We start from the raw sequence: 66,730 nt of genomic DNA, 5'->3' as shown, positions 1-66,730 counted from the left end.
CGCTTCAAATCTGTAGGGTACTCTTACCTGGAACCCTCATTTGACATTTACCATCTTTGGTTTTCTGAGTGTATTCAACTAAGTAGTAGTTTATTTTTAATGCATCATATTCAATTTATGTTAAAACACTTTCTTTCTAATCTGTGAAAGTATGCAACGTGACTCAATATGTTTGAATTGTAATTATTTGCCAGGTGACACGTAGTGGAAATAATCTTTATTATGATAGTGATGTTTTTGTCAAGGATTTTGCTAAGAAAAGCGAATTTCTCAGATTAAATGGGTAGAAGTCAGCCAATACCTTTTTCAAAGAATGTGAGTTTGTCTCTACCTCTGTGACTAGTTGGAAGTATTCAGGTGTACATAATGTATACATTAAAAACAAATAAAGGCATCACTGATGTTCTGTTGTTGTGTATGGGTGTTTTTTCCTGTTGCTTCATAGTGGTCCAGACAAACTAAACAGAACACAACAGCAGAGTATGAGTCAGTGCACCTGGAGCTGGATCGTGTCATCTTGATCTTTATCACGAGACGTGTGATTCAATCACACTAAAAGAATATTACCAAATTGATATATGTCCACCTGTAAAATAATCGCTACATGCTTCGGTACAGTCTGTGTAGTTATGACAACATAATTTAGATAGCAGCAATTTTTAACCTGTTTTTTCCCTGGTAAATAATTTGTGAAGATAGAATGGAAGAAAAAGATTAACAAAAGTTTCACTAAATAATTGTGTTCATAAAAAAAAAAAAATAGATTTTGTTATGATTTCCATTCAATTTCTGATCTGTTTACTTTTGTTTTACAGTTATCTCAAAATTCCTGGATACAGAGCAACTGCTTTCCATTTCGGCACAGGTTCCAAAGCAGGATAAGGTATGTTTCAAAATGCACCTTAGATGAGCAGTTACCTGGCTATATAGAAGTGTGGCACCTATGCATGATATGGTAGGAAAAAGACTGCGCCTTACAAAGACACGGACTAATGTTGTCATAGTCTGAGAGTGTATCTTATTGTACAGCAGCAGGAGATTCTATAGGAAAACATTAGAAACATTTGGGTTTGCTTCAATATCACGTTTATCTTAATTTATACAAACTGACTGCAAAAGCTGTTGACTTTTTCATCACTCCCCACTCTCATTCTCTGTAAATGTTCATCCTGTTTGACAGTACCAGGATGAGAGAGGAATTTTCTTCACATCAGCATAAAAGGAAAAAGTGTTAACAGACATTTACTCTCTTATTTTTGGAGGTTAATACAATTTTTAATAGCCAAAAGAAAATTAGGCATCTTTCTTACTAGAAATTAAATACTTTCTTAGCTTTTAGGTAAGACAAATTAAGATAAATCAGTCTTTATTGTCTAGAAAGATCATTTTGAAAATGGTTCTTAAGAAGCACTCTTGACCTGGCTCGGCTGTGCTTGTAATGCAGATAAACCTGTATCGATCACTGAGTCAGCTGTGTGAACACGCGAGGTCAGCGATGGGACGTGGCTGTCGGTTCCCGTGACACAGACGCTGCACGAGCCAAGCGCAGGTTTTTCGTGCCGATGTTCCGTGTTCCCCCCGCACAGCACCGGACAGAAAACGAAGCACGTCCTGGCAGAGCATCAGCCAGAACAGTGTCTGGCAGCCCCTTCTGCGGGCGGTTCTCACCTCGGCCCGTGCTTTTCTGCTGGCCTGTGAATGCAAGGAGCAGCAATGTAGTGAAGAACTGATTCCTGTGAAGTTTTCCCAGGGTCCTGTCTTAGGGATTAAAAGAGTGCCCTGCTCTTATCTGTCACCTTCAATCACGTGTCTTACCAGGTGCACCAAAATGAAATGTGGATAAAAGCGCTTATTGCTAAAAGCATAAATAGACAATAGAGCTATAAATGCTTATAACAAGATAGTTTCCTTGAAGGACAAGCAATAGTTGCTGTGTTGATGTTAAAGCTTCATCAGGAAGGCATTTTCTTGCTCAGCGCAGGTTCAGTCTGTGAGCGCGTTGTGCCCCGTGTTGCAGCCCCTGGAGCCTCAGGAGCTGGTGAACAGGGGAGGCTCCGTCACAGAGCGCCCGGGAGAGCTACTGAATGTTCTTCAGGTTCATGTTCCTTACAACCCCCTCTTTCCCCCTCAGGATTTATAGAGAATTTCACCTCTGAAGTCTTCTGGGAGCTGGAGACAGACAGAATCTTTGCCTTGAAAATCACTCCAGTGATCACTTCAGGATCTTTCAGAGAGAGATTTTGTTCATCAGACCTTGTCTTGTATATTGATCTGTACGTTAACACGTGCACTACAAATATCAAACCAAGATAAACACGTGTAGCTCACTACTGGATCTGGGTTAGACCAGACACAGCAGTAACCGCTGTGGGCCTGAGGCAGCGGAACCTCAGCTTTTTTCTACCAAGCATATTGTAACCGTTCCATTATAAGTTGCATTTGCCTGCTGTACCTGAGTAGGATATTTCTGCCAATGCATTGGAGGCTTCTGCTTGCCTGTGTTCGTGCTGGTGTGCCAGCATCCTAGGGACTTACAACTTTGTCACCTCTCCGTGTCTTCTCGCGGGCTGACTTGACTGCTTCCTCAATGACTTATCTAATGCCAGTTAAAGCAATCAGGTACAGGCTCGGTCAAGGTTGTAGTAAATGCAGAAAAATCTCTTTAATGACACATCAGAAAGCTGAATGTTTGTTGCTCCCAGCTTTCATTGCAGAGATCTGTAACACGAAGGAAAGATCAGGTGTGTGACTAAAGCTGGCTGGATGTCTTCGTGTATACAGAGGACCATGCACACCGAACTTGTAACTGCGCTGTTTCCAATCGCAACTGGCCACAATATAGCAGAGCATGTTATCAATGTTAATTCAAGAGCTAACTCCATTGCTTTTATTAAATGCTGGATTGACCTATTCAGTGTGTTCCACTCTCCATACAAGTTTTCATTGCAGAACGTCCCCAGCTGTCCGTGTGTGGGGAGGTGACTCCGATTCAGGTCCCCTTAGTTAGAAAAGAGTATATGGGGTACTCAAGGACCATAAACAAAAAAACCCCAACACCTTTTATTTTGCAGCTTGGCCCAAGTAGCAGGAAGATTTACGCTGCTTAAGCCAAATTGGTGAACAGTTTAACAGCCAAAGGGTTTACACAAAGGAGTTTTGTGACTCTAAGCCTTAGGTTATACTGCTCATAGAGGGAGAGGAGATGAAATAAGGGTGTAGGAAAGGAAAAGAGAAGCAAAGAAGGAGAACGAAAGGCCCGTCCCCTCCCATGTCAGCCCGCGGCCTTTGTCTGCGGGCCTCGGCTGGTGTTGGGATGTAAATCGCGATTCACCTTCTCCTGAGTGCCCCATCTGCTGCTGGACACGGTGTCCATACGGGATTGTTTTCGCTCTGAGTGACCCATCGCTGCGGGATGAGCTGTTGTTGCCATAATGTCTGAGACATAATTCTGTTGAGTCTCTGGCGCAGGAGGCAGATGGTGCTTGTCTGAAAAACCCCCAGTTTCAATCACTACAAGTGTTCATGGTTTGTTCAACATGAACGTTCTCTCATCCTAAGGGGGACTGTCAATTGGCAATCTTGGTGAGATGCGTTACTGGAGAAATCGTGTCATCGGTGAAATCAAGTGCTTCCTCTTATGAAATCTGTGTATATAAGCAAATTAAAGGTATCTGGACAAAACAAAACATCCTTAAGAGACCCTCCTGTCTCAGTCATTCTGGCTGGGGTCTGAGTGGCTGGAACATGAGGGTGGGCAGGATCAGGGCAGTGAGCAGCAGGGAACACCAAGAGTCACTCATCCTTTCTTCTCAGGACAGCACCGCACTGTGATCATCTGCAGTGCTCAGAATCCTGTGATTTAACAGCACAAATTCTTCTATCATGCAATAGTTCCCACATCTGGTATCTTCTCAGCCAGGAACAAGATGGGTTTAGGGAGGGGATTGCAGATGTAAAGCGTTACCTGCAGTGTGTGGAAAGAAGATGCTCAGAGCCATGAACTGGTTGAGAACTGGGGGTCCCCGGTCTGCAGTTGGTGTTTTGTCTGCTCATCAGACACTGGCGCTAAGTGCTCAAGCAAACTTTCCTTTCCACAGCCAGGCCCACCTGGGAGTTGGTTGAATGCATGAGCTGTCTTTAAAGAACACGTGAATTTATCTGATTCTCCGCTGGATTTTTTTCCCCCGTAGCTTTATGCCACCAGATTTGTTGCATTAATATGTTACTTACATAATTCCCTAACCTCCTATCCTGATGTATGGAGTATGAACTTTATGAGCTTGCTTTGTTTCTCCAAGTTGTGTAAAGTGACAGTATGTGCTGTGCAACAGTTAAATCAGTGTCTCTTTTCAGAATAGTGTGTAAAGTATTGAACAAGACCCGTGAGCGTGTTCATTGTCTGTACAAACTCTGACACCGTGTCGGTGCTGGATTTGCTGCTCTCATTGCCCACGCCTGCACTCTGTCTGATGATGGTGAGTTTCTCCATTGATGACATGATCATGGCCAGATAAAGACCCTCCTGGTGGAGAATAACCAGGCTGTTTGGTCTGGTTCCCCAACTGCTAAGCCCACACGACGACTTTTTTTGGTCTCCGTAGGCTTTAGGTGGGTGTCTCTGGTCTGTCATTGCTGCTTTTGTGCTGATCTTCTTTCTGTCTCCATTCACTGGAATCACATCCTCCATTCAACTGCTGCAAGTCTGCACAGCCAGTCTGTTCAAGACAGCCAGTTTAAGCGTATTCTATTCAAAAGAAAGAAGTCTTTGGACACTCTGAGTTTACAGCTCTGTTCCGAAAGGGCACAAGTTAATACAGGTGGATCAACATTATGTAAATGCCATAGGACAAAATGTGGCTACTGTTGTTTATCTGCTACAATTTCTGTAGCATTTTCAGACAATTTTAGAAGTAGACTCTTGTAAGGAATCCAGGATCTTGTGCTTACCTGCATATTGCTCATTCTGCACATTGTCTTCAATTAATGCTGACCTGAGGTATTTATCTGCAGTACAACACAGTGTAGATACTAAATCAGGTCTGGAAGCCATCTCAGGAGATGTATTAGCTCATAATTACATCAAAAATAGAAGGAATGCTACTTCCTTGTTTCCTGTGCTTATTGTAATAAGGCACATATGTGGTAGCAAGAGTTCGTGACCCCCATACTTCATATGCTTATAGCAGTGTACAAATAAGTTATTAAAATTAAACTGGCTTTCAGATCTTCTGTTTTAATTACTTTTCCAATTTGACTCTTTGTGTTTTTCTTTATCACTGGAGTCCAACCCCACTCACTGTCCCGCGACTGGGGACTCCAGACAAGGCGACACAGACGTGGGGGTGGCTGCACAGTGGAGCTCAGCGGACTTGAGAACCACTCAGCTGGTGTGAGGATCAGACACGTACAAAGCAACTTTGCTTTTTAAATGATGAGGATGATGTGCTTTGTTTTGGAAGACATCAGATTTTGAATGTTTAAGGAAGCTGTAACTACCTCGATGTTTCCTTCTTACCGCAGTCGGATTTCTGGTTCTGTCTGTCGAGTTGTGCTCCTCTCCCGCACCAAGTGGTGATCGTGGGGCTCAGGGTGAGGGGGGGCAAGGAGGGCGGGGGTGTCCGTGGACTTGAATAAGTTTTGTTTGGGGTTTTTTAGACGCCTCTGTTGACACATTGTATAAAAACTGATTGCTGCAGTGCTAATGAATGAACAGGATGATAAGCAACAGATTTGAGAACCTGTTTGGGTTTTGGTTTATTGAAAAATTATTATTTAACTCAAAAAGCAATAAGATCTTGCAGTGGTCTTCTAATACTTACTGGTAGCTTTTTAATGTACTGGTTTGGAACTTTGAGATTATATTTGATATGAAGTGGCTGTTCCATCGTGGAATATTGCAGGAGTAAACTCTTGCATTTCAGCATTCCTGGCAGATCTGCAGCTTGATAAAGACCTGAGGCTGTTTAGTTTAATCAGACTTTTGTAGATCCCACCTTCACTGTTCAAAGCACTGGCTGTCAATGTGTTTTCTGGTGTTGTCACTTCTTTCTGAACAAAGACGACAGAGGTACACAGCTCTACTGGTATTGTCTGTTTTATTTAAACATGGAACTTTAACTTGAAAGCTTAGAAAGCTGTGATCTGTGGTATATCTTTGTAATGTTTGTAAATTCTTATGCAGATACTCTTATGCCAACCAGCACGAACTTTTGTGAGTGTGAACTGCTGTGCAGTTAGAAAGAAGAAAGGTGTGTGAGCTAAACCAGCAGGAAGGCTGCAGCCGTGTAACCTGGGGGGCGCAAACGGCACGAAACGGGCTGCAGCGGCGGAGCCCTCGGTCCCGGGCTGTCCCGGGCAGGCGGCAGAGCCCTCGGTCCCGGGCAGACGCAGCCTGAAAGCTCCCGGCCCCGCCCTGCGGGCGGACAGCGCCGCTCTGCGGCCGCCGGTGGCTCCGGGACGGGAGGCGAGGGGCAGGGGGGGCCAGTGCCGGACGCGGAGGCGGGGGGCGGGGGCGCAGCCCGGTGGCGGACGCGGACGGGATTGGCTCCTGCGCGGGATGGGCGGGGACACGCTGCGTAAGTGCGCGGGCCGCGGAGCGCGTGCCGGCGGTGCGGCGGCTGGAGCAGCGCGCGAGGAACGGCGGGGCCGGCGGTGAGCGAGGGGCGGGCGGGCGGACAGCGGGGAGACTGGACGGGGCCGGCCCGGGACCGGCTGAGGGGCGAGGCTGGAGGGTGACAGACGGGCTGGTTTCGGAAGGAGGAAGGCGAGGGGCAGCCAGCCGCAACAGCGCGGCCCCAGGCCGGGGCGAGGGGGAAACACGCGGGCGGCTGTGAGGGAAGGGAGCCCCGCGCTGAGCGCTGCGCGGGGCTCGGGCGGGGCCTTGGGGCGGAGGGGGAGCCCCCGTAGTGACACAGGACAGAGGGAGGAAAGCGAGCGGGAGGGGGCAGCGGCGGGTCGGGAGCGCCAAGGGGGGGCGCGAGGGGCGGGGGGGGCCGGGAACGGAGGGAGCGGCGGAGGAACCTGAGGGCGGGACGGCGCGGGAGGAGCTTAGGCGGGAAAAGCTGAGGTACCTCGGGGAGGGGATGATATCGGGGGAGGCTTTGACAGGAAAGGCTGAGGTACCTCGGGGAGGGGATGATATCGGGGGAGGCTTTGACGGGAAAGGCTGAGGTACCTCAGGGAGGGGATGATATCGGGGGAGGCTTTGACGGGAAAGGCTGAGGTACCTCGGGGAGGGGATGACATCGGGGGAGGCTTTGACAGGAAAGGCTGAGGTACCTCGGGGAGGGGATGATATCGGGGGAGGCTTTGACAGGAAAGGCTGAGGTACCTCGGGGAGGGGATGATATCGGGGGAGGCTTTGGCGGGAAAGGCTGAGGTACCTCGGGGAGGGGATGATATCGGGGGAGGCTTTGACAGGAAAGGCTGAGGTACCTCGGGGAGGGGATGATATCGGGGGAGGCTTTGACGGGAAAGGGTGAGGTACCTCGGGGAGGGGATGATATCGGGGGAGGCTTTGACGGGAAAGGCTGAGGTACCTCGGGGAGGGGATGATATCGGGGGAGGCTTTGACGGGAAAGGCTGAGGTACCTCGGGGAGGGGATGATATCGGGGGAGGCTTTGGCGGGAAAGGCTGAGGTACCTCGGGGAGGGGATGATATCGGGGGAGGCTTTGGCGGGAAAGGCTGAGGTACCTCGGGGAGGGGATGATATCGGGGGAGGCTTTGACAGGAAAGGCTGAGGTACCTCGGGGAGGGGATGATATCGGGGGAGGCTTTGACAGGAAAGGCTGAGGTACCTCAGGGAGGGGATGATATCGGGGGAGGCTTTGATGGGAAAGGCTGAGGTACCTCAGGGAGGGGATGATATCGGGGGAGGCTTTGACGGGAAAGGCTGAGGTACCTCAGGGAGGGGATGATATTGGGGGAGGCTTTGACGGGAAAGGCTGAGGTACCTCAGGGAGGTGATGACATCGGGGGAGGCTTTGGCGGGAAAGGGTGAGGGACTTAAAGGAGAGGACGGAAGGGAGAGAGGTTTTGGTGGTAAAGGCTGAGGTACCTCAGGGAGGAGATGGCATCGCAGAGGCTGCAGTGGGAAATGCTGAGGTAGCTCTGGGACGGGATGGCACTAAGGTGTGGTTTCAAAGGGAAATGCTGAGGTACTTTGAGGAAAGGATGCTGGGCTAGGAACTATGAACACATCAGATCGGTTAAGAGAATGTTGATGACAGAAATTTCTACAGTAAAGTATTCCAGCAAAGACAGGGAGATGAACAAAACTTATATCAGGCCTCCTAGGATTCCTGCAGGTTAGGGGTCAGGGATGATGAGGTTGTTAACTCGGTCCTAACTTTTTCTTTCTCTCCCTCTCTTGCAGCACCAGACTGAATGGAGAAGCAAGTGGATGGGAAGTTCCTGCGCCACGACACAGACCACATTTATTACTCTCGCCCTCCGAGACCCGGAGAACCGAACCGTTCTCATCGTGCCTTGAAGCAACCTCTGCTCATGCGCTTCTCCCAGGGAGAAGGCAGAATGGGAGTGACTCGCCACGTTAAACAACAGGGTGTACACTCTGCAGCTTTCAAGCCCAGCTCTGCGTTAGCTCACCCCTGCAATTTTGCACCGCCCACGCAAATTTGAGTTGTCGCTGGTTGTTGCAGCGTTTGGCTTTGGTGAGGACAGCGTGTGTTTGTCAGCAGTTGGTGTAGGGTGGAATCTTGAGGAGAAAGTGATATTTCCGTGCCAGAACTGGTTGGTGTTTGCATGGTATTGTGGTAGTTGTTCCCACAGGTGATCAGTGCTGGAGTGTTATTGCAGGATGAGGGGATTTTGAAGGCTTGTCTGTGAGATGCACTAGAGGCAGCAGTTGCAAACGAAAGGCTGAGGTGTGGAGAGTTTGTCGGTGGGTTTTGGACAGTTGTCAGTTGAAGAGTTGGTTGTTTGCAGGTGAGGTGTAGAGCAGAGGGTGAAGCTGACTTTGCCTGGGCGGCGCAACTGGATGGGTGTGCAGAGCTGAGGAGAGCGGGCTTCTGCGGGTGACCCTAAAGCTGGAGAACCAGCCAGCGGCAGCTCCAGACAGTCCCGCTGCCGAGCTTGGCCGTGTAGGGCCGGTGCCCTGGGGCACAGGGAGTGTGACCCTCCGCAAGCACCAAACAGCAGGTGAGGACTGTGGGGATTTGTACTGAGCTATGATATCTCTAAGGCATGTGCGAGGGGCCGGGGCCAAGGCAAGGTGGGCTCATTGTGGGGTGTGGGGAGGTGTCAGCCCCCGGACTCAGCCCCTGTCTGATTGTAGTGCCCTTGGGCTGGTGTAGCTCAGTCCTCTGTGTGTTTCTCTTCAGGTGGAGCAGCGTGCAAAGGAAAAGCAAGGAAGGAGAGGAAGGTGGTGAACCTATGAGGAAGAGTGTAGCGAATCTGGCGTGGACTCACGGTAAGGTGCCATGAGAGACATTTATTACAAACTCAGGTTTGCATTTATACTCGCTATGATGCTTGCTCAAGCATTTGCTCTTTAGCTAAGTTAGACATTACATGAGCGATGTAACTGCCATATACGCATTTTTTTCTATAGTAAGCTGTGCCTCTGTCCCTGATGTATCAGTCCTGTATCCTGTATCTTAGTAGTCATAATTTTTCCCCAAGTAGATGAATATTTGCAAGCAGCTTTATCTCCAGTCGCTACCTGTTCATATAATTCTCATTCATCTTTGTGCCATGTCTCCAACTGAAATGTACCAGTTGTAGGAAAGTCTAGCACATGATTAGCAATCCATTGTAATAAACTCACCAATCAGACCCCTGATACATCCTGATTTTGCGTTTGTAGCGCATGTTGAAGGACATCCAGGGTTTGTCTTTGCTTAAGGGATAACTTCCCTCCCATGGTTCCCAATCGCTCACCTTTCGTTGGTGGTGGGCGCGCACTGTCCTGGTTCCCGGTCCTGTTTCCTGGTTCGATTGGGCTTCGCTACCAGAGCGGCTACTGCCTTTATAGGCACGCTGAAAGTCCCTGTTCCAGGGCGCCATTTGTAGCGAATGCGGTACGGACTCTCTTTTAAGGTGCAATGAGAGATGTTTATTACAAATTCAGGCTTGTGTTTATACTCGCTATGATACTTGCTCAAGCATTTGTTGATTAGCTAAGTTAGTCATTACATAAGTGATGTGTTTTGTGTTCCCACCGAAGTCACTGCCATAAACACCTTTTTTGTCTATCACAAGCTGTCCCTCTGTCCTTGATGCATCAATCCTGTATCAACTCCTCTGTCCTTGATGTATCACATAGCATACAGTCCTTTGTTCTTGTATTTTTCCACTAATGCTTGTTCTCATGCTGTTGACTCTTGCAGTTTCTCATGTGCCCGGTCTTCCGCGTACTGACACAGAAGAGCGATCACGAAAGAGGATTGGAGCGCACCTGTGAGTCAAGCAGAGTCAAGAAAGAAGATGACAGTGGTGGACCTGTGAGTCAGGAGGGGACAAAAGAGGAGAAAGGTGATGGAGCTACGAGTCAAGAGTGAGGAGGAAGATGGGCAGCCTGAGCCAGCGAGAAGGAGAATGTATCCTTAAGCACAGGGAACGATCTGTGATTAGTGCGTCCCCCTCCCACCCCTAGAAACCGTGCTCGGGGGTAAAGTGGTAAAATGGGAGCAGGGGCTGTTGGCTGTGTTTTGGGAGGTGGGGGTGGTGAGCAGGGGCTGGGCTCTTGGACTTGGGAGCCGTTAAGGGAGCAGGGTGGTCATCCCTTGGGAGGTGTCTGTCTGCCAGCAGGTAAAGGAGGGGGAAGAGGATCCTGCCGGGGTGAGGGCCTGGCCAGCTCTCCACTCCCAGGGCTCTTGATGCTGGTGTGGTGTGTTGCTGTAAGTGCCAGGGGTGACTGGCAAAGAAAGTCTTTGTGGGGTGCATGCTGGGAAACTGTGCTGCTACGGAGGGGCTGGGTTGGTGGGAAGGCCTGTGCGGGGGGCCGGGGCCAAGGCAAGGTGGCCTTGTGGTGGGGTGTGGGGATGCGTCAGCGACCGGACTCGCCCCCTCGTGTGACTGTACGGGCCTGGGGTGGGTATATTTTTGTTTTCTGTGCATCTCTGTTCGGGTGGAGCAGCTCGCAAAGGTGAAAGCAAGAAAGAAGAGGAAGGTGGTGAACCTACGAGGAAGAGCGATCAAGAAAGAGGATTGGAGTGCATCTGCAAGTCAACAGGGATCAAGAAAGAAGATGACGGTGGTAGACCTGCGAGTCAGGAGGGATCAAGAAAGAAGAGGAGGAAGGTGATGGAGCTGCGAGTCAGGAGTGAGGAGGAAGAAAATGTCCCCCTTGGGACAGGGACCTCCCTGTAATCAGGACTGCGCCCTCCCACCCCTGGAAACTGCTCAGGGGCCCAGACATCCATGGGAAGGTTGTGTCCGACAACACGAGCCAGATCTTCAGCACTGGCTGCTGTTCAGCTGGGACCAGGGGCTGCTGGTGGGGTTTTGGGAGGCGGGGTGGGTGAGTAGAGGCTGGGCTTTTGTACTCATGAGTGGTTGAGAGAGAGGGCTGGACACCTCTTGGGAGGTGTCTTGTCTGTCTGCCATCAGCTAAAGGAGGGGGAAGAGGATCCTGCCGGGGTGAGGGCCTGGCCAGCTCTCCACTCCCAGGGCTCTTGATGCTGGTGTGGTGTGTTGCTGTAAGTGCCAGGGGTGACTGGCAAAGAAAGTCTTTGTGGGGTGCATGCTGGGAAACTGTGCTGCTACGGAGGGGCTGGGTTGGTGGGAAGGCCTGTGCGGGGGGCCGGGGCCAAGGCAAGGTGGGCTTGCTGTGGGATGTGGGGATGCGTCAGCGACCGGACTCACCCCCTATGTGACTGTACGGGCTTGGGGTGGGTGTATTTCTGTCTTCAGGGCATTTCGGTTTGGGTGGAGCAGCTCACAAAGGCGAAAGCAAAGGAAAGTAAGGTTGTGAACTTACGAGAAAGAGTGATCAAGAAAGAGGATTTGAGTTCATCCGGGAGTCGAGGGATCAAGAAAGAAGAGGAGGAAGGTGATGGACGTGCATATTGAAAATGAGAGGGAAGATGGGCAACCTGAAGCATGGAGCAAGGGAATGTCTCCTAGAACAAAGGGACCTTTCTGTAATCAGAGATCCCCCCTCCTACCCTACAAACTGAACAAAGAGGACTGCGAGAGGGAGCGCTCTGACAGGACAAGAGGTATCAGTAAATCTGGCAAGAGGAGAGTGGGGGAAGCGCTCTGGCGGATCAACAAGTCTCAATATATGTGGCAAGAGGATGATGGGGGAGAGTTCACCAGTGGTTCAAAAGTCACCCAGAAAAAGGGGAAGAGGATGTCAAGGGGGGAGCGCTCTGGTCGATCACAAGACTCTCCTAAAAAACACAACAGGATGGTGGTGGGGGGGAATGTCCTATATGGGACAAGGGGTCCCGAGAAATCCAGCAAGAGGATGGTGGGGGGGAGCACTCCAGCAGACCAAGAATGTACTAAGGAAAGGCAAAAGGACGGCAGGAGGAGAGACCCAGTGGGTCAAGAGGTACCGAGAAATCCAGCAAGAGGACGACAGGGAGGAGCTCTTTAGCAGGCCAAAATCCCACTGAGGAAAGGCAAGAGGACAGCGGGGGAGAGCGCTCCAGTTCTTCAAGTGACTTCCCAGGCAGAAGGGAGGAGCATGGCGGGGCAGGACTGCGGCAGGTCAAGAATTCTCAGTCTGGCAGTAGGATGGCGGGGAGGAGCGTTCCAGCGGGAGAAGAGCGCCCTGACTAGAGGCAAGACAAGGGTGAGGGAGAGCACTCGGACGTGTCAAGAAGACTCCCCCAAAAAGTGCAAGAGGAAGGCCGGTGGGGAGAGCAATCCAGCAGATCAGGAAGTCTCGATAAATGCGGTAAGAGGATGGCGGGTGGGAGCTCCCCAGTGGTTCAAGAGGTCCCAAGATATCCAGCAAGAGAACTGTGAGGGGGAGCGCTCCAACAGGTCAAGCGGTGTCAAGAAATCCAGCAAGACAATGGTGGAAAACGCTCCGGTGAGTCACAAGATTCCCCCAAAAAAAGGCAAGAGAATGGTGCAGGGGAGCACTCTGGTGGATCAAGAAGCACCCAGGAAAAGGGGAAGAAGATGGTGGGGGGGAGCACTCTGGTTGGTCACAAGACTCCCCCAGAAAACACAAGAGGGTGGCAGGGGGAACGCCCTAATGGGTCAAGAGGACCCAAGAAATCCAGCAAGAGGACGGCGAGGGGGAGCGCTCCAGCAGATCAGGAAGTCTCGATAAATGCGGTAAGAGGATGGCGGGTGGGAGCCCCCCCAGTGGTTCAAGAGGTCCCAAGAAATCCAGTAAGAGGACAACAGGGAGCAGTGCTCTGGCAGGCCAAAATCTCAGTGAAGAAAGGCAAGAGGACAGCAGGGGGGAGTGCTCCAGTTCTTCAAGTGACTTCCCAGGTAGAAGGCAGAAGGACGGTGGGGTAGCGCTGGGACAGGTCAAGAATTCTCAATCTGGCAATAGGACAGCAGGGAGGAGCATCCAGCGGGACAGGAGCGCCCTGAAAATAGGCAAGACAAGGGTGAGTGAGAGCACTCCGAGATGTCAAGAAGTGTCAAAAAATCTGGTAAAGGATGGCAGGGGGGAGTGCTGTGGATATTCAAGAGACTCCCCAGTAAAAGGCAAGAGGACGGCGCGGGGAAGTGCTCCAGCACGTCAAGATCGCACTGAAGAAAGGCAAGGTCACAGTGGGGGGGAGCATTCCCGTTGTTCCAATGGTTCAAAAGGTCCCAGGAAATCCAACAAGAGAACTGCGAGGGGGAGCGCTCTGGCAAGTCAAGCGGTGTCAATAACCCCAGCAAGGCAACGGCGGAGAGCGCTCTGGTGAGTCACGAGACTCCCCTACAAAGGACGAGAGGATGGTGGAGGGGAGCCCACCAGTGGTTCAAGCAGCACCCAGGAAAAGGGGAGGAGGCTGGCGAGGGGCAGGCCTCTGGCGGGCCAAGATCGCTGAGGGAAGGTGCGGGGGAGCTTGCTGGTGGCTCAAGAGACCTCTAGAAAAAGGTAAGAGGGCGGCGGGGGGTGGGAGGGCGCCTCAGCTGGTGAAGAGGAACCCCGAAAACAAGGCAAGAGAATGTTGGTGGGGGGAGCGCTCTGGCGGTTCCAGAGGCTCCCCGAGATCCGCTCAGACGGCAGCGGGTAACGCGGCAGCTCAGCGTCGATCAAAGAAGAACAGGAAGGCGGTTGACCTGCAATTCCAGAGCGAGGAGGAAGACTGGCAACCCGAACGAGGAGCAGCAGAACTTGGCATGGCCTCTGAAATCCTCCTTTAATCTGGGCTCAGGTAAGCTGGAAGCAAGGGACATAGGCTGGGGTTTGGGAGGTGGGCAGGTGAGAAATGATCCGCATTTTTGATCTCCTGAGTGACTGAAGCGCCTGGGAGTTCATTTGGAGTCGTTGCCTTACTTGATTTTACACTGACTTTTGCATTATATTTTAATGACGTAGAATTTTCCGTTTTGACATCGAAACCTAAACTTCTTTGGAAATTCATCCTCTGTCCCTTCAGTCTCAGCTCGTGGCACTTCCACTGTCTCGTGGCCCGCGTTTCAATGTACATTAGATCGCTTCCTGGGCCTTGGATTTTAAGTAATGGTCCGTCACAAGTTTGTTTTTCTTGTCCTTAACAGGCAGCTTTGAGAGCTCTCTAAGGAAAAGTGATATCTTTTTACCTTGTTACTGCTCTTTCCATGTTACGAGCAGCCACCCTCTTTATGATCAGTCTCATGCTTTTCTTCCTTTCTTGCCCAGGTTCAGAAGACCGGGAATTCCAAGCTTCAAGTTTCCTGTGGAACATTGCGGGAGACCTTGATAACGTGGCAATGAGGGAGGTGATGAAGAGGAACAATACCTGTTCCTTTCCCATTTCAAGACGTTATTTTTTACCTTCCTGGTAGCTGTGAGATGATTTGCAATCTTGCGCTAGCATCTGCCTGAAAGAGAACACGGACCCTTTGGGTGCCTCCTCAAGAAATACTTGCTCTATGGTTCTGGCGATGTCCAGGCTTCAAGGGTGGGGCATAGGGGAGTGTAAATCTTAGGGGGCCTCCCGGGATGTCTGCAGGTTTGGGTGACCCGTGGCTGGGACGGGGACGCCGAGGTTGTCAATCTTGTCTTGAATCTCTCGCTCCCTCTCTTGCAGCACCCGAGACCGAATGGAGGAGCAAGTGTACGGGAAGTTCCTGCGCCACGACACAGATCACATTTATCGCTCTCGCCCTGAGAGACCCGGAGAACCAAACCGTTCCCATCGTGCCTTGAAGCAGCCTCTGCTCACGCGCTTCTCCCAGGGAGAAGGCAGAATGGCAGTAGCTCGCCACGTTATACCACAGGGTGCACACTCTGCAGCTTTCAAGCCCAGCTCTGCGTTAGCTCACCCCTGCAATTTTGCACCGCCCACGCAAATTTGAGTTGTCGCTGGTTGTTGCAGCGTTTGGCTTTGGTGAGGACAGCGTGTGTTTGTCAGCAGTTGGTGTAGGGTGGAATCTTGAGGAGAAAGTGATATTTCCGTGCCAGAACTGGTTGGTGTTTGCATGGTATTGTGGTAGTTGTTCCCACAGGTGATCAGTGCTGGAGTGTTATTGCAGGATGAGGGGATTTTGAAGGCTTGTCTGTGAGATGCACTAGAGGCAGCAGTTGCAAACGAAAGGCTGAGGTGTGGAGAGTTTGTCGGTGGGTTTTGGACAGTTGTCAGTTGAAGAGTTGGTTGTTTGCAGGTGAGGTGTAGAGCAGAGGGTGAAGCTGACTTTGCCTGGGCGGCGCAACTGGATGGGTGTGCAGAGCTGAGGAGAGCGGGCTTCTGCGGGTGACCCTAAAGCTGGAGAACCAGCCGGCAGCTCCAGACACTCCCGCAGGGCCGGGCAGGGCCAGTGCCCTGGGGCACAGTGAGCGTGACCCTCCGCAAGCACCAAACAGCAGGTGAGGACCGTGGGGATTTGTACGGAGCTATGATATCTCTAACCCATGAAACTGGGGTCCAGCCTGAGCAGGGCATGTGCGGAAGCTGTGCTGCAGCGGAGGGGCAGAGCTGAGGGGAAGGGCTGTGTGAGGGGCCGGGGCCAAGGCAAGGCGGGCACGCTGTGGGGTGTGGGGAGGTGTCAGCCCCCAGATTCAGCCCCCGTCTGACTGTAGTGCCCTGGGGCTGATGTAGCTCAGTCCTCTGTGTGTTTCTCTTCAGGTGGAGCAGTGTGCAAAGGAAAAGCAAGGAAGGAGGCGAACCTGTGAGGAAGAGTGATCGAGAAAGAGGATTGGAGGGCACCTGTGAGTCAAGAGGGATCAAGAAAGAAGACAACGGTGGTGGAACCGCAGGTCAGGAGAGCTCAAGGAAGGAGAAAGGTGATTGTGGCAGTATTCTGACATTGGGCCTATGAGAAACTGTGAGAGTTGACAGCGTGAGAACAATCATTAGTGGAATAACACAAGAAGCAAGTACTGTATGCTACGTGATACATCGAGGACAGAGGGATTGGTACAGGAATGATACATCAAGGGGGATGACGGGGGTAGCTTGTGGTATAGACAACGATGCTTTTATGGCAGTAACAATATATCACTTATGTTATGACGAACTTACCAAATCAGCAAATGCTTGAGCAAGCATCATAGCGAGTATAAATGCAAACCTGAGTTTGTAACAAATGTCTCTTGTCTCACCTTAAAAGAGAGTCGGTGCCACATTCACTACAAATGGCACCCGAACAGGGACTTTGAGTGCGGCTGTAAAGGCAGCAGCCGTTCTGGTGGCAAAGCCCAATTGAACAAGGACAGGGAAACAGAGCCAGGAAACAGAAACCACAGCGTGCGCCCATCAGCAAGAAAAGATGAGCAATTTGGAACCATAGGAGGGAAGTTATCCCTTGAACCAAACAAACCCTAGATGTCCTTCAACTTTTATTAAGAAAGCAAAATCACAATGTACCAGTAGTCCGATTAATGACTTTATAAGAAAGGCTTGCTGATCATGTGCTGGACTTTCCTACAACTGGTACATTTTAGTTGGAGGCATGGCAGAAAGTTGAACGAGAATTATATGAACAGGCAGCAACTGGAGATAAAGCTGCTTGTGAATATTTATCTACTTGGGCAAAAATTATGTCTGCTTTAATAGCGACTCAGAAGGAAGTAGTTGCGCGGGTTGCAACTAATTGTGAACCTTCTGCTCCTCCCTTGCCAGGGAAGGAGGGGGATCCTGTAGATAGATTAGGCAAAAATGCACTGACCACAGATGTAGTAGTGGATAAAGGATTGGCTGATAACAAAGCCCCTGCATGTACCCTACAGTGAACACTTTTGGCAAATGATGGTTTGTGGGAGTCGCCTGACAAGCCCCTTGATCCTGGCCCGACGGACCCAGAGTAAGAGCCTGATTTATTCCCCCCGGATGTTACTTTGCAACCGAAAGTGCACACTAATTAAACCATGTGGGATAAATGTAGAGAAGAGGCTTTGAAAACAGGAGACTCGAAAGTGGTTACGGCATGGCCAGTGATCTGTTGTGAACAGCAATCTCCAGGCTTTCAGCAGCTACCATATGATGTTGTAAAGGAATTACCAACATTAGCTAAAGAAAATGGGGTTACTTTATCATTTGTTATACATTTTTGAAGCATTAAGCTCCTCTTACGAACTTACTCCACATGACTGGCGTTCTTTGTTGAAAATGATCTTAACCATACAGTATATTGACTAGTAGTTATCTGATTTTTGGGAGAACTGTACTATAGAGACCGTTGATAATGCATATCGGATGAGATGGATTGATTGCAGTCCTTTAGCTGGGGAATGTGCCCGTGCTTTGCCAGATAATCAAGTTGCGTAACCCAGAGAGATATATATGTGGTGTAATAGCAAAACTAGCAATGAAAGTGGTTCGGAAGTTACTGGAGGTTGGGAGAGATGCCAATACGTCCTTTTCAAAAATCTTGCAAGGATCACAGGAACCTTATGCGCTGTTTTTAGACCGCTTGCAAACTGCTTTGGAGAGACAAATTGATAATGACACAGCGCATGAGTTGTTACTAAAATAATTGGCTTTTGAGAATGCTAATGCTGATTGTCAGCGTGTGTTGCAGGATTTGGGAAATAGGGAAAAGGTGTACTATAGCAGATATGAGAGTGTGTCAAAACATAATGCAACTGAACATTATACCAGCTCTCTAGCTGCTGCTTTAGCAGCACAGTTACAAGTATTGGGAACAGAACTGAAATCGAATTGTTTTTGTTGTGGGACACTGGGTCGTGTAAAGAAAGATTACACAAAGTATGCACACCAGACTTCGAAGGCTGTACCTCCTAGAGATCGTCCAAAATGGGGAAAGGGCAAGCACTGTGTGAGTGAACATCATTCAAGGGTTAATGTAAAGGGGGAGCCAATTAACCCTTCCCAGGAGGTGGGGGACAGGACTTCCCCCGCCCCCATCAAATAAATTCAAGTCTAAACTCATGACCCGAGATCTCTTCCCTGGAACAGCTGGAAGTGCAGGGCTGGACTTGGCTGCCAGCCCGTCAGTGATGATAATTAATTACTGCTGTGGTATTGCTTATTCCCAGAGGAGTGTGGGGGCCTTTAGTGCCTAGTGTGCATGCTTTGTTAATAGGTTGATCATCTACTACCAAATTGGGTTTGTTTGTTTTACCTGGAGTAATTGACTCTGATTATCAAGGTGAAATCAAAATTATGGCATGGACACCTGTGCCACCTTGCTACAACCTGAGGATGCCCCCAGATTTGCATTTTGTGTTCCTTCACTTAATCAAGAGGAGCCTATGAAGAGATAGCATTGGGTGGTATCACCACAAGGGATGAGAAATAGTCCAACCATTTGCAAGACAGTAGTTGCAGCAGCTGTACAACCTGTGAGGAAGCTGTACCCCTCAGCTTGTATCTGTCGTTATATGGATGATATCTTGCTTGTCATGTTATAAGAGCAGGAACTACAACAAGTAACGCAAGTCCTATGTAACGCTATACAAAAGGCTAGATTACAAATTGCACAAGAAAAAATTCAGAAAACTGCTCCATGGAAATATTTGGGGTGGCAAATAACAGAACAAGAAATCATTCCTTAGCCAGTAACTCTTAAATTCCATAATATCATGACCTTAAATGACTTACAAAATTGCTAGGAGCCATAAATTGGCTCCGACCTATTTTGGGCATTGCCACAGAGGAACTGTGTCTACTTTTTACACTTTTGAAAGGAGACCTGAATTTATTGTCTACTCAGGTATTGGATGACAAAGCTCAGCAGGCCATATAGAAAGTATTCGATGCTGTTGAACAAAAATAGGGATGGGGACGCAATTTGCAGCTGCCAGTTTGGCTGGCACTCATAGCCAATACCGTCCAACCGTTTGCAGTACCGTTTCAATGGGACAAGTCATTAAGTGATTCTTTAAGAGTTGGAATGGGTTTTTCTAGCTCACACACCAATGAAAACAGTTTGGATAATAAAAGAAATGTATGCAAACCCAATAATTAAAGGCAGAGAATGTTTGTATGCTATGTATGGGACAGACTTTGAATGTATATTTATTCCTACAACAAAGGAGAATTTGCAATGGTAATTAACTGAAGATGTGAATTTCCAGATTGCATTGGCAACATACGCAGGGAACATATCAGTTTATTACCCTCAACATAAACTGTGGGCTGAAATTGGTAATTTACCGTTGTATGGCAAGTGCTGCTGTCAGCAACGACAAGACTGAATTTACCGATGCCTCTGGTTGCTCACGTAAAGTTGTAATTACATGGCTAAACTCAGATACCCAGTGTTGCAAACACAAGGTAGAAAAAGGAGACCAGGGGTCAAACAAGTTCTTGAGCTGACAGCTGTTAGGATCGCTTTTGAGTGTTCTGTAATGAGCCTTTGAATGTTGTAACTGACTCATATTGTGCAGCTGGCATACTTAACCGCCTGGAAGCTTCTTTTCTTAAGGAAGAGGATGATCCTCTTTTGATGGCTGAATTGAGAATGCTATGGTTCCTAATAAATCATAGACGTCATGGTTTTTATGCAGCGCACATCCGCTCTCGCGCTGCCCTTCCAGGATCTCTTGCGGAAGGCAATAGGAGGGCCGATGCACGAGCTGTGCCGCTTACTGTGCCTAAAGCCTTGGAGCAAGCTAAATTATCACATAAACTCTTTCACCAGAATGCAAAGTCGTTAAAACGACAATTTCAAATTACAACGGATCAGGCCAGGAGCGTTCTTATGTCCTGCCCTGATTGCCAACAGTCGGCACCCGTGCCATCCAAAGAGGGTGTTAATCCAGGAGGGATTACTGACAAGTACGGCCAGCTGATGTAACGCGTTGTTCTGAATTGGGTAAATACGTATGTGTTTCTGTAGACGCTCATTCCAGATTTCTCGTTGCGGCTGCACGCACTGGTGAAAGAGCACGGGACGTCTGTAAACAGTGGTTGGCGTGTTTTGCTGTTTCAGGAGTTCCAGGATATGTAAAACCAGAGGAAAGCGGAACGCACGCTGGATTAGAGGAGCGATCCCCCGAGTGCCCAGCGCGCCGTAATAAAAGTGCCTGCTTTTTAACACTTTCAAACCCATGTTAAAGTGTCTGTTTGCTGACTTTTCGGTATCGTTTTCTGGCGACGAGGATGGGATAATCTGCCTGACCTCCCGTGGACCCCGGGATCTCTGGGACCTTGTGCCGGCACCGGGGAATTCCCGGAAGGGATCACGGATCCTCGGGCCAGCTCGGGACGTGGGTAAAACCCCATCAATGAGATAAGGCACTTTCATAGTCTGGTTTGTTTGCAGGCTGCCTGCGCGAGACGTGGGCGACACCAGCGCGTTGGGTCTGCGCGTTTTGGTAAATTGGGTAAATTAAAAAGAAATAAAAAACTAAAGAGGAAAATGAGAAAACAATAAATAAAATAGAAAAACGAGGGAATAGTAATTTGGTAAAGGTACCTTTAGTGATTTTGCTGTTTGTGCCTTAGCAATTGTATGATTGTTTGTGTCTTTAGTGATTTGTTGTTGTTGTTACTTGTGTCTTGGGTGATTTTGTAGTCCAATACTTATGGTTCACCAATTGTCTGTTATTGTGATTGTGAAATAGGTAGTGGACAATGGACAGGAGCGATTCGGAAGAAATCCCCCCCGGGCTGTATTTTGTGACATTGGAAAAGGATCGTTTGACTCCCTAGGGAACAGCAACCAGGGAATATTGTAATTAATGGTGGCCACTGTAAATAATATTAATATGCTGCACAGGTCTGAGTGGGTATACCCGAGATGTGTAGTATAGTAATGCACTACATGTAATATATAATGAGATATGTTTTAAATCATATATTGTCTATTATATAATGCATATTACACAATACAAAATGTTACATACGCATTGTATTTGAAAAAGGATAATCAGAGAAAGAAATTGAAACCAGTAAAAGGTTTGTTGACGAACAGATATTGGTGTAGAATACACAGAGAACATTAGATCAGGATTGTCCCTTGGTGAATGCAGGGTGGCATCCTAATGTCCTTATATCGGGGGACAGGCTGAATTGGTATGGACAGTGCATTTTATACGGGATTGGACACGCTGTGCCTAAAGCTGTAAATACGCCAAAGCCTTCTGAGATAAAACAGGATCGTCTGTGCCTCATTTGCTACACCCCTTTATCTGTTTCCCAAATTACGATTTAGACTGTATTTACCATTGTAAAAATAAAGCTTTCCCCCTTTAATTTTTGTCATGTATTGTAATTCATAGAGATATTGGAGCCCGTCCTACCTAAACTGTAGAAAAGACAGCAGCCATGTGTATTTTTAAATAAAGATTAAACCAAGTCTGCTAGCCCATTATCTCTAAGCGTTCTACTGTGATCACCTCCCTCCCAAGGGTCTATTGTATCAGGGCCTGACACCCACGGCCACAGTGGATGAATCGCCATGGGCAAAGCACCAGGACCCGCTTGTTGGTGTCCAGGGTATCCACTCCAGCAGACACTGTTAGTAAAAGAGCACATCATGGAACTGGAGAACCATCTAATTGTGTCATTATACACATTCACTGCTCTTTTTTCTGCTTTATACCCCTGGTAGCTTTTTAAAATGGCACAGTTTGAAAAGGATTTCTGTTTTGGCCCTGCACACGGAGGCTGATTTTCCTTTTCTAGGGCCTTCCACCCGGTTCACCGCACCCGTGTGATCACTGCGCTGCACGTGGGCAAAATCAGCTGTGCCCTGTGTTTCTCCCGTAAAATAGTAAGAACGCTAATACAATCGTGCCAGGAACTACCTTCACTGTGAATATTTGAAGGAACCCACTGCTAATGTATTGTTAATTGGTACTTGCATTGTGGATTAGATGCAACAAAAATCCATACTTTCTTTTATCCTTTGCTGTACAGGAGGTGGTTGAACTTTTCTATAGCAGATTCAATCACCTGTTGTAAAGCGAGATGGTTGTCTCCTGTGAGGAAGCAGGGTAGATTTACCCATGCTCTATAAGCACCATGGATGAGCTATATAGAGTAACAGCTTAAAAACAAACCAACCAACAACAAGAAGCTAACGATCAAAACAACAAAAGGAAAAAAACCCCAAACAAACCAACCCAAAAGCGCAGAGGCTCCTGAACGCCCCCTCTCAGTGCTGTGATGTCCGTTTCCAGGGAGCCCGTGGGGTGTCCCCACAACCGCAGACACAGGTGACCCGGCTGGGTGGTGCCAGCAGAGAACAGTTGGTGTGACCCAGCCCGCTGCGCTGCCCTGGGAAAGCCGGGGACAAAGGGCCGGGCCGGGGCATGGGGAGGTTGGTTCCAGCTCACGGATCAGCTCACAGCGACTGCGGAAACAGCCCCGAGCCGGGACGGGCCCGGCCGTGTGCTCCTGTCCCCCCGCCGCGGGGGTCCTGGCTCTGGACATCGTTGCACAGGATCGTTTGAGAACCGTTCCTGAAGGATGCGCAGCGCCCAGAGCAGCAGCGCCTGCCCGGCTGCTGCTCAGCCGAGGGTAAGGGCTGGAACTGACCCTGTAGCAGCAGCAGAGCTGCCACAGCTGCGGGCGAGCCGAGTTACTGCTGCAGACAAGACACGGGGCACAGGGAGAGGCAATGTATTTTATTAGGATAGAAGGCATCTTTAGGAAAAAAAAACATTTTAGCAATGTCGGGCTATGATCTTTTATCAGTGTGTCTGCCATGTGCGCGGCTCTGGGAAAGCGCGTTCGGGGAGCTCGGGCTGCCCACGGGTCAAGAAAAAGCGCCCGCGCTGCGGGGCCCGGGGGCGCTGCGTGACCGCGCTCGGTGCTGCCGTCTGGTGGCCACAGCCCGGAACTGCAGCTGGGGAGCGGCGCCCGGTGCCCGTGCCGCGGGTAAGAGGGGGGCGCTGCCGCTGCGACCGAGGTCGTGCCCGTCAGAAAGGGGGGGGCAGCGGTCGGACGAGCCGCCGGGAAAAAAAGAGGCGCCCGGCTCTCCCGGGGCGGCCCCGCTGCGAGGGGAACGGGCGAGGCGGCAGCAGGAGGAGGCGGCGTCTCCTCAGTCCCGGGCACAGGGGAGAGAAACCTGCCGGCTGGAGCTCCTTACGGCTCTCTCTGTTCACAATGAATTTAAGGGTAGGTGACCACCCGCCCCCCTTGTCAGCGTAAAGCAAAGGAGCGCGGTTTGTTGTTTCCTTTCAAACGCGGCTGCTGGAAGCCGCGCGGGCAAAGGGCGTGGGGGGCCCGGCAGGGCGGAGAGCAGACGGGTGAGGGTGCAGAGCGGGCCAATCAGATGGCGCGGGAAGGCTGGGGGGGGGGCGGATCGCTGATAGGGTGCCAAGGCACGTCAATTGCCATTCTGTCCGCCAATCAGATTGCCGGAGGGGCGGGTGTCGGAGGCTCCGTACTGCGCATGAGCAAACTGCGAGTACTGATGGGCCAAGAGAATGATGATTGACTTGTCTTCGGCAGCCAATCGTGTTGCGGAAAGGGGCGGGTGCTGCTCTCTCCCTACTGCGCCTGCCCTCACTGCGAGCTCTGATAGGCGGAGAAAATGGTGATTGACGTGCCTAGGCAGGCTATCATTTTGCCGGAGGGGCGGGCGTTGCGGGCCTCTGGGCGCCGGACGGAGCATCCAATAGGAGGACAGCGTGGTGGGGTGGAAAGCAGCCAATCAGCGCGGGTCCTGGCGAGCGGGTCCGTGGTGTCTCGGGGTGGGTACCGGGAATTAACGGGAACGGGGGTCGGGGCGGCTGTGGAGCGGTTGCTGCAACCGGTACCCGGGGACCTGGAGGCAGTCGGCTCAGGGTAGCCCTTCGTGAGGTCCCCGGAGGCGGCAGAAAGGAAGGAGGCGACAGAAAGGCAGAGGGGGCCTCCCGCCGCGGAGGTCTCCGGGGCGCGGCGGGTGTCGGTGCCCGCGGAGCCCGGCGGGACGGTGGGAGAGTGCGAGGGGAACGGAGCGGCGAAAGAGGCGGCAGGTGAGTGCGGCCGCGGCGAGGGTGACCGTGCCGTTGGAACGGGGGGAGTGGGATGGGCCGGCGCGGTGAGGAGGCGTTCGGTTCAGTTTCCCCCCTGCCCTTACGGCCGAGTTGGCGAAGCCGGTGGGAGGTGTGTGACCCCGAGGGCAGGTGCGCCGAAGGCTTACGGTCTGGAGCCGTGTGTCCCTCCGGGACAGCAGTCGCTCCGGGAGCGGCGCAGCCCCCGTTAGTCGGGGGGAGACGTTTCAAACCAGAGCTAAGGCGCGGTGGCAGGCTCGGTGGCGTGGCGGGTCGGGCGCCGCTTCGGCGGGAGCTCGGGGCGAGGCCCGGCGGGTTCTGTGTCCTGTACGCGCGGCTTTCGTTCCGCGGCTCTCTGTGTGCGTTTTTGTTTCGTTGCGTTTGTTTTCTGGAGTTTATTTTGCGGGGTTCCCGCGAAACGCGGCACGACCGCTCGCCCGGGGCTGCCGCGGCGGTCTCAGTGCTGCCGCCCTGTGGCGAAACTCGGGTACTGCAGCGCACGGCCGGGGGAAGAGGCGCCGTTTGACCCGAAGCGGTCAGAAGTGCCAGAAACCAACGCCAGAACCGGCAGGAGCTGCGGCTTCGCAGTTCTGTCAGCATTGATCTTAGGACTCTGATTTTGATGCTAGTCGTTTTTACTTACATTACGCTACAGTGTTCTGTTTGGTACTGCTAGTGGGTAACAAATAATTGTGCTGTACCACAACGCGAGAGGATAATATTTCATAGACTTATACTGCCAAAGAGTTTGCAAGTATATTGAAAAGGGGGGAATTCAAGAGAAGCTACCAAGTTAATGTATACTGTGATGAAGTTATAGAAGATGTACCCTTCATTAACCGGTTCACGTGGGGTAAATGCTTTCTGACCGCCTGCACGATGAGGGGATATTTTTCACCTTTTAGATCCTTCTGCATGACAAGAGGGAGACAGAAGATTTAATAACACATTGTTTAGAAGCTGAGAGCTTAGTTTATATTTAACTAATAGATGTGTTGTCAGTGAGAAACTAAACATTTATAACTAACTTCATCAATTATTTCTTAGGTTAGATATATTGTATGTTCAAAATTTAAAACAATTGTAATTAATATGTAGCAACTGTGTGATTATAAGCAATGCAAGAGCATCCAGTCGTGGGAGCACTTACGGAGGACGACCCCCAGAGCTCCCCAGTGCAGATGAAAGAAACATTGCCTGCTTAACGGTGTAATTGACTCTGCTGTCAAGCTTATTTCTCCGTTTCAGTACGAGCCCATCCCGTGGCCTCACAGGGCTGTGTCCTGTGGCGGTGCTGTGGGGAAGGGGCGAGATGCTTTCCTGCACCGGTGGATGTGTTTGCTTTTATGCTGAGCGTGTCCTAAACGGTGTCAGTTTGTCTTAATGCTGTCTGGCGTTGCTGCAGTTGCTCTGGTTTTTTGAGGATGCCTTGTGTTTTGGGGTGGCCCGTTTCCCTCGAATCCTCCGTTAGCTCAGCTGCTCTCCTGTCCCTTCTTCTGACTAATTCCTCTGCTTTCTCCTGCTCTATTTTTTTCAGAGGCTGAACTCTAATTTGGAATTTCTGTGTTTCTGAGGGGGAGCTGTGAACGCCCGATGCTCAGCAGACCCCCCAGCCCAGGCGGGGAATGGAACCTGGGGAGCAGCGCCCAGGTGGGAGACGCGGCGCCGTCCTCCGTCCCCAGCGTGCGGCAGAGGAGCAGGAGGCGACAGCCGGCCGGGGGCAGATGCCGGGTGCGTCCCCAGCTCGCCAGAGCTCCCCCCGAGCCTCCTCCCGCGGCCCCGCTCGCCCCGTGCAGCCGCTCCCAGCTGCGGCAGCTCCTGCGAGCCCGTCCCGTGTTCCTGGGCCGCTCCCAAGCCCCGTCGTGAAGGCGGCAAGCCGGCCCTCGGCACCTCTCCGGTGGCCCCTGCGGAAGGAGCAGGCTGGGGCAGGGGTGAGCTACGGTGCTAACGGCCGCTGCTTCTTCTCTCCCTCTCCCAGAGGCCGCGCTGAGGATGTGGCCGTTCGCTCCCAGCCCGGGGGATGCCGTTGGCTGCGCCCGCCTCGGGCTGGCGAGGCTCGTCTGGCAGCGTGGCGGGAGAAGGGACAGGGGAGCACGTCCCGTGCGTGGACGGGGGCTGCTGCTGCTGGAGCCAGAGAGGTTGGGGAGAGGTAAAGAGGAAGAAATGCGGGGCCGTCGGCCCAACGTCCGCTTCCTGCGGCGGGCGAGAGAGCGAGCCCCTCTCTCCGGGTGGCGAAGGCTCCCTCTGCGCGGCGTGCGGCGGGCCGGGGGCCAACGTGCGCGGCAGGGTCCGTGCGCGTATCCTGGAGCGGGACGGCTGCCTGGCGAGCGAGCCAGCGAGGCTCCATGTCCCCGAAGCCTCGTCTCGTAGGAGCCCTGACACCCCACCGTGTTCTCCTAGGCTGAGGACGGCCGAGCGCCCCGAGTTACCGGAGAGGAAGGGAGGAGAGAAGGAGACGGGAGCGTCTGAGCTGTTAGAAGCCTCCTGGCAGCCACCGAAAGCGAGAGCCGCTGTGAGTCCCTGGCCCTCGGGGCCTCGTCCCCGGCTTGTGTGTCCTGGTGCCTCCCTGCCCCTCCGTCTCCTTTTTCCCCACGCTTTCTCTGGCCCGTTCTTTTCCCTGCCATTAGTTTCCTCTCTGTGTCTGTATGTGCTGCTCTGTCTCTTTCCTTCCTCCCTCCCTTCGCCGTCTCTCTCTCTGTGCCTTTGTCGTGCTCGGCGTTGCCGGCTTTCTTCATTCCGTACGGCACTGTTCCCGTCCTCGTTCACGTTCTGAGCCTTTGTGCCGCCCCGTTTTTTTTCTCTCTTTTTATTTTCTTTTTTCCTGTCCTCCGTCTCTCCGCGGGGCTCCTCATTCCTCTCTTTCTTCCTCCAAGCCCCTGTGTTCCCCGCGGTCTCTCGCTCTGCCATCGTTTTTGCCTGTTGCCCTCTCTCTTGCTTCCCGTTGATAGGAGGAACAAAAATCTTGTAGAAAGCCCTTGGCATAAGGCAGCAAGACCAGGCCTAACGGAACAGAAACCTAACAGAGAAACACTAGCTCTGTAGGGACTGGAGGTGGGGCAAAGCGGGATGTCCTTGGCTCGCAGGCTGGGAAAACGGGACGTTCCACTAAATGGAGAAGGAGCTACTTGAGTAGCAGCACAAAATGACAGCGGGCGTGCTCAAGACATGAGGTCGAGGAGCCGACACCGGGGCAGGGGGCACCGGGCTGCAGGGGCACCGGGGACCGCTGGAGACCCTTGATGGACACTGGCATACCAGAGATGGACTGCCAGCGAAGGGTGGGGTTATGGAAAGAACTTCTGTTTAATGCACTAACTAAGCGGTAGAAGCAAATGAATATGCAATAGGTGTATGTAAAGAATACCAAGAAGCGTGAATCACACGTACGCTCAAATACAGGGGCCATCCTCTGAGCGTGCGGTGCGCTGTATTGAAATTGCCCGCCGTTTAACACTTTCAGAACAGCGTTAGAGAGTCTTTTTTGCCGACTTTTTGGTATCTCTCCGCGTCCCGTGGTTCCTCGCCGTGTCCCCGTGTCCCGCTCCCTGCCCGTGGTCGCGTTCCTCTCTGTCCCGTTGACCGTGCCGGGTTTTTTTCCTCCGTCTCCGCGCCGCTGCCGCCGCGCCGATTTGTTTCTTTCTGTGCCCTGTTCCTGGTGCTCTTCCGGCCTCTTTTCCTCTGTCCCCCCCGCTGCTTTGATCTCTGCCTTGTTTTTTCAGAGCCCTGTCCCTTTTTTCTCTTCTCGCTTTTGAAGAGAAGCTGCCAAGTTAACGTATACTGCGATGAAGTTATAGAAGGTGTACCCGTCATTAACCAGTTGACATGAGGTAAATGCTTTCTGACCGCCTGCACGATGAGGGGATATTTTTCACCTTTTAGATCCTTCTGCACGACAAGAGGGAGATGGAAGGTTAAGTAACACGTTGTTTAGAAGCTGAGAGCTTAGTTTATATTTGACTAATAATTAACAGATGTATTGTCAGCGAGAAACTAAACAATTATAACTAACATCGTCAAATGAAATAAAGAACGTGGCTCAGCAGTGCTGCTGACTCTGCCGTCCCGTTTCTTTCCCCGTTTCAGCCGGTGAGCCAGCCGGAGGACCCGCTCTGTCCGGCCGCAGGGCCCGTGGAGCCGAGGACTCTCTTGGCGCACCCCGGGGATGTCTCTGGAGAGACTCCTCGTCTCGGTCGGATCGCCGCGGGGACGGACGAGGACCTCTGGTGAGAAGTCTTTCTTCTCTGAAATTTGGGACCGGTCACGTGCTCGCGAACTGTCCGTAAGTCGTGGTACGGAATTTCGGCAGGATAGCGTGGACGGGGTTGCGAGCACCTTAGAGGTATACAGTAGTTGCTGTGGAGTTGTTTGTGCGGCCAGCTTTTGGTGTTGGTTGTTCCCGTGCTCCGTTGTGGTGCAAAGCTGGCTCTGTATGTAGCCGTGAAGTGTACCGTAGTTGGGTTTAATTCTTGGATGTGCCTTGGTTCTGACTATGCACTTGAACACCGAAAACTACAGCAGGAGCTGCTGTGGCTTTAACTTGCAAGGAGTGTGAGCGTTGTGGAGCCATCTGTGTTGCAGAGTGTCCTAATTGCGGTGCTGAGTGTTAGAGAGATTTGAGCTGGGTACCGGAATTGTTTTGTTTTGGAGACGGTGGGATAAACTTGGAGTACAAGTTGTGAGGGCGGTGTGTCGTGGGTAGGTTTGAGTATTATCTGTGGAGTACTGCTGTAGGTGTTAATAGTTATTTGCTCGTATTTGTTACAAGATGAGCCGTGTCGTTCCGTGTGACGCGTAATGGGAGGACGGCGTAGTAGCGGTATTCTGAAAAAGAGCCTGTTAGGGTGTATTTTAGCTCACAGGAAAGAGATTGAGGAACCACCTGGTGATAATGTGAATAGAGCAACCTTGATGAAATCTTGTGAGCAGAGGCCATAGTATAAATTGGACAAGGAAGGAAAGGCTGTGCGCAAAGCGCGGTGCTGCACCCGGGCGCCCCAATGCCGTGCCGCAGCGCGCCTCAGTGCTGCCGCCCTGTGGCGAAACTCGGGTACTGCAGCGCACGGCCGGGGGCAGAGGCGCTGTTCGCCCCGCAGGGCTCGCGGCCAGGTATCTGTGTGTCAGTGTCCGTCCCCATTTGTGTAAAAACGACATCCCTGCCTCGGTGGCTCCTTAGAACGTTTAAAGATGTAAATATTGCTACCACTAACATTGTCGATCCGGCTTCTTTCCTCAGTGTCAAGCAAAGGAGCGCGGTTTGTTGTTTCCTTTTAAAGGCGGCTGTTGGAAGCCGCGCGGGCAAAGGGCGTGGGGGTCCCGGCAGGGTGGCGAGAAGGCGAGTGAGGATGCAGAGCGGGCCAATCAGATCGCTCGGGAGGGCTGGAGGGGCGGAGCGCTGATAGGCGGGGAGAATGGCAATTGATGTGCGCAGGCAGCCAATCAGATTGCCAGAGGGGCGGGCGTTGGGGGCCTCAGTACTGCGCATGCCCAAATTGCGCAGTCCTCAGTCAGGTCTGACCCTGTGGCGGGCACCTGGGCGCGGAGCGCGGGAAGGAGCATCCAATAGGAGGACGGCGCGCTGGGGTGAAAAGCAGCCAATCAGAGCGCACCGACTCAATCCTGTTTGAACAGCTGCCTCCCTGGCAAGCGCGTCCGTGGTGTCTCGGGGCGGGCACCGGGAGTTAACGGGGAAACGGGGGTCGAGGCGAGGGAGGGGAGGCTGCGGAGCGCTCATTTTGGCCTCTCCTTCCCCTTGCCCTGCCTCTCCGTCCCTTTTGCCTCTCTCTCCCTCTCTCTGTGTCACCTTGTCTTGCTCCCTGTCCCTATCTTTCTCTGACAAGCTGACCTGCTCCTTGCCCTCCTTTTGTATGGAATCACAGGCTCATTCTGCTTGGAGAAGACATGTGCAATTTTCTAATGACTTGACGGTTTAGAGAAACGGCCTGGAAGAGATCATTCCTTTGTCTTTTTTTGGTGTGTGTTTTTTGTGTTGTTGTGTTTTTTTTTTTTTTTTTCCCCACGTGGGGGAAAAAAAAAAAAAAAAAAGAAGAGGCAAATTCAGTGCCTCTGCGGAGAAGCTGGCGACCAGTTTTAGTTAAGAACGCACACCCCGTTGGCGAACGGGTCCCGCGGCAGTTCCACGTGTTGCAGGTAAAAGAAGGCAGTTTGATCTGCCATAGAGGAACAGCCGCCTCTTTCCCTCCTTAGGGTCGAGCGTTGCCCTTGTCTTTGTTCACATGAATTTATGGGCACGCTGGAAATAGCCTTTAAGATTTATATGTAGAGTTTAATCTAAGTGGTAAGTGGCATGGGCATAGTTAATTTTTGAACACCTTGCTGCCAGTTGAAATGTAAGGGATGAAATGTGATGGGAAGTAATAAGTAAATTTGGGGTTGACTTCTAGGGTGTTTTTTTCCCCATTAGTGTAAATCAATGGCACCGTTGTCCTGTGGCTCAATCTCCGTTCTGTTCCGTGGAGTCTTCAATTTAGGATGTTCAGGTAAGAAAGTTTGTCCTTCCAAAGAATGACCAGCCATTGGTAGGACAGAGAGAGGCTTTTAAGTGCATGATCAGAATTTAAGCCAAATTCCACTTGACGTTGCTCTGTTGGTTTTGGCTTTCACTGGTTTCCCCACAGCTCCCTAGTGTTTGGGAGCTCGGAGTGGGCATTTTTTTCCCCCAGGGAGAGGCTATGCTTAAGAATGAATTTGTTTCCTTAGAGGAGTGAGAGTCCGTTTGTGTAACACAAAGAGAAACCCCAGCCTAGTCGAGTTCTGAGTGTGTGTCTGTGAGATGGCTGCTTTACTTTGATGAGTTCACACCTGTGCAGTTGTAATGCCAAAGAGCAATGCAAGATAGGAGGGTTTTTTCCGCTGTGGGGGGGGATGCAGAAAACCAGAGCTAAGGTGCGGTTGCAGGCTTGGTGGTGTGGCGAGTGGGGCGCCGCTTCGGTGGGAGCTCGGGGTGAGGCCCAGCGGGTTCTGTGTCCTGTACGCGTGGCTTTCGTGCCGCGGCTCTCTGTGTGCGTTTTTGTTTTGTTGTGTTTGTTTTTTGTTTATTTTTCTGCGGGATTCCCGCGAAACGCGGCACAACCGCTCGGCCCGGGCTGCCGCGGCGGTCTCAGTGCTGCCGTCCTGTGGGCAAAGCGCGGTGCAGCACCCGGGCGCCCCAATGCCGTGCCGCAGCGCGCCTCAGTGCTGCCGCCCTGTGGCGAAACTCGGGTACTGCAGCGCACGGCCGGGGGCAGAGGCGCTGTTCGCCCCGCAGGGCTCGCAGCCAGGTATCTGTGTGTCAGTGTCCGTCCCCGTTTGTGTAAAAACGACATCCCTGCCTCGATGGCTCCTTAGAACGTTTAAAGATGTAAATATTTCTACCACTAACATTGTCGATCCGGCTTCTTTCCTCAGTGGATCCGTTTTGCAGTCGGTGGCCCACGATTGCTTGGAAACAGCAGAAGCTGTTCGCTCCGGCGGAGCGGATTGAAAGGACCAGCCGCTGGAGGATGCTGAAGACTCCTGGGTCGCTGATGGAAGCAGCTTTGCATAAAGCAAGGGGTACGTGAACCTGGGCATGCAGTGACGACTGCCCAGCAGGCAATGGAAGCTAAACCTTTACCTCCAACGCCCGACAAAAATAACGCCAAGAAATGCCACTGAAAAAAACACAGTCAGGGAGGGTTTTTTTTAAATTTCCTTTAGTTCCCCCCCCCCCCCCTCCCCCGCCCTGCTGCGTTTAGTGCAGTGAATGACCCATTGGGAGATGACTGTGGATCTGGCTGTTGAAGGGTGTCTGAAGGAGAAGGAGATGTGTGTAGAGCAGGATTGGTTGTGGGGGTGAGTGTAACTGGTTTGGCTGTGGGGTTGTAAATTCTTTTTGGAGGCTTCCTAGTTTCTGGTGTCACCTGTGGGGTGAAGCGTCTTTCTGTGTGCAGGTTTGAAAGGTGCGACGTACAGAGCTCCATCATTTGCCACCAGAACTCCAAATCACAGAGACAACGTTGCTGTGCAGCTGCTAAGGACAGTGTGTGTCTCAGGTAGAGTAACGTCCTTTGTGCTCTGTGTGCGTGTTCCTCCCTTGAAACGAAGGTGCGCTGCCCGGAGTTTCACGTTCCGTGTGGTACCTGCTGGGCTGAGTCTCCTCCCTACGCTCGCCCGTTTTAGCCACGTCTCTGCTCCAGCCCAGTTCGGGAGCAGAGTGGGTCATCACTGACTGCAGGGCGGTTGCACCTTCCTCAAGCTGCTAACACAGGAGGATGAATTTGGCTTTCTGCTCACATCACACATTCAGATACTGGGCAAGTTGTGTATCTCCTTCAAAAAAGAAACACTGTCAAGGGGCTGACAGAGCGTGAGTTTCACAACACAACAAACCAACTCTGCTAGGCTTACATCGTTTTGGTAGTGCATAGCATGTTTCACTTAATCCCGTCATTGCAGGTCTCTTCTAGAGCCTCCATTGTCAAATCTTGCTGGTTATTCACCCAATTTCCTTTCCTAACTGTCTTCCCTTTTCCCTTAGCGTTTTGAGAAGCTTGATCCTGGGGTGTCTGGGGGTTGCCAGCTGACAAAATGACATTGCTGTGGCCTTGCTGAGAACAGGTGTCCCTGTGAGCCACCTCCCGGGAGCAGAGCTGAAGTTGAAAGGCGGCCTGAAAGCCCCGGTGAGAGTTTTCGTTAAAGAAACCGGAGATGATGGGGTTGACGCTGCTATTGAAAAAGGCCAGCCGGTGAGCAAAGGGATAGATATAAATGTGAAAGAACTGCAACTGGACATCTGAAAGGTTGACATAGTCAGAAAGCATCATCAGAGTCCACAAGGGAAGCCAGGAGAGGGTGAAAAGCAAAACCACAATAATGAGCATTTTGATTACTCTTTGTTTCTTCTTTGACGTGCTGTGCCATCGCTCCTGGCTGTGCTTTCCCACCGTGGGCATCGCAGTGTTGAAGAGAGCAATGCTTATCCTGGCGTACATGATAACAGTGAGCGACAGGGGAGCCAGATAGATGTTCGCAAAGAGAACTGTTGTGTAGATCTTTGTCATTCCTGGGTCAGGCCAGTCCTCTCGGCACCAGTATACGGGGCGGGTTTCGTTGCCGTAGCCGAGGATCACCCTGAAATGTTTCTCTTCTTGTACGTGCAGCATGACGGCAGAAGGACACGTGATTGCGATGGCCAGAATCCAAGTGACGGCTATGATGATGACTGCAGTTGAAACGGTCAGCTTCTGCTCGAACGGATGAACGATGCAGCGAAACCTGCAGCAAAGATATCCGGCGACATACGTAGAGAAGCTGTTTAAGGAACGCTCACTCAAACAGGCAAGCATACGTTCGCTTCTTCAATTGCATGCTTTTTAAACAGATTAAACATGATACTCCAGTTGTTGGAAGCTGTGCTGTTGCTGGAAAAGTTACCATCGTGCGTTGCAAAGGGCCTCAGAAGGGAAACACTGATCAGGAAACTGGAAATAAGTTAGCAGATGCCAGTGTGAAACCAGCCACCGAAAGGACAGAGACCGATACAAAAGCCGCATCTCTGATGCCAGGTGGCTGTCTCCTCCAGCCAACATCAGGAAACCGCAACAAAGAGGATAAGAAATTAATAGGAGATTTATAGCCGAATTAGAATTAGGGTCCAAAGAAGCTGTCACTGGTGACGGGAGAGCAGTGGTACCTCGCAGCGCAAGGAGCTGATGCGCTCTGTTACGATTAGGTGAAAAGGTAAGAGTGAATTTATAAACTGTTTGCGAAGGAGTGACCCAGCAATGTGAAATGTGTCTAGAAAACCATCATCTTAATACTGTATACAGGGTATAAATAAGAACAATTGGACGAGGGAAATGTCCCAGGACAACACTGGCAAATAGGGTTCTCCAAGCTGCCTAGAAAAGAGGGGTATGGCTATTGGGTGGCACTCACAGCAGCTCCCTTCTCAGGTTGGCCAGGAGCATTCCCGTGCCGGGGGGCGGCTGCCGGCCTGTGGGCCGGGGGCTGCGGCTGTTTGGGGCGCTGCCCCCGCTTTGTTTTCCTAGGGGAGCCCCCCCCTGCTTTTTGGGGGTTGTGGTACGTGCACGTGTAAATGACACAATGAGAGTAAATGACACAATGAGCTGCCTGTCGGGGCCGTTTCCCTCGTGTCGCGTGACGGTGTCACTTGTGGCGCCCCAGCTTGAGCAGGGGCCGGCGATGCGGGTGGGGGACGCGGGGGTCAAAAGGGAGTCCCCCTGAAAAGAGGGGGTCACAGTCCAAACGTGCCTGAAAATTCCCGGGGGAGGAGAACACGTGTTCGACCTGTAAACACGAGTGTGGGAATTGCGAACAGAGAAATCTGTCCTTGGTATTTATATATTGCAGGATGGCATTCACGTGTATATCAAATGCTTTTATATCAACGCCCTTTTCTACTCTATTATATAAAGGATTTTTAGAATGTAAAAAATTCCTGTTGATGGTTTTAAAAATAGCAATATCTTGTCTATATGTAAATTAAAAAATGAAGGACTCGAAAATGAGGAAAAATTATATAGAAAGCAATTTAAAATAGAGAAAAGTGTGAGTAGGTAGAGCTACCTGTAATGACTGTGCGTTACATAATCTAAACGGATATTAAATATCATCTCTATGTATTCACTCATACCCGTGTACGTATTTTTTTAATAAGTGCAGATAGATATCTCCGTCTAAACCTATGTAATTGTAAATATGTCAAAATCTGTAGATCTGGAAGGATCCTGAAGCAATGCGGGGCTGTGGGCCCGACGTCCGCTTCCTGCGGCAGGCGAGAGAGCGAGCCCCTCTCTCCGGGTGGCGAAGGCTCCCACCGTGGAAAGGCTGTGCGCAAAGCGCGGTGCTGCACCCGGAAGGAGGCGAACCTGTGAGGAAGAGTGATCGAGAAGGAGGGTTTGAGCGCACCTGTGAGTCAAGAGGGCCCCAGGAAGAAGACACGGGTGGTGGAACCACAGGTCAGGAGAGCTCAAGGAAGGAGAAAGGTGATTGGGGCAGTATGGGTTTTTCTAGCTCACGCGCTAATGGAAACAGTTTGGATAATAAAAGAAATGTATTCAAAACCAATAATTAAAGGCAGGGAATGTTTATATGCTATGTATTGGATAGACCTGAAGGTGTATTTGTTCCTAGAACAAAGGTGAAGTTACAATGGTAATTAACTGAAGATGTGAATTTCCAGATTGCATTGGCAACATACGCAGGGAACATATCAGTTTATTACCCTCAACATAAACTGTGGGCTGAAATTGGTAATTTACCGTTGTATGGCAAGTGCTGCTGTCAGCAACGACAAGACTGAATTTACCGATGCCTCTGGTTGCTCACGTAAAGTTGTAATTACATGGCTAAACTCAGATACCCAGTGTTGCAAACACAAGGTAGAAAAAGGAGACCAAGGGTCAAACAAGTTCTTGAGCTGACAGCTGTTAGGATCGCTTTTGAGTGTTCTGTAATGAGCCTTTGAATGTTGTAACTGACTCATTATGCAGCTGGCATACTTAACCGCCTGGAAGCTTCTTTTCTTAAGGAAGAGGATAATCCTCTTTTGATGGCTGGATTGAGAATGCTATGGTTCCTAATAAATCATAGACGTCATGGTTTTTATGCAGCGCACATCCGCTCTCGCGCTGCCCTTCCAGGACCTCTTGCGGAAGGCAATAGGAGGGCCGATGCACGAGCTGTGCCGCTTACTGTGCCTAAAGCCTTGGAGCAAGCTAAATTATCACATAAACTCTTTCACCAGAATGCAAAGTCGTTAAAACGACAATTTCAAATTACAACGGATCAGGCCAGGAGCGTTCTTATGTCCTGCCCTGATTGCCAACAGTCGGCACCCGTGCCATCCAAAGAGGGTGTTAATCCAGGAGGGATTACTGACAAGTACGGCCAGCTGATGTAACGCGTTGTTCTGAATTGGGTAAATACGTACGTGTTTCTGTAGACGCTCATTCCAGATTTCTCGTTGCGGCTGCACGCACTGGTGAAAGAGCACGGGACGTCTGTAAACAGTGGTTGGCGTGTTTTGCTGTTTCAGGAGTTCCAGGATATGTAAAACCAGAGGAAAGCGGAACGCACGCTGGATTAGAGGAGCGATCCCCCGAGTGCCCAGCGCGCCGTAATAAAAGTGCCTGCTTTTTAACACTTTCAAAACAGTGTTAAAGAGTCTGTTTGCTGACTTTTCGGTATCGTTTTCTGGCGACGAGAATGGGATAATCTGCCTGACCTCCCGTGGACCCCAGGATCTCTGGGACCTTGTGCCGGCACCGGGGAATTCCCGGAAGGGATCACGGATCCTCGGGCCAGCTCGGGACGTGGGTAAAACCCCATCAATGAGATAAGGCACTTTCATAGTCTGGTTTGTTTGCAGGCTGCCTGCGCGAGACGTGGGCGACACCAGCGCGTTGGGTCTGCGCGTTTTGGTAAATTGGGTAAATTAAAAAGAAATAAAAAACCAAAGAGGAAAATGAGAAAACAATAAATAAAAGAGAAAAACGAGGGAATAGTAATTTGGTAAAGGTACCTTTAGTGATTTTGCTGTTTGTGCCTTAGCAATTGTATGATTGTTTGTGTCTTTAGTGATTTGTTGTTGTTGTTACTTGTGTCTTGGGTGATTTTGTAGTCCAATACTTATGGTTCACCAATTGTCTGTTATTGTGATTGTGAAATAGGTAGTGGACAATGGACAGGAGCGATTCGGAAGAAATCCCCCCCGGGCTGTGTTTTGTGACATTGGAAAAGGATCGTTTGACTCCCTGGGGAACAGCAACCAGGGAATATTGTAATTAATGGTGGCCACTGTAAATAATATTAATATGCTGCACAGGTCTGGGTGGGTATACCCGAGATGTGTAGTATAGTAATGCACTACATGTAATATATAATGAGATATGTTTTAAATCATATATTGTCTATTATATAATGCATATTACACAATACAAAATGTTACATACGCATTGTATTTGAAAAAGGACAATCAGGGAAAGAAATTGAAACCAGTAAAAGGTTTGTTGACGAACAGATATTGGTGTAGAATACACAGAGAACATTAGATCAGGATTGTCCCTTGGTGAATGCAGGGTGGCATCCTGATGTCCTTATATCGGGGGACAGGCTGAATTGGTATGGACAGTGCATTTTATACGGGATTGGACACGCTGTGCCTAAAGCTGTAAATACGCCAAAGCCTTCTGAGATAAAACAGGATCGTCTGTGCCTCATTTGCTACACCCCTTTATCTGTTTCCCAAATTACGATTTAGACTGTATTTACCATTGTAAAAATAAAGCTTTCCCCCTTTAATTTTTGTCATGTATTGTAATTCATAGAGATATTGGAGCCCGTCCTACCTAAACTGTAGAAAAGACAGCAGCCATGTGTATTTTTAAATAAAGATTAAATCAAGTCTGCTAGCCCATTATCTCTAAGCGTTCTACTGTGATCACCTCCCTCCCAAGGTTTTGTGTCTATTGTATCAGGGCCTGACACCCACGGCCACAGTGGATGAATCGCCATGGGCACAGCACCAGGACCCGCTTGTTGGTGTCCAGGGTATCCACTCCAGCAGACACTGTTAGTAAAAGAGCACATCATGAAACTGGAGAACCATCTAATTGTGTCATTATACACATTCACTGCTCTTTTTTCTGCTTTATACCCCTGGTAGCTTTTTAAAATGGCACAGTTTGAAAAGGATTTCTGTTTTGGCCCTGCACACGGAGGCTGATTTTCCTTTTCTAGGGCCTTCCACCCGGTTCACCGCACCCGTGTGATCACTGCGCTGCACGTGGGCAAAATCAGCTGTGCCCTGTGTTTCTCCCGTAAAATAGTAAGAACGCTAATACAATCGTGCCAGGAACTACCTTCACTGTGAATATTTGAAGGAACCCACTGCTAATGTATTGTTAATTGGTACTTGCATTGTGGATTAGATGCAACAAAAATCCATACTTTCTTTTATCCTTTGCTGTACAGGAGGTGGTTGAACTTTTCTATAGCAGATTCAATCACCTGTTGTAAAGCGAGATGGTTGTCTCCTGTGAGGAAGCAGGGTAGATTTACCCATACTCTATAAGCACCATGGATGAGCTATATAGAGTAACAGCTTAAAAACAAACCAACCAGCAACAAGAAGCTAACGATCAAAACAACAAAAGGAAAAAAACCCCAAACAAACCAACCCAAAAGCGCAGAGGCTCCTGAACGCCCCCTCTCAGTGCTGTGATGTCCGTTTCCAGGGAGCCCGTGGGGTGTCCCCACAACCGCAGACACAGGTGACCCGGCTGGGTGGTGCCAGCAGAGAACAGTTGGTGTGACCCAGCCCGCTGCGCTGCCCTGGGAAAGCCGGGGACAAAGGGCCGGGCCGGGGCATGGGGAGGTTGGTTCCAGCTCACGGATCAGCTCACAGCGACTGCGGAAACAGCCCCGAGCCGGGACGGGCCCGGCCGTGTGCTCCTGTCCCCCCGCCGCGGGGTCCTGGCTCTGGACATCGTTGCACAGGATCGTTTGAGAACCGTTCCTGAAGGATGCGCAGCGCCCAGAGCAGCAGCGCCTGCCCGGCTGCTGCTCAGCCGAGGGTAAGGGCTGGAACTGACCCTGTAGCAGCAGCAGAGCTGCCACAGCTGCGGGCGAGCCGAGTTACTGCTGCAGACAAGACACGGGGCACAGGGAGAGGCAATGTATTTTATTAGGATAGAAGGCATCTTTAGGAAAAAAAAACATTTTAGCAATGTCGGGCTATGATCTTTTATCAGTGTGTCTGCCATGTGCGCGGCTCTGGGAAAGCGCGTTCGGGGAGCTCGGGCTGCCCACGGGTCAAGAAAAAGCGCCCGCGCTGCGGGGCCCGGGGGCGCTGCGTGACCGCGCTCGGTGCTGCCGTCTGGTGGCCACAGCCCGGAACTGCAGCTGGGGAGCGGCGCCCGGTGCCCGTGCCGCGGGTAAGAGGGGGGCGCTGCCGCTGCGACCGAGGTCGTGCCCGTCAGAAAGGGGGGGCAGCGGTCGGACGAGCCGCCGGGAAAAAAAGAGGCGCCCGGCTCTCCCGGGGCGGCCCCGCTGCGAGGGGAACGGGCGAGGCGGCAGCAGGAGGAGGCGGCGTCTCCTCAGTCCCGGGCACAGGGGAGAGAAACCTGCCGGCTGGAGCTCCTTACGGCTCTCTCTGTTCACAATGAATTTAAGGGTAGGTGACCACCCGCCCCCCTTGTCAGCGTAAAGCAAAGGAGCGCGGTTTGTTGTTTCCTTTTAAAGGCGGCTGTTGGAAGCCGCGCGGGCAAAGGGCGTGGGGGGCCCGGCAGGGCGGAGAGCAGACGGGTGAGGGTGCAGAGCGGGCCAATCAGATGGCGCGGGAAGGCTGTGGGGGGGGGGCGGATCGCTGATAGGGTGCCAAGGCACGTCAATTGCCATTCTGTCCGCCAATCAGATTGCCGGAGGGGCGGGTGTCGGAGGCTCCGTACTGCGCATGCGCAATCTGCGTGTACTGATGGGCCAAGAGAATGATGATTGACTTGTCTTCGGCAGCCAATCGTGTTGCGGAAAGGGGCGGGTGCTGCTCTCTCCCTACTGCGCCTGCCCTCACTGCGAGCTCTGATAGGCGGAGAAAATGGTGATTGACGTGCCTAGGCAGGCTATCATTTTGCCGGAGGGGCGGGCGTTGCGGGCCTCTGGGCGCCGGACGGAGCATCCAATAGGAGGACAGCGTGGTGGGGTGGAAAGCAGCCAATCAGCGCGGGTCCTGGCGAGCGGGTCCGTGGTGTCTCGGGGTGGGCACCGGGAATTAACGGGAACGGGGGTCGGGGCGGCTGTGGAGCGGTTGCTGCAACCGGTACCCGGGGACCTGGAGGCAGTCGGCTCAGGGTAGCCCTTCGTGAGGTCCCCGGAGGCGGCAGAAAGGAAGGAGGCGACAGAAAGGCAGAGGGGGCCTCCCGCCGCGGAGGTCTCCGGGGCGCGGCGGGTGTCGGTGCCCGCGGAGCCCGGCGGGACGGTGGGAGAGTGCGAGGGGAACGGAGCGGCGAAAGAGGCGGCAGGTGAGTGCGGCCGCGGCGAGGGTGACCGTGCCGTTGGAACGGGGGGAGTGGGATGGGCCGGCGCGGTGAGGAGGCGTTCGGTTCAGTTTCCCCCCTGCCCTTACGGCCGAGTTGGCGAAGCCGGTGGGAGGTGTGTGACCCCGAGGGCAGGTGCGCCGAAGGCTTACGGTCTGGAGCCGTGTGTCCCTCCGGGACAGCAGTCGCTCCGGGAGCGGCGCAGCCCCCGTTAGTCGGGGGGAGACGTTTCAAACCAGAGCTAAGGCGCGGTGGCAGGCTCGGTGGCGTGGCGGGTCGGGCGCCGCTTCGGCGGGAGCTCGGGGCGAGGCCCGGCGGGTTCTGTGTCCTGTACGCGCGGCTTTCGTTCCGCGGCTCTCTGTGTGCGTTTTTGTTTCGTTGCGTTTGTTTTCTGGAGTTTATTTTGCGGGGTTCCCGCGAAACGCGGCACGACCGCTCGCCCGGGGCTGCCGCGGCGGTCTCAGTGCTGCCGCCCTGTGGCGAAACTCGGGTACTGCAGCGCACGGCCGGGGGAAGAGGCGCCGTTTGACCCGAAGCGGTCAGAAGTGCCAGAAACCAACGCCAGAACCGGCAGGAGCTGCGGCTTCGCAGTTCTGTCAGCATTGATCTTAGGACTCTGATTTTGATGCTAGTCGTTTTTACTTACATTACGCTACAGTGTTCTGTTTGGTACTGCTAGTGGGTAACAAATAATTGTGCTGTACCACAACGCGAGAGGATAATATTTCATAGACTTATACTGCCAAAGAGTTTGCAAGTATATTGAAAAGGGGGGAATTCAAGAGAAGCTACCAAGTTAATGTATACTGTGATGAAGTTATAGAAGATGTACCCTTCATTAACCGGTTCACGTGGGGTAAATGCTTTCTGACCGCCTGCACGATGAGGGGATATTTTTCACCTTTTAGATCCTTCTGCATGACAAGAGGGAGACAGAAGATTTAATAACACATTGTTTAGAAGCTGAGAGCTTAGTTTATATTTAACTAATAGATGTGTTGTCAGTGAGAAACTAAACATTTATAACTAACTTCATCAATTATTTCTTAGGTTAGATATATTGTATGTTCAAAATTTAAAACAATTGTAATTAATATGTAGCAACTGTGTGATTATAAGCAATGCAAGAGCATCCACTCGTGGGAGCACTTACAGAGGACGACCCCCAGAGCTCCCCAGTGCAGATGAAAGAAACATTGCCTGCTTAACGGTGTAATTGACTCTGCTGTCAAGCTTATTTCTCCGTTTCAGTACGAGCCCATCCCGTGGCCTCACAGGGCTGTGTCCTGTGGCGGTGCTGTGGGGAAGGGGCGAGATGCTTTCCTGCACCGGTGGATGTGTTTGCTTTTATGCTGAGCGTGTCCTAAACGGTGTCAGTTTGTCTTAATGCTGTCTGGCGTTGCTGCAGTTGCTGTGGTTTTTTGAGGATGCCTTGTGTTTTGGGGTGGCCCGTTTCCCTCGAATCCTCCGTTAGCTCAGCTGCTCTCCTGTCCCTTCTTCTGACTAATTCCTCTGCTTTCTCCTGCTCTATATTTTTCAGAGGCTGAACTCTAATTTGGAATTTCTGTGTTTCTGAGGGGGAGCTGTGAACGCCCGATGCTCAGCAGACCCCCCAGCCCAGGCGGGGAATGGAACCTGGGGAGCAGCGCCCGGGTGGGAGACGCGGCACCGTCCTCCGTCCCCAGCGTGCGGCAGAGGAGCAGGAGGCGACAGCCGGCCGGGGGCAGATGCCGGGTGCGTCCCCAGCTCGCCAGAGCTCCCCCCGAGCCTCCTCCCGCGGCCCCGCTCGCCCCGTGCAGCCGCTCCCAGCTGCGGCAGCTCCTGCGAGCCCGTCCCGTGTTCCTGGGCCGCTCCCAAGCCCCGTCGTGAAGGCGGCAAGCCGGCCCTCGGCACCTCTCCGGTGGCCCCTGCGGAAGGAGCAGGCTGGGGCAGGGGTGAGCTACGGTGCTAACGGCCGCTGCTTCTTCTCTCCCTCTCCCAGAGGCCGCGCTGAGGATGTGGCCGTTCGCTCCCAGCCCGGGGGATGCCGTTGGCTGCGCCCGCCTCGGGCTGGCGAGGCTCGTCTGGCAGCGTGGCGGGAGAAGGGACAGGGGAGCACGTCCCGTGCGTGGACGGGGGCTGCTGCTGCTGGAGCCAGAGAGGTTGGGGAGAGGTAAAGAGGAAGAAATGCGGGGCCGTCGGCCCAACGTCCGCTTCCTGCGGCGGGCAAGAGAGCGAGCCCCTCTCTCCGGGTGGCGAAGGCTCCCTCTGCGCGGCGTGCGGCGGGCCGGGGGCCAACGTGCGCGGCAGGGTCCGTGCGCGTATCCTGGAGCGGGACGGCTGCCTGGCGAGCGAGCCAGCGAGGCTCCATGTCCCCGAAGCCTCGTCTCGTAGGAGCCCTGACACCCCACCGTGTTCTCCTAGGCTGAGGACGGCCGAGCGCCCCGAGTTACCGGAGAGGAAGGGAGGAGAGAAGGAGACGGGAGCGTCTGAGCTGTTAGAAGCCTCCTGGCAGCCACCGAAAGCGAGAGCCGCTGTGAGTCCCTGGCCCTCGGGGCCTCGTCCCCGGCTTGTGTGTCCTGGTGCCTCCCTGCCCCTCCGTCTCCTTTTTCCCCACGCTTTCTCTGGCCCGTTCTTTTCCCTGCCATTAGTTTCCTCTCTGTGTCTGTATGTGCTGCTCTGTCTCCTTCCTTCCTCCCTCCCTTCGCCGTCTCTCTCTCTGTGCCTTTGTCGTGCTCGGCGTTGCCGGCTTTCTTCATTCCGTACGGCACTGTTCCCGTCCTCGTTCACGTTCTGAGCCTTTGTGCTGCCCCCCGCCCCGTTTTTTTTCTCTCTTTTTATTTTCTTTTTTCCTGTCCTCCGTCTCTCCGCGGGGCTCCTCATTCCTCTCTTTCTTCCTCCAAGCCCCTGTGTTCCCCGCGGTCTCTCGCTCTGCCATCGTTTTTGCCTGTTGCCCTCTCTCTTGCTTCCCGTTGATAGGAGGAACAAAAATCTTTTAGAAAGCCCTTGGCATAAGGCAGCAAGACCAGGCCTAACGGAACAGAAACCTAACAGAGAAACACTAGCTCTGTAGGGACTGGAGGTGGGGCAAAGCGGGATGTCCTTGGCTCGCAGGCTGGGAAAACGGGACGTTCCACTAAATGGAGAAGGAGCTACTTGAGTAGCAGCACAAAATGACAGCGGGCGTGCTCAAGACATGAGGTCGAGGAGCCGACACCGGGGCAGGGGGCACCGGGCTGCAGGGGCACCGGGGACCCCTGGAGACCCTTGATGGACACTGGCATACCAGAGATGGACTGCCAGCGAAGGGTGGGGTTATGGAAAGAACTTCTGTTTAATGCACTAACTAAGCGGTAGAAGCAAATGAATATGCAATAGGTGTATGTAAAGAATACCAAGAAGCGTGAATCACACGTACGCTCAAATACAGGGGCCATCCTCTGAGCGTGCGGTGCGCTGTATTGAAATTGCCCGCCGTTTAACGCTTTCAGAACAGCGTTAGAGAGTCTTTTTTGCCGACTTTTTGGTATCTCTCCGCGTCCCGTGGTTCCTCGCCGTGTCCCCGTGTCCCGCTCCCTGCCCGTGGTCGCGTTCCTCTCTGTCCCGTTGACCGTGCCGGGTTTTTTTCCTCCGTCTCCGCGCCGCTGCCGCCGCGCCGATTTGTTTCTTTCTGTGCCCTGTTCCTGGTGCTCTTCCGGCCTCTTTTCCTCTGTCCCCGCCGCTGCTTTGATCTCTGCCTTGTTTTTTCAGAGCCCTGTCCCTTTTTTCTCTTCTCGCTTTTGAAGAGAAGCTGCCAAGTTAACGTATACTGCGATGAAGTTATAGAAGGTGTACCCGTCATTAACCAGTTGACATGAGGTAAATGCTTTCTGACCGCCTGCACGATGAGGGGATATTTTTCACCTTTTAGATCCTTCTGCACGACAAGAGGGAGATGGAAGATTAAGTAACACGTTGTTTAGAAGCTGAGAGCTTAGTTTATATTTGACTAATAATTAACAGATGTATTGTCAGCGAGAAACTAAACAATTATAACTAACATCGTCAAATGAAATAAAGAACGTGGCTCAGCAGTGCTGCTGACTCTGCCGTCCCGTTTCTTTCCCCGTTTCAGGCGGTGAGCCAGCCGGAGGACCCGCTCTGTCCGGCCGCAGGGCCCGTGGAGCCGAGGACTCTCTTGGCGCACCCCGGGGATGTCTCTGGAGAGACTCCTCGTCTCGGTCGGATCGCCGCGGGGACGGACGAGGACCTCTGGTGAGAAGTCTTTCTTCTCTGAAATTTGGGACCGGTCACGTGCTCGCGAACTGTCCGTAAGTCGTGGTACGGAATTTCGGCAGGATAGCGTGGACGGGGTTGCGAGCACCTTAGAGGTATACAGTAGTTGCTGTGGAGTTGTTTGTGCGGCCAGCTTTTGGTGTTGGTTGTTCCCGTGCTCCGTTGTGGTGCAAAGCTGGCTCTGTATGTAGCTGTGAAGAGTACCGTAGTTCGGTTTAATTCTTGGATGTGCCTTGGTTCTGACTATGCACTTGAACACCGAAAACTACAGCAGGAGCTGCTGTGGCTTTAACTTGCGAGGAGTGTGAGCGTTGTGGAGCCATCTGTGTTGCAGAGTGTCCTAATTGCGGTGCTGAGTGTTAGAGAGATTTGAGCTGGGTACCGGAATTGTTTTGTTTTGGAGACGGTGGGATAAACTTGGAGTACAACTTGTGAGGGCGGTGTGTCGTGGGTAGGTTTGAGTATTATCTGTGGAGTACTGCTGTAGGTGTTAATAGTTATTTGCTCGTATTTGTTACAAGATGAGCCGTGTCGTTCCGTGTGACGCGTAATGGGAGGACGGCGTAGTAGCGGTATTCTGAAAAAGAGCCCGTTAGGGTGTATTTTAGCTCACAGGAAAGAGATTGAGGAACCACCTGGTGATAATGTGAATAGAGCAACCTTGATGAAATCTTGTGAGCAGAGGCCATTGTATAAATTGGACAAGGAAGGAAAGGCTGTGCGCAAAGCGCGGTGCTGCACCCGGGCGCCCCAATGCCGTGCCGCAGCGCGCCTCAGTGCTGCCGCCCTGTGGCGAAACTCGGGTACTGCAGCGCACGGCCGGGGGCAGAGGCGCTGTTCGCCCCGCAGGGCTCGCAGCCAGGTATCTGTGTGTCAGTGCCCGTCCCCATTTGTGTAAAAACGACATCCCTCCCTCGGTGGCTCCTTAGAACGTTTAAAGATGTAAATATTGCTACCACTAACATTGTCGATCCGGCTTCTTTCCTCAGTGTAAAGCAAAGGAGCGCGGTTTGTTGTTTCCTTTTAAAGGCGGCTGTTGGAAGCCGCGCGGGCAAAGGGCGTGGGGGTCCCGGCAGGGTGGCGAGAAGGCGAGTGAGGATGCAGAGCGGGCCAATCAGATCGCTCGGGAGGGCTGGAGGGGCGGAGCGCTGATAGGCGGGGAGAATGGCAATTGATGTGCGCAGGCAGCCAATCAGATTGCCAGAGGGGCGGGCGTTGAGGCCTCAGTATTGCGCATGCCCAAATTGCGCAGTCCTCAGTCAGGTCCGACCCTGAGGCGGGCACCTGGGCGCGGAGCGCGGGAAGGAGCATCCAATAGGAGGACGGCGCGCTGGGGTGAAAAGCAGCCAATCAGAGCGCACCGACTCAATCCCGTTTGAACAGCTGCCTCCCTGGCAAGCGCGTCCGTGGTGTCTCGGGGCGGGCACCGGGAGTTAAGGGGGAAACGGGGGTCGAGGCGAGGGAGGGGAGGCTGAGGAGCGCTCATTTTGGCCTCTCCTTCCCCTTGCCCTGCCTCTCCGTCCCTTTTGCCTCTCTCTCCCTCTCTCTGTGTCACCTTGTCTTGCTCCCTGTCCCTATCTGTCTCTGACAAGCTGACCTGCTCCTTGCCCTCCTTTTGTATGGAATCACAGGCTCATTCTGCTTGGAGAAGACATGTGCAATTTTCTAATGACTTGACGGTTTAGAGAAACGGCCTGGAAGAGATCATTCCTTTGTCTTTTTTTTGTGTGTGTTTTTTGTGTGTTTTTTTTTTTTTTTTTTTCCCCACGTGGAGGAAAAAAAAAAACAAACAAAAAACAGAAGAGGCAAATTCAGTGCCTCTGCGGAGAAGCTGGCGACCAGTTTTAGTTAAGAACGCACACCCCGTTGGCGAACGGGTCCCGCGGCAGTTCCACGTGTTGCAGGTAAAAGAAGGAAGTTTGATCTGCCATAGAGGAACAGCCGCCTCTTTCCCTCCTTAGGGTCGAGCGTTGCCCTTGTCTTTGTTCACATGAATTTATGGGCACGCTGGAAATAGCCTTTAAGATTTATATGTAGAGTTTAATCTAAGTGGTAAGTGGCATGGGCATAGTTAATTTTTGAACACCTTGCTGCCAGTTGAAATGTAAGGGATGAAATGTGATGGGAAGTAATAAGTAAATTTGGGGTTGACTTCTAGGGTGTTTTTTTCCCCATTAGTGTAAATCAATGGCACCGTTGTCCTGTGGCTCAATCTCCGTTCTGTTCCGTGGAGTCTTCAATTTAGGATGTTCAGGTAAGAAAGTTTGTCCTTCCAAAGAATGACCAGCCATTGGTAGGACAGAGAGAGGCTTTTAAGTGCATGATCAGAATTTAAGCCAAATTCCACTTGACGTTGCTGCTGTTGGTTTTGGCTTTCACTGGTTTCCCCACAGCTCCCTAGTGTTTGGGAGCTCGGAGTGGGCATTTTTTTCCCCCAGGGAGAGGCTATGCTTAAGAATGAATTTGTTTCCTTAGAGGAGTGAGAGTCCGTTTGTGTAACACAAAGAAAAACCCCAGCCTAGTCGAGTTCTGAGTGTGTGTCTGTGAGATGGCTGCTTTACTTTGATGAGTTCACACCTGTGCAATTGCAATGCCAAAGAGCAATGCAAGATAGGAGGGTTTTTTCCGCTGTGGGGGGGGATGCATAAAACCAGAGCTAAGGTGCGGTTGCAGGCTTGGTGGTGTGGCGAGTGGGGCGCCGCTTCGGTGGGAGCTCGGGGTGAGGCCCAGCGGGTTCTGTGTCCTGTACGCGTGGCTTTCGTGCCGCGGCTCTCTGTGTGCGTTTTTGTTTTGTTGTGTTTGTTTTTTGTGTTTTTTTCTGCGGGATTCCCGCGAAACGCGGCACAACCGCTCGGCCCGGGCTGCCGCGGCGGTCTCAGTGCTGCCGTCCTGTGGGCAAAGCGCGGTGCTGCACCCGGGCGCCCCAATGCCGTGCCGCAGCGCGCCTCAGTGCTGCCGCCCTGTGGCGAAACTCGGGTACTGCAGCGCACGGCCGGGGGCAGAGGCGCTGTTCGCCCCGCAGGGCTCGCAGCCAGGTATCTGTGTGTCAGTGTCCGTCCCCGTTTGTGTAAAAACGACATCCCTGCCTCGATGGCTCCTTAGAACGTTTAAAGATGTAAATATTTCTACCACTAACATTGTCGATCCGACTTCTTTCCTCAGTGGATCCGTTTTGCAGTCGGTGACCCACGATTGCTTGGAAACAGCAGAAGCTGTTCGCTCCGGCGGAGCGGATTGAAAGGACCAGCCGCTGGAGGATGCTGAAGACTCCTGGGTCGCTGATGGAAGCAGCTTTGCATAAAGCAAGGGGTACGTGAACCTGGGCATGCAGTGACGACTGCCCAGCAGGTAATGGAAGCTAAACCTTTACCTCCAACGCCCGACAAAAATAACGCCAAGAAATGCCACTGAAAAAAACACAGTCAGGGAGGGTTTTTTTTAAATTTCCTTTAGTTCCCCCCCCTCTGCCCCGCCCTGCTGCGTTTAGTGCAGTGAATGACCCATTGGGAGATGACTGTGGATCTGGCTGTTGAAGGGTGTCTGAAGGAGAGGGAGATGTGTGTAGAGCAGGATTGGTTGTGGGGGTGAGTGTAACTGGTTTGGATGTGGGGTTGTAAATTCTTTTTGGAGGCTTCCTAGTTTCTGGTGTCACCTGTGGGGTGAAGCGTCTTTCTGTGTGCAGGTTTGAAAGGTGCGACGTACGGAGCTCCATCATTTGCCACCAGAACTCCAAATCACAGAGACAACGTTGCTGTGCAGCTGCTAAGGACAGTGTGTGTCTCAGGTAGAGTAACGTCCTTTGTGCTCTGTGTGCGTGTTCCTCCCTTGAAACGAAGGTGCGCTGCCCGGAGTTTCACGTTCCGTGTGGTACCTGCTGGGCTGAGTCTCCTCCCTACGCTCGCCCGTTTTAGCCACGTCTCTGCTCCAGCCCAGTTCGGGAGCAGAGTGGGTCATCACTGACTGCAGGGCGGTTGCACCTTCTTCAAGCTGCTAACACAGGAGGATGAATTTGGCTTTCTGCTCACATCACACATTCAGATACTGGGCAAGCTGCGTATCTCCTTCAAAAAAGAAACACTGTCAAGGGGCTGACAGAGCGTGAGTTTCACAACACAACAAACCAACTCTGCTAGGCTTACATCGTTTTGGTGGTGCATAGCATGTTTCACTTAATCCCGTCATTGCAGGTCTCTTCTAGAGCCTCCATTGTCAAATCTTGCTGGTTACTCACCCAATTTCCTTTCCTAACTGTCTTCCCTTTTTCCTTAGCGTTTTGAGAAGCTTGATCCTGGGGTGTCTGGGGGTTGCCAGCTGACAAAATGACATTGCTGTGGCCTTGCTGAGAACAGGTGTCCCTGTGAGCCACCTCCCGGGAGCAGAGCTGAAGTTGAAAGGCGGCCTGAAAGCCCCGGTGAGAGTTTTCGTTAAAGAAACCGGAGATGATGGGGTTGACGCTGCTATTGAAAAAGGCCAGCCGGTGAGCAAAGGGATAGATATAAATGTGAAAGAACTGCAACTGGACATCTGAAAGGTTGACATAGTCAGAAAGCATCATCAGAGTCCACAAGGGAAGCCAGGAGAGGGTGAAAAGCAAACCCACAATAATGAGCATTTTGATTACTCTTTGTTTCTTCTTTGACGTGCTGTGCCATCGCTCCTGGCTGTGCTTTCCCACCGTGGGCATCGCAGTGTTGAAGAGAGCAATGCTTATCCTGGCGTACATGATAACAGTGAGCGACAGGGGAGCCAGATAGATGTTCGCAAAGAGAACTGTTGTGTAGGTCTTTCTCATTCCTGGGTCAGGCCAGTCCTCTCGGCACCAGTATACGGGGCGGGTTTCGTTGCCGTAGCCGAGGATCACCCTGAAATGTTTCTCTTCTTGTACGTGCAGCATGACGGCAGAAGGACACGTGATTGCGATGGCCAGAATCCAAGTGACGGCTATGATGATGACTGCAGTTGAAACGGTCAGCTTCTGCTCGAACGGATGAACGATGCAGCGAAACCTGCAGCAAAGATATCCGGCGACATACGTAGAGAAGCTGATTAAGGAACGCTCACTCAAACAGGCAAGCATACGTTCACTTCTTCAATTGCATGCTTTTGAAACAGATTAAACATGATACTCCAGTTGTTGGAAGCTGTGCTGTTGCTGGAAAAGTTACCATCGTGCGTTGCAAAGGGCCTCAGAAGGGAAACACTGATCAGGAAACTGGAAATAAGTTAGCAGATGCCAGTGTGAAACCAGCCACCGAAAGGACAGAGACCGATACAAAAGCCACACCTCTGATCCCAGGTGGCTGTCTCCTCCAGCCAACATCAGGAAACCGCAACAAAGAGGATAAGAAATTAATAGGAGATTTATAGCCGAATTAGAATTAGGGTCCAAAGAAGCTGTCACTGGTGACGGGAGAGCAGTGGTACCTCGCAGCGCAAGGAGCTGATGCGCTCTATTAAGATTAGGTGAAAAGGTAAGAGTGAATTTATAAACTGTTTGCGAAGGAGTGACCCAGCAATGTGAAATGTGTCTAGAAAACCATCATCTTAATACTGTATACAGGGTATAAATAAGAACAATTGGACGAGGGAAACGTCCCAGGACAACACTGGCAAATAGGGTTCTCCAAGCTGCCTAGAAAAGAGGGGTATGGCTATTGGGTGGCACTCACAGCAGCTCCCTTCTCAGGTTGGCCAGGAGCATTCCCGTGCCGGGGGGCGGCTGCCGGCCTGTGGGCCGGGGGCTGCGGCTGTTTGGGGCGCTGCCCCCGCTTTGTTTTCCTAGGGGAGCCCCCCCCCGCTTTTTGGGGGTTGTGGTACGTGCACGTGTAAATGACACAATGAGAGTAAATGACACAATGAGCTGCCTGTCGGGGCCGTTTCCCTCGTGTCGCGTGACGGTGTCGCTTGTGGCGCCCCAGCGTGAGCAGGGGCCGGCGATGCGGGTGGGGGACGCGGGGGTCAAAAGGGAGTCCCCCTGAAAAGAGGGGGTCACAGTCCAAACGTGCCTGAAAATTCCCGGGGGAGGAGAACACGTGTTCGACCTGTAAACACGAGTGTGGCAATTGCAAACAGAGAAATCTGTCCTTGGTATTTATATATTGCAGGATGGCATTCACGTGTATATCAAATGCTTTTATATCAACCCCCTTTTCTACTCTATTATATAAAGGATTTTTAGAATGTAAAAAATTCCTGTTGATGGTTTTAAAAATACCAATATCTTGTCTATACGTAAATTAAAAAATGAAGGACTCGAAAATGAGAAAAAATTATATAGAAAGCAATTTAAAATAGAGAAAAGTGTGAGTAGGTAGAGCTACCTGTAATGACTGTGCGTTACATAATCTAAACGGATATTAAATATCATCTCTATGTATTCACTCATACCCGTGTACGTATTTTTTTAATAAGTGCAGATAGATATCTCCGTCTAAACCTATGTAATTGTAAATATGTCAAAATCTGTAGATCTGGAAGGATCCTGAAGCAATGCGGGGCTGTGGGCCCGACGTCCGCTTCCTGCGGCAGGCGAGAGAGCGAGCCCCTCTCTCCGGGTGGCGAAGGCTCCCTCTGCGCGGCGTGCGGCGGGCCGGGGGCCAACGTGCGCGGCAGGGTCCGTGCGCGTATCCTGGAGCGGGACGGCTGCCTGGCGAGCGAGCCAGCGAGGCTCCATGTCCCCGAAGCCTCGTCTCGTAGGAGCCCTGACACCCCACCGTGTTCTCCTAGGCTGAGGACGGCCGAGCGCCCCGAGTTACCGGAGAGGAAGGGAGGAGAGAAGGAGATGGGAGCGTCTGAGCTGTTAGAAGCCTCCTGGCAGCCACCGAAAGCGAGAGCCGCTGTGAGTCCCCGGCCCTCGGGGCCTCGTCCCCGGCTTGTGTGTCCTGGTGCCTCCCTGCCCCTCCGTCTCCTTTTTCCCCACGCTTTCTCTGGCCCGTTCTTTTCCCTGCCATTAGTTTCCTCTCTGTGTCTGTATGTGCTGCTCTGTCTCTTTCCTTCCTCCCTCCCTTCGCCGTCTCTCTCTCTGTGCCTTTGTCGTGCTCGGCGTTGCCGGCTTTCTTCATTCCGTACGGCACTGTTCCCGTCCTCGTTCACGTTCTGAGCCTTTGTGCTGCCCCCCGCCCCGTTTTTTTTCTCTCTTTTTATTTTCTTTTTTCCTGTCCTCCGTCTCTCCGCGGGGCTCCTCATTCCTCTCTTTCTTCCTCCAAGCCCCTGTGTTCCCCGCGGTCTCTCGCTCTGCCATCGTTTTTGCCTGTTGCCCTCTCTCTTGCTTCCCGTTGATAGGAGGAACAAAAATCTTGTAGAAAGCCCTTGGCATAAGGCAGCAAGACCAGGCCTAACGGAACAGAAACCTAACAGAGAAACACTAGCTCTGTAGGGACTGGAGGTGGGGCAAAGCGGGATGTCCTTGGCTCGCAGGCTGGGAAAACGGGACGTTCCACTAAATGGAGAAGGAGCTACTTGAGTAGCAGCACAAAATGACAGCGGGCGTGCTCAAGACATGAGGTCGAGGAGCTGACACCGGGGCAGGGGGCACCGGGCTGCAGGGGCACCGGGGACCCCTGGAGACCCTTGATGGACACTGGCATACCAGAGATGGACTGCCAGCGAAGGGTGGGGTTATGGAAAGAACTTCTGTTTAATGCACTAACTAAGCGGTAGAAGCAAATGAATATGCAATAGGTGTATGTAAAGAATACCAAGAAGCGTGAATCACACGTACGCTCAAATACAGGGGCCATCCTCTGAGCGTGCGGTGCGCTGTATTGAAATTGCCCGCCGTTTAACGCTTTCAGAACAGCGTTAGAGAGTCTTTTTTGCCGACTTTTTGGTATCTCTCCGCGTCCCGTGGTTCCTCGCCGTGTCCCCGTGTCCCGCTCCCTGCCCGTGGTCGCGTTCCTCTCTGTCCCGTTGACCGTGCCGGGTTTTTTTCCTCCGTCTCCGCGCCGCTGCCGCCGCGCCGATTTGTTTCTTTCTGTGCCCTGTTCCTGGTGCTCTTCCGGCCTCTTTTCCTCTGTCCCCGCCGCTGCTTTGATCTCTGCCTTGTTTGTTCAGAGCCCTGTCCCTTTTTTCTCTTCTCGCTTTTGAAGAGAAGCTGCCAAGTTAACGTATACTGCGATGAAGTTATAGAAGGTGTACCCGTCATTAACCAGTTGACATGAGGTAAATGCTTTCTGACCGCCTGCACGATGAGGGGATATTTTTCACCTTTTAGATCCTTCTGCACGACAAGAGGGAGATGGAAGATTAAGTAACACGTTGTTTAGAAGCTGAGAGCTTAGTTTATATTTGACTAATAATTAACAGATGTATTGTCAGCGAGAAACTAAACAATTATAACTAACATCGTCAAATGAAATAAAGAACGTGGCTCAGCAGTGCTGCTGACTCTGCCGTCCCGTTTCTTTCCCCGTTTCAGGCGGTGAGCCAGCCGGAGGACCCGCTCTGTCCGGCCGCAGGGCCCGTGGAGCCGAGGACTCTCTTGGCGCACCCCGGGGATGTCTCTGGAGAGACTCCTCGTCTCGGTCGGATCGCCGCGGGGACGGACGAGGACCTCTGGTGAGAAGTCTTTCCTCTCTGAAATTTGGGACCGGTCACGTGCTCGCGAACTGTCCGTAAGTCGTGGTACGGAATTTCGGCAGGATAGCGTGGACGGGGTTGCGAGCACCTTAGAGGTATACAGTAGTTGCTGTGGAGTTGTTTGTGCGGCCAGCTTTTGGTGTTGGTTGTTCCCGTGCTCCGTTGTGGTGCAAAGCTGGCTCTGTATGTAGCTGTGAAGAGTACTGTAGTTCGGTTTAATTCTTGGATGTGCCTTGGTTCTGACTATGCACTTGAACACCGAAAACTACAGCAGCAGCTGCTGTGGCTTTAACTTGCGAGGAGTGTGAGCGTTGTGGAGCCATCTGTGTTGCAGAGTGTCCTAATTGCGGTGCTGAGTGTTAGAGAGATTTGAGCTGGGTACCGGAATTGTTTTGTTTTGGAGACGGTGGGATAAACTTGGAGTACAAGTTGTGAGGGCGGTGTGTCGTGGGTAGGTTTGAGTATTATCTGTGGAGTACTGCTGTAGGTGTTAATAGTTATTTGCTCGTATTTGTTACAAGATGAGCCGTGTCGTTCCGTGTGACGCGTAATGGGAGGACGGCGTAGTAGCGGTATTCTGAAAAAGAGCCCGTTAGGGTGTATTTTAGCTCACAGGAAAGAGATTGAGGAACCACCTGGTGATAATGTGAATAGAGCAACCTTGATGAAATCTTGTGAGCAGAGGCCATTGTATAAATTGGACAAGGAAGGAAAGGCTGTGCGCAAAGCGCGGTGCTGCACCCGGGCGCCCCAATGCCGTGCCGCAGCGCGCCTCAGTGCTGCCGCCCTGTGGCGAAACTCGGGTACTGCAGCGCACGGCCGGGGGCAGAGGCGCTGTTCGCCCCGCAGGGCTCGCGGCCAGGTATCTGTGTGTCAGTGCCCGTCCCCATTTGTGTAAAAACGACATCCCTCCCTCGGTGGCTCCTTAGAACGTTTAAAGATGTAAATATTGCTACCACTAACATTGTCGATCCGGCTTCTTTCCTCAGTGTAAAGCAAAGGAGCGCGGTTTGTTGTTTCCTTTTAAAGGCGGCTGTTGGAAGCCGCGCGGGCAAAGGGCGTGGGGGTCCCGGCAGGGTGGCGAGAAGGCGAGTGAGGATGCAGAGCGGGCCAATCAGATCGCTCGGGAGGGCTGGAGGGGCGGAGCGCTGATAGGCGGGGAGAATGGCAATTGATGTGCGCAGGCAGCCAATCAGATTGCCAGAGGGGCGGGCGTTGAGGCCTCAGTATTGCGCATGCCCAAATTGCGCAGTCCTCAGTCAGGTCCGACCCTGAGGCGGGCACCTGGGCGCGGAGCGCGGGAAGGAGCATCCAATAGGAGGACGGCGCGCTGGGGTGAAAAGCAGCCAATCAGAGCGCACCGACTCAATCCCGTTTGAACAGCTGCCTCCCTGGCAAGCGCGTCCGTGGTGTCTCGGGGCGGGCACCGGGAGTTAAGGGGGAAACGGGGGTCGAGGCGAGGGAGGGGAGGCTGAGGAGCGCTCATTTTGGCCTCTCCTTCCCCTTGCCCTGCCTCTCCGTCCCTTTTGCCTCTCTCTCCCTCTCTCTGTGTCACCTTGTCTTGCTCCCTGTCCCTATCTGTCTCTGACAAGCTGACCTGCTCCTTGCCCTCCTTTTGTATGGAATCACAGGCTCATTCTGCTTGGAGAAGACATGTGCAATTTTCTAATGACTTGACGGTTTAGAGAAACGGCCTGGAAGAGATCATTCCTTTGTCTTTTTTTTGTGTGTGTTTTTTGTGTGTGTTTTTTTTTTTTTTTCCCCACGTGGAGGGAAAAAAAAAAAAAAAAAAAACAGAAGAGGCAAATTCAGTGCCTCTGCGGAGAAGCTGGCGACCAGTTTTAGTTAAGAACGCACACCCCGTTGGCGAACGGGTCCCGCGGCAGTTCCACGTGTTGCAGGTAAAAGAAGGAAGTTTGATCTGCCATAGAGGAACAGCCGCCTCTTTCCCTCCTTAGGGTCGAGCGTTGCCCTTGTCTTTGTTCACATGAATTTATGGGCACGCTGGAAATAGCCTTTAAGATTTATATGTAGAGTTTAATCTAAGTGGTAAGTGGCATGGGCATAGTTAATTTTTGAACACCTTGCTGCCAGTTGAAATGTAAGGGATGAAATGTGATGGGAAGTAATAAGTAAATTTGGGGTTGACTTCTAGGGTGTTTTTTTCCCCATTAGTGTAAATCAATGGCACCGTTGTCCTGTGGCTCAATCTCCGTTCTGTTCCGTGGAGTCTTCAATTTAGGATGTTCAGGTAAGAAAGTTTGTCCTTCCAAAGAATGACCAGCCATTGGTAGGACAGAGAGAGGCTTTTAAGTGCATGATCAGAATTTAAGCCAAATTCCACTTGACGTTGCTGCTGTTGGTTTTGGCTTTCACTGGTTTCCCCACAGCTCCCTAGTGTTTGGGAGCTCGGAGTGGGCATTTTTTTCCCCCAGGGAGAGGCTATGCTTAAGAATGAATTTGTTTCCTTAGAGGAGTGAGAGTCCGTTTGTGTAACACAAAGAAAAACCCCAGCCTAGTCGAGTTCTGAGTGTGTGTCTGTGAGATGGCTGCTTTACTTTGATGAGTTCACACCTGTGCAATTGCAATGCCAAAGAGCAATGCAAGATAGGAGGGTTTTTTCCGCTGTGGGGGGGGATGCATAAAACCAGAGCTAAGGTGCGGTTGCAGGCTTGGTGGTGTGGCGAGTGGGGCGCCGCTTCGGTGGGAGCTCGGGGTGAGGCCCAGCGGGTTCTGTGTCCTGTACGCGTGGCTTTCGTGCCGCGGCTCTCTGTGTGCGTTTTTGTTTTGTTGTGTTTGTTTTTTGTGTTTTTTTCTGCGGGATTCCCGCGAAACGCGGCACAACCGCTCGGCCCGGGCTGCCGCGGCGGTCTCAGTGCTGCCGTCCTGTGGGCAAAGCGCGGTGCTGCACCCGGGCGCCCCAATGCCGTGCCGCAGCGCGCCTCAGTGCTGCCGCCCTGTGGCGAAACTCGGGTACTGCAGCGCACGGCCGGGGGCAGAGGCGCTGTTCGCCCCGCAGGGCTCGCAGCCAGGTATCTGTGTGTCAGTGTCCGTCCCCGTTTGTGTAAAAACGACATCCCTCCCTCGGTGGCTCCTTAGAACGTTTAAAGATGTAAATATTTCTACCACTACCATTGTCGATCCGACTTCTTTCCTCAGTGGATCCGTTTTGCAGTCGGTGACCCACGATTGCTTGGAAACAGCAGAAGCTGTTCGCTCCGGCGGAGCGGATTGAAAGGACCAGCCGCTGGAGGATGCTGAAGACTCCTGGGTCGCTGATGGAAGCAGCTTTGCATAAAGCAAGGGGTACGTGAACCTGGGCATGCAGTGACGACTGCCCAGCAGGTAATGGAAGCTAAACCTTTACCTCCAACGCCCGACAAAAATAACGCCAAGAAATGCCACTGAAAAAAACACAGTCAGGGAGGGTTTTTTTTAAATTTCCTTTAGTTCCCCCCCCTCTGCCCCGCCCTGCTGCGTTTAGTGCAGTGAATGACCCATTGGGAGATGACTGTGGATCTGGCTGTTGAAGGGTGTCTGAAGGAGAGGGAGATGTGTGTAGAGCAGGATTGGTTGTGGGGGTGAGTGTAACTGGTTTGGATGTGGGGTTGTAAATTCTTTTTGGAGGCTTCCTAGTTTCTGGTGTCACCTGTGGGGTGAAGCGTCTTTCTGTGTGCAGGTTTGAAAGGTGCGACGTACGGAGCTCCATCATTTGCCACCAGAACTCCAAATCACAGAGACAACGTTGCTGTGCAGCTGCTAAGGACAGTGTGTGTCTCAGGTAGAGTAACGTCCTTTGTGCTCTGTGTGCGTGTTCCTCCCTTGAAACGAAGGTGCGCTGCCCGGAGTTTCACGTTCCGTGTGGTACCTGCTGGGCTGAGTCTCCTCCCTACGCTCGCCCGTTTTAGCCACGTCTCTGCTCCAGCCCAGTTCGGGAGCAGAGTGGGTCATCACTGACTGCAGGGCGGTTGCACCTTCTTCAAGCTGCTAACACAGGAGGATGAATTTGGCTTTCTGCTCACATCACACATTCAGATACTGGGCAAGCTGCGTATCTCCTTCAAAAAAGAAACACTGTCAAGGGGCTGACAGAGCGTGAGTTTCACAACACAACAAACCAACTCTGCTAGGCTTACATCGTTTTGGTGGTGCATAGCATGTTTCACTTAATCCCGTCATTGCAGGTCTCTTCTAGAGCCTCCATTGTCAAATCTTGCTGGTTACTCACCCAATTTCCTTTCCTAACTGTCTTCCCTTTTTCCTTAGCGTTTTGAGAAGCTTGATCCTGGGGTGTCTGGGGGTTGCCAGCTGACAAAATGACATTGCTGTGGCCTTGCTGAGAACAGGTGTCCCTGTGAGCCACCTCCCGGGAGCAGAGCTGAAGTTGAAAGGCGGCCTGAAAGCCCCGGTGAGAGTTTTCGTTAAAGAAACCGGAGATGATGGGGTTGACGCTGCTATTGAAAAAGGCCAGCCGGTGAGCAAAGGGATAGATATAAATGTGAAAGAACTGCAACTGGACATCTGAAAGGTTGACATAGTCAGAAAGCATCATCAGAGTCCACAAGGGAAGCCAGGAGAGGGTGAAAAGCAAACCCACAATAATGAGCATTTTGATTACTCTTTGTTTCTTCTTTGACGTGCTGTGCCATCGCTCCTGGCTGTGCTTTCCCACCGTGGGCATCGCAGTGTTGAAGAGAGCAATGCTTATCCTGGCGTACATGATAACAGTGAGCGACAGGGGAGCCAGATAGATGTTCGCAAAGAGAACTGTTGTGTAGGTCTTTCTCATTCCTGGGTCAGGCCAGTCCTCTCGGCACCAGTATACGGGGCGGGTTTCGTTGCCGTAGCCGAGGATCACCCTGAAATGTTTCTCTTCTTGTACGTGCAGCATGACGGCAGAAGGACACGTGATTGCGATGGCCAGAATCCAAGTGACGGCTATGATGATGACTGCAGTTGAAACGGTCAGCTTCTGCTCGAACGGATGAACGATGCAGCGAAACCTGCAGCAAAGATATCCGGCGACATACGTAGAGAAGCTGATTAAGGAACGCTCACTCAAACAGGCAAGCATACGTTCACTTCTTCAATTGCATGCTTTTGAAACAGATTAAACATGATACTCCAGTTGTTGGAAGCTGTGCTGTTGCTGGAAAAGTTACCATCGTGCGTTGCAAAGGGCCTCAGAAGGGAAACACTGATCAGGAAACTGGAAATAAGTTAGCAGATGCCAGTGTGAAACCAGCCACCGAAAGGACAGAGACCGATACAAAAGCCACACCTCTGATCCCAGGTGGCTGTCTCCTCCAGCCAACATCAGGAAACCGCAACAAAGAGGATAAGAAATTAATAGGAGATTTATAGCCGAATTAGAATTAGGGTCCAAAGAAGCTGTCACTGGTGACGGGAGAGCAGTGGTACCTCGCAGCGCAAGGAGCTGATGCGCTCTATTAAGATTAGGTGAAAAGGTAAGAGTGAATTTATAAACTGTTTGCGAAGGAGTGACCCAGCAATGTGAAATGTGTCTAGAAAACCATCATCTTAATACTGTATACAGGGTATAAATAAGAACAATTGGACGAGGGAAACGTCCCAGGACAACACTGGCAAATAGGGTTCTCCAAGCTGCCTAGAAAAGAGGGGTATGGCTATTGGGTGGCACTCACAGCAGCTCCCTTCTCAGGTTGGCCAGGAGCATTCCCGTGCCGGGGGGCGGCTGCCGGCCTGTGGGCCGGGGGCTGCGGCTGTTTGGGGCGCTGCCCCCGCTTTGTTTTCCTAGGGGAGCCCCCCCCCGCTTTTTGGGGGTTGTGGTACGTGCACGTGTAAATGACACAATGAGAGTAAATGACACAATGAGCTGCCTGTCGGGGCCGTTTCCCTCGTGTCGCGTGACGGTGTCGCTTGTGGCGCCCCAGCGTGAGCAGGGGCCGGCGATGCGGGTGGGGGACGCGGGGGTCAAAAGGGAGTCCCCCTGAAAAGAGGGGGTCACAGTCCAAACGTGCCTGAAAATTCCCGGGGGAGGAGAACACGTGTTCGACCTGTAAACACGAGTGTGGCAATTGCAAACAGAGAAATCTGTCCTTGGTATTTATATATTGCAGGATGGCATTCACGTGTATATCAAATGCTTTTATATCAACCCCCTTTTCTACTCTATTATATAAAGGATTTTTAGAATGTAAAAAATTCCTGTTGATGGTTTTAAAAATACCAATATCTTGTCTATACGTAAATTAAAAAATGAAGGACTCGAAAATGAGAAAAAATTATATAGAAAGCAATTTAAAATAGAGAAAAGTGTGAGTAGGTAGAGCTACCTGTAATGACTGTGCGTTACATAATCTAAACGGATATTAAATATCATCTCTATGTATTCACTCATACCCGTGTACGTATTTTTTTAATAAGTGCAGATAGATATCTCCGTCTAAACCTATGTAATTGTAAATATGTCAAAATCTGTAGATCTGGAAGGATCCTGAAGCAATGCGGGGCTGTGGGCCCGACGTCCGCTTCCTGCGGCAGGCGAGAGAGCGAGCCCCTCTCTCCGGGTGGCGAAGGCTCCCTCTGCGCGGCGTGCGGCGGGCCGGGGGCCAACGTGCGCGGCAGGGTCCGTGCGCGTATCCTGGAGCGGGACGGCTGCCTGGCGAGCGAGCCAGCGAGGCTCCATGTCCCCGAAGCCTCGTCTCGTAGGAGCCCTGACACCCCACCGTGTTCTCCTAGGCTGAGGACGGCCGAGCGCCCCGAGTTACCGGAGAGGAAGGGAGGAGAGAAGGAGATGGGAGCGTCTGAGCTGTTAGAAGCCTCCTGGCAGCCACCGAAAGCGAGAGCCGCTGTGAGTCCCCGGCCCTCGGGGCCTCGTCCCCGGCTTGTGTGTCCTGGTGCCTCCCTGCCCCTCCGTCTCCTTTTTCCCCACGCTTTCTCTGGCCCGTTCTTTTCCCTGCCATTAGTTTCCTCTCTGTGTCTGTATGTGCTGCTCTGTCTCTTTCCTTCCTCCCTCCCTTCGCCGTCTCTCTCTCTGTGCCTTTGTCGTGCTCGGCGTTGCCGGCTTTCTTCATTCCGTACGGCACTGTTCCCGTCCTCGTTCACGTTCTGAGCCTTTGTGCTGCCCCCCGCCCCGTTTTTTTTCTCTCTTTTTATTTTCTTTTTTCCTGTCCTCCGTCTCTCCGCGGGGCTCCTCATTCCTCTCTTTCTTCCTCCAAGCCCCTGTGTTCCCCGCGGTCTCTCGCTCTGCCATCGTTTTTGCCTGTTGCCCTCTCTCTTGCTTCCCGTTGATAGGAGGAACAAAAATCTTGTAGAAAGCCCTTGGCATAAGGCAGCAAGACCAGGCCTAACGGAACAGAAACCTAACAGAGAAACACTAGCTCTGTAGGGACTGGAGGTGGGGCAAAGCGGGATGTCCTTGGCTCGCAGGCTGGGAAAACGGGACGTTCCACTAAATGGAGAAGGAGCTACTTGAGTAGCAGCACAAAATGACAGCGGGCGTGCTCAAGACATGAGGTCGAGGAGCTGACACCGGGGCAGGGGGCACCGGGCTGCAGGGGCACCGGGGACCCCTGGAGACCCTTGATGGACACTGGCATACCAGAGATGGACTGCCAGCGAAGGGTGGGGTTATGGAAAGAACTTCTGTTTAATGCACTAACTAAGCGGTAGAAGCAAATGAATATGCAATAGGTGTATGTAAAGAATACCAAGAAGCGTGAATCACACGTACGCTCAAATACAGGGGCCATCCTCTGAGCGTGCGGTGCGCTGTATTGAAATTGCCCGCCGTTTAACGCTTTCAGAACAGCGTTAGAGAGTCTTTTTTGCCGACTTTTTGGTATCTCTCCGCGTCCCGTGGTTCCTCGCCGTGTCCCCGTGTCCCGCTCCCTGCCCGTGGTCGCGTTCCTCTCTGTCCCGTTGACCGTGCCGGGTTTTTTTCCTCCGTCTCCGCGCCGCTGCCGCCGCGCCGATTTGTTTCTTTCTGTGCCCTGTTCCTGGTGCTCTTCCGGCCTCTTTTCCTCTGTCCCCGCCGCTGCTTTGATCTCTGCCTTGTTTGTTCAGAGCCCTGTCCCTTTTTTCTCTTCTCGCTTTTGAAGAGAAGCTGCCAAGTTAACGTATACTGCGATGAAGTTATAGAAGGTGTACCCGTCATTAACCAGTTGACATGAGGTAAATGCTTTCTGACCGCCTGCACGATGAGGGGATATTTTTCACCTTTTAGATCCTTCTGCACGACAAGAGGGAGATGGAAGATTAAGTAACACGTTGTTTAGAAGCTGAGAGCTTAGTTTATATTTGACTAATAATTAACAGATGTATTGTCAGCGAGAAACTAAACAATTATAACTAACATCGTCAAATGAAATAAAGAACGTGGCTCAGCAGTGCTGCTGACTCTGCCGTCCCGTTTCTTTCCCCGTTTCAGGCGGTGAGCCAGCCGGAGGACCCGCTCTGTCCGGCCGCAGGGCCCGTGGAGCCGAGGACTCTCTTGGCGCACCCCGGGGATGTCTCTGGAGAGACTCCTCGTCTCGGTCGGATCGCCGCGGGGACGGACGAGGACCTCTGGTGAGAAGTCTTTCCTCTCTGAAATTTGGGACCGGTCACGTGCTCGCGAACTGTCCGTAAGTCGTGGTACGGAATTTCGGCAGGATAGCGTGGACGGGGTTGCGAGCACCTTAGAGGTATACAGTAGTTGCTGTGGAGTTGTTTGTGCGGCCAGCTTTTGGTGTTGGTTGTTCCCGTGCTCCGTTGTGGTGCAAAGCTGGCTCTGTATGTAGCTGTGAAGAGTACCGTAGTTCGGTTTAATTCTTGGATGTGCCTTGGTTCTGACTATGCACTTGAACACCGAAAACTACAGCAGCAGCTGCTGTGGCTTTAACTTGCGAGGAGTGTGAGCGTTGTGGAGCCATCTGTGTTGCAGAGTGTCCTAATTGCGGTGCTGAGTGTTAGAGAGATTTGAGCTGGGTACCGGAATTGTTTTGTTTTGGAGACGGTGGGATAAACTTGGAGTACAAGTTGTGAGGGCGGTGTGTCGTGGGTAGGTTTGAGTATTATCTGTGGAGTACTGCTGTAGGTGTTAATAGTTATTTGCTCGTATTTGTTACAAGATGAGCCGTGTCGTTCCGTGTGACGCGTAATGGGAGGACGGCGTAGTAGCGGTATTCTGAAAAAGAGCCCGTTAGGGTGTATTTTAGCTCACAGGAAAGAGATTGAGGAACCACCTGGTGATAATGTGAATAGAGCAACCTTGATGAAATCTTGTGAGCAGAGGCCATTGTATAAATTGGACAAGGAAGGAAAGGCTGTGCGCAAAGCGCGGTGCTGCACCCGGGCGCCCCAATGCCGTGCCGCAGCGCGCCTCAGTGCTGCCGCCCTGTGGCGAAACTCGGGTACTGCAGCGCACGGCCGGGGGCAGAGGCGCTGTTCGCCCCGCAGGGCTCGCGGCCAGGTATCTGTGTGTCAGTGCCCGTCCCCATTTGTGTAAAAACGACATCCCTCCCTCGGTGGCTCCTTAGAACGTTTAAAGATGTAAATATTGCTACCACTAACATTGTCGATCCGGCTTCTTTCCTCAGTGTAAAGCAAAGGAGCGCGGTTTGTTGTTTCCTTTTAAAGGCGGCTGTTGGAAGCCGCGCGGGCAAAGGGCGTGGGGGTCCCGGCAGGGTGGCGAGAAGGCGAGTGAGGATGCAGAGCGGGCCAATCAGATCGCTCGGGAGGGCTGGAGGGGCGGAGCGCTGATAGGCGGGGAGAATGGCAATTGATGTGCGCAGGCAGCCAATCAGATTGCCAGAGGGGCGGGCGTTGAGGCCTCAGTATTGCGCATGCCCAAATTGCGCAGTCCTCAGTCAGGTCCGACCCTGAGGCGGGCACCTGGGCGCGGAGCGCGGGAAGGAGCATCCAATAGGAGGACGGCGCGCTGGGGTGAAAAGCAGCCAATCAGAGCGCACCGACTCAATCCCGTTTGAACAGCTGCCTCCCTGGCAAGCGCGTCCGTGGTGTCTCGGGGCGGGCACCGGGAGTTAAGGGGGAAACGGGGGTCGAGGCGAGGGAGGGGAGGCTGAGGAGCGCTCATTTTGGCCTCTCCTTCCCCTTGCCCTGCCTCTCCGTCCCTTTTGCCTCTCTCTCCCTCTCTCTGTGTCACCTTGTCTTGCTCCCTGTCCCTATCTGTCTCTGACAAGCTGACCTGCTCCTTGCCCTCCTTTTGTATGGAATCACAGGCTCATTCTGCTTGGAGAAGACATGTGCAATTTTCTAATGACTTGACGGTTTAGAGAAACGGCCTGGAAGAGATCATTCCTTTGTCTTTTTTTTGTGTGTGTTTTTTGTGTGTTTTTTTTTTTTTTTTTTTCCCCACGTGGAGGAAAAAAAAAAACAAACAAAAAACAGAAGAGGCAAATTCAGTGCCTCTGCGGAGAAGCTGGCGACCAGTTTTAGTTAAGAACGCACACCCCGTTGGCGAACGGGTCCCGCGGCAGTTCCACGTGTTGCAGGTAAAAGAAGGAAGTTTGATCTGCCATAGAGGAACAGCCGCCTCTTTCCCTCCTTAGGGTCGAGCGTTGCCCTTGTCTTTGTTCACATGAATTTATGGGCACGCTGGAAATAGCCTTTAAGATTTATATGTAGAGTTTAATCTAAGTGGTAAGTGGCATGGGCATAGTTAATTTTTGAACACCTTGCTGCCAGTTGAAATGTAAGGGATGAAATGTGATGGGAAGTAATAAGTAAATTTGGGTTTGACTTCTAGGGTGTTTTTTTCCCCATTAGTGTAAATCAATGGCACCGTTGTCCTGTGGCTCAATCTCCGTTCTGTTCCGTGGAGTCTTCAATTTAGGATGTTCAGGTAAGAAAGTTTGTCCTTCCAAAGAATGACCAGCCATTGGTAGGACAGAGAGAGGCTTTTAAGTGCATGATCAGAATTTAAGCCAAATTCCACTTGACGTTGCTGCTGTTGGTTTTGGCTTTCACTGGTTTCCCCACAGCTCCCTAGTGTTTGGGAGCTCGGAGTGGGCATTTTTTTCCCCCAGGGAGAGGCTATGCTTAAGAATGAATTTGTTTCCTTAGAGGAGTGAGAGTCCGTTTGTGTAACACAAAGAAAAACCCCAGCCTAGTCGAGTTCTGAGTGTGTGTCTGTGAGATGGCTGCTTTACTTTGATGAGTTCACACCTGTGCAATTGCAATGCCAAAGAGCAATGCAAGATAGGAGGGTTTTTTCCGCTGTGGGGGGGGATGCATAAAACCAGAGCTAAGGTGCGGTTGCAGGCTTGGTGGTGTGGCGAGTGGGGCACCGCTTCGGTGGGAGCTCGGGGTGAGGCCCAGCGGGTTCTGTGTCCTGTACGCGTGGCTTTCGTGCCGCGGCTCTCTGTGTGCGTTTTTGTTTTGTTGTGTTTGTTTTTTGTGTTTTTTTCTGCGGGATTCCCGCGAAACGCGGCACAACCGCTCGGCCCGGGCTGCCGCGGCGGTCTCAGTGCTGCCGTCCTGTGGGCAAAGCGCGGTGCTGCACCCGGGCGCCCCAATGCCGTGCCGCAGCGCGCCTCAGTGCTGCCGCCCTGTGGCGAAACTCGGGTACTGCAGCGCACGGCCGGGGGCAGAGGCGCTGTTCGCCCCGCAGGGCTCGCAGCCAGGTATCTGTGTGTCAGTGTCCGTCCCCGTTTGTGTAAAAACGACATCCCTCCCTCGGTGGCTCCTTAGAACGTTTAAAGATGTAAATATTTCTACCACTACCATTGTCGATCCGACTTCTTTCCTCAGTGGATCCGTTTTGCAGTCGGTGACCCACGATTGCTTGGAAACAGCAGAAGCTGTTCGCTCCGGCGGAGCGGATTGAAAGGACCAGCCGCTGGAGGATGCTGAAGACTCCTGGGTCGCTGATGGAAGCAGCTTTGCATAAAGCAAGGGGTACGTGAACCTGGGCATGCAGTGACGACTGCCCAGCAGGTAATGGAAGCTAAACCTTTACCTCCAACGCCCGACAAAAATAACGCCAAGAAATGCCACTGAAAAAAACACAGTCAGGGAGGGTTTTTTTTAAATTTCCTTTAGTTCCCCCCCCTCTGCCCCGCCCTGCTGCGTTTAGTGCAGTGAATGACCCATTGGGAGATGACTGTGGATCTGGCTGTTGAAGGGTGTCTGAAGGAGAGGGAGATGTGTGTAGAGCAGGATTGGTTGTGGGGGTGAGTGTAACTGGTTTGGATGTGGGGTTGTAAATTCTTTTTGGAGGCTTCCTAGTTTCTGGTGTCACCTGTGGGGTGAAGCGTCTTTCTGTGTGCAGGTTTGAAAGGTGCGACGTACGGAGCTCCATCATTTGCCACCAGAACTCCAAATCACAGAGACAACGTTGCTGTGCAGCTGCTAAGGACAGTGTGTGTCTCAGGTAGAGTAACGTCCTTTGTGCTCTGTGTGCGTGTTCCTCCCTTGAAACGAAGGTGCGCTGCCCGGAGTTTCACGTTCCGTGTGGTACCTGCTGGGCTGAGTCTCCTCCCTACGCTCGCCCGTTTTAGCCACGTCTCTGCTCCAGCCCAGTTCGGGAGCAGAGTGGGTCATCACTGACTGCAGGGCGGTTGCACCTTCTTCAAGCTGCTAACACAGGAGGATGAATTTGGCTTTCTGCTCACATCACACATTCAGATACTGGGCAAGCTGCGTATCTCCTTCAAAAAAGAAACACTGTCAAGGGGCTGACAGAGCGTGAGTTTCACAACACAACAAACCAACTCTGCTAGGCTTACATCGTTTTGGTGGTGCATAGCATGTTTCACTTAATCCCGTCATTGCAGGTCTCTTCTAGAGCCTCCATTGTCAAATCTTGCTGGTTACTCACCCAATTTCCTTTCCTAACTGTCTTCCCTTTTTCCTTAGCGTTTTGAGAAGCTTGATCCTGGGGTGTCTGGGGGTTGCCAGCTGACAAAATGACATTGCTGTGGCCTTGCTGAGAACAGGTGTCCCTGTGAGCCACCTCCCGGGAGCAGAGCTGAAGTTGAAAGGCGGCCTGAAAGCCCCGGTGAGAGTTTTCGTTAAAGAAACCGGAGATGATGGGGTTGACGCTGCTATTGAAAAAGGCCAGCCGGTGAGCAAAGGGATAGATATAAATGTGAAAGAACTGCAACTGGACATCTGAAAGGTTGACATAGTCAGAAAGCATCATCAGAGTCCACAAGGGAAGCCAGGAGAGGGTGAAAAGCAAACCCACAATAATGAGCATTTTGATTACTCTTTGTTTCTTCTTTGACGTGCTGTGCCATCGCTCCTGGCTGTGCTTTCCCACCGTGGGCATCGCAGTGTTGAAGAGAGCAATGCTTATCCTGGCGTACATGATAACAGTGAGCGACAGGGGAGCCAGATAGATGTTCGCAAAGAGAACTGTTGTGTAGGTCTTTCTCATTCCTGGGTCAGGCCAGTCCTCTCGGCACCAGTATACG

General features: G+C 52.0%; 1 protein-coding gene and 3 long non-coding RNA genes across 8 annotated transcripts; all 4 read left to right on the top strand.

The window, feature by feature from the left end:
- Positions 1 to 6,561: 6,561 nt before the first annotated feature.
- LOC136102012 (uncharacterized) lies at positions 6,562 to 21,733 on the top strand. Of its 3 annotated transcripts, none has more exons than XR_011739212.1 (8): positions 6,562 to 6,651; positions 8,377 to 9,161; positions 9,344 to 9,432; positions 10,352 to 14,305; positions 14,773 to 14,852; positions 15,164 to 15,939; positions 16,199 to 16,356; positions 20,469 to 21,733. It is a non-coding gene; the product is annotated as an uncharacterized lncRNA (long non-coding RNA). The 3 variants fall into 3 exon arrangements; XR_011739213.1 differs by lacking the exon at positions 20,469 to 21,733 and having other exon boundaries at positions 10,352 to 10,594; positions 11,877 to 14,305; positions 16,199 to 16,933; XR_010651412.2 differs by lacking the exon at positions 20,469 to 21,733 and having other exon boundaries at positions 10,352 to 11,264; positions 11,877 to 14,305; positions 16,199 to 16,933.
- A 2,453-nt stretch (positions 21,734 to 24,186) lies between these two features.
- Positions 24,187 to 37,764, top strand: LOC139828051 (uncharacterized). 3 transcript variants are annotated; one of them, XR_011739210.1, is made up of 7 exons: positions 24,187 to 24,444; positions 26,000 to 26,393; positions 26,863 to 26,974; positions 28,217 to 28,289; positions 28,546 to 28,685; positions 30,884 to 30,959; positions 31,867 to 32,397. It is a non-coding gene; the product is annotated as an uncharacterized lncRNA (long non-coding RNA). The 3 variants fall into 3 exon arrangements; XR_011739209.1 differs by having other exon boundaries at positions 28,182 to 28,289; XR_011739211.1 differs by lacking the exons at positions 30,884 to 30,959; positions 31,867 to 32,397 and adding an exon at positions 36,500 to 37,764 and having other exon boundaries at positions 28,182 to 28,289.
- Positions 32,414 to 33,755, top strand: LOC139828050 (uncharacterized). Its single transcript, XR_011739208.1, has 3 exons — positions 32,414 to 32,492; positions 32,978 to 33,185; positions 33,600 to 33,755. It is a non-coding gene; the product is annotated as an uncharacterized lncRNA (long non-coding RNA).
- Positions 37,765 to 39,916: 2,152 nt separating the features above from the next.
- On the top strand, positions 39,917 to 49,839 carry LOC139827978 (uncharacterized). Its single transcript, XM_071808591.1, has 10 exons — positions 39,917 to 39,920; positions 40,146 to 40,217; positions 42,074 to 42,230; positions 42,478 to 42,648; positions 42,900 to 43,011; positions 44,590 to 44,729; positions 47,913 to 48,059; positions 48,433 to 48,534; positions 49,020 to 49,227; positions 49,642 to 49,839. Exons 1-7 carry the CDS (start codon positions 39,917 to 39,919, stop codon positions 47,986 to 47,988), a joined length of 732 nt encoding a protein of 243 aa, XP_071664692.1. The 3' UTR covers positions 47,989 to 48,059; positions 48,433 to 48,534; positions 49,020 to 49,227; positions 49,642 to 49,839.
- Positions 49,840 to 66,730: the final 16,891 nt, after the last annotated feature.

Source organism: Patagioenas fasciata, chromosome 5, assembly GCF_037038585.1.
Source record: "Patagioenas fasciata isolate bPatFas1 chromosome 5, bPatFas1.hap1, whole genome shotgun sequence".
NCBI classification, from domain to species: Eukaryota; Metazoa; Chordata; class Aves; order Columbiformes; family Columbidae; genus Patagioenas; species Patagioenas fasciata.
The sequence above is the reverse complement of the archived record's forward strand: the minus strand, read 5'-3'. Positions and strand labels throughout refer to the sequence as shown.

What these genes read in the sequence shown, in the direction of transcription:
- LOC139827978 (XM_071808591.1), top strand. An exon ending in CGGGTCCGTGGTGTCTCGGG is followed by an intron (nt 40,218 to 42,073) that starts GTGGGCACCGGG and finishes TGTGTTTCTGAG; the next exon opens with GGGGAGCTGTGAACGCCCGA. An exon ending in CACCGAAAGCGAGAGCCGCT is followed by an intron (nt 43,012 to 44,589) that starts GTGAGTCCCTGG and finishes TCCCCGTTTCAG; the next exon opens with GCGGTGAGCCAGCCGGAGGA.